The following is a 72,089-nucleotide window of genomic DNA, read 5'->3' on the forward strand; positions in this document are numbered from 1 at the left end:
ACCTTAATACAACGTCTAGGACCACTCGGCCATATGTCACTAGGACAATTCTTAGTTGGTTTTTGATAATGTTAAACCTATGTTGTTATTCAATGTTTTATCTCTCTATCAGAGGTGTTCAAATTGAATTCAGCTCTATGCTTGGTTTGCTCAGTAGGTTGTTATGTCCGAGCATGTGAGCTGTTTCTTTAAGTTTTCTCACTTTCCAGTGGGTCTCTCTATTTATTATTTTTACTTCATCCCATAGGGGGCGATGGTCCCCCCTCTCCATCCAGACATTGTTGGCTATACCCGATTTTTCCGTCTCCCCTTTAATTACCGCTTTACGGTGTTCGTCCACCCTTACTTTAAGGGGGCGGCATGTTTCACCATTGTTAACCTTTCTGCAACTGCATGGGATGGAGTATATGCAATTCTTGGTCATGTTCTCCTCCATGCGGTGCTTCACTCGTACCAGGTGTCGTCTGAGTGTTGAATCGCTCTTGAATTCCGACAATTAAAAAAAAATACAGACAATTACTATCGTGTATCTGTTTTATTTTTCAATCACCCTAACATTTACTCTGTGATCTGTTGATGCGAGAAAGTCTAACTTTTTCTTTTATTTTACATTTTTGTCAACCGCTATGATATTCTGTACTCTTTACTTGGATTCTTTTCTTTTTTTTATTTTGTCTTGCTCTAAGAAATCAGGAGGCGTTAATATTTTGGAGGATGATATCAGAACAAATCAAATACAATACATTATTACTCCAAAGAGGAGATAATGCCTGAGAGGATGGTCTCATAATAAGAAGACAGATAGAATCGTTTCTCTAAATATAGGATAATTCATGATCAAATGAGTTTGTGGTAGTAAAACACATACAACATTATCTCCTTCATAAATCGATCATTGAGATATTGCGCATTAGTCTAAAATAGTATAGTACAATGAATTGATCATTAAAATGTGGCAATAGGATAGTTACATCTTCTTTATAGAAGTATTAATATCGTCTCTTTCTTCCCAAAAAATACAAAATCTCCATTAGTTTTAAATCATGAGTAGTATTAGTAATTATAGTACTGGTATAATTGGTACTATTTATACCTTTGGATACCTCGTTTTATGGGAATTTCGCACGCAATTAGGTTCACATTAATATAAAAGAAAACTTTAGTATATCAGTCTACGATAAATTGTATATCATTCCTACCAAATTTCCTTTGCATTACAATATCTTAAAGGTAGCGAGCAGGCATAATTCTTTCATAGAAGTGAAAATAACTTTCGATGTTCTTTCTGTAATTTTATAATATTTTGCTGACGCCTCAAAAGAAAAAAAATTATCTCCACCGTTGCAGTAGTCAATTCCCATTCGTCATAACACTTTCGAAAGTTTCAATAGAATTGCAAAATAAGTTAATAGTTTTTTTTTTTAACAACGCGTGTCTTTGCTACTAAGTAAATATTTCAATCTAATGTTAGTCGCCATATTGCCTTCGTTGATATGCCTGTTTTTACTCTCGAGTATACGGAGATGGCGCCTGGTAACTCTATTTGAATAATTACGGCACTTCGAACTTGGTTTATTTTCTCTCTGCTTTCTATGTGGAAGGAAAAACTTGAATCGAATAGAAAAAAGGTGTTTATTGCATGTGTTTAGGTATGAATATTTTCAGTCTCATTTTGAATGTGACGCCATAACGACTGCTGTTTGTCACGAAGAATGATTACTATTTACACGCTTCAATGTTTGAAAAGCTTTTAAAAAATCCTCGAAAATGTAAAATGATAAAATAATAAAGAGCAAAACTACCTCCATATCGAATGAATCTTTTCGAAACGACTTTCTCATAAAGGATACTCTGAAATATTTTCAATCATTTAATAAAATTCAGCGTGCATTTATTTGTATACTAGCGGAACCTGTTGCCCGGAAATATTAACCAAATCAAGAATAGAAACCCTAAGAACGAAATTGATACAAAAACCCCAAAATTTAGTTATTTCATCCCATACGTTTTGGTCATTGACGAGTTGTTTTTTGTTTAATTTACAATTTAGCAAAAAATGTAAATTGTTGATTGCACCTATTTACAATGCCTCCCCACGTGACAGAGTTAGACACCAGGGTCGTTTTTTTAACGTGGAGAAAAGGTGCAAAAATAAAAAAATAGTCTCAGTCGTGAAGGACTGATCCTCCACCGAAAGAGAACAAGAAATGGAAGTGCAGCATCTGAAGAACAGATACTACACTATAATCTTGACCAAAAGGCCATGATTGTATACGAAGTAAATAAAAAGCATATCTTGCCTTTAATTTTCGCGATGAAAAGAATTTGATAGGATTGTCCAGGTTGTTGCTGATGGTTGTCCGACTAAACACTGTAATATTAATAACGCCTCAGGGATCCATCCTTGGACATTTATTCTCTCTGATATTCATATACGGGCTCCTTGAGAAAGTTGTATCTAAGAGTAGTATATTTTCTGATTACATCACGCTTTATAATAAACAAGACGAAATAACGAATGTACACATATCTAAAAATAACCTTCAGCCTGTAGTGAAAATGGGTCGTAAATGGGTGATAACATTTACTACTGCTTAGACTAAGCTTTTTTTTTTCCTTAACAATTAAAAGATAACCTTCACAACCAACGATTGTCATAACTAATAACACCCTATGCGAGGACTCATCGTTAAAACTCCGTGGCTTAATATTAACAGAAAACCTGAATTAGCATAAATACATTGACGGCATTGCCAACACTGCTGAAAAAGAAGATGGGCTCCCTATACCGTGCTAGAAAATAACTCACACTTGATGATATCCTATGTCTCTTCAAAGCTACATTTCGCTCCTGCATAGAGTATTGACGAACCATCTAGGCTGCTGCACATACTACTAGTCCCCATTTAGACAGGGTCTTAAAAAGAGACGCAAATTTAACAGGGCCCGTACTACTAACTAAGCTCCTTATCCTGTAGCTGCAATGTTGTATTCCCGTGCTTCTTTTACAAGTATTTGATTGGAATATACACTTATCAAACCATATCACTTGTACCGCCTCGATATACAGACCACTGATTACGCTCACAAGCAGCAAAATCCCACCTCTTTACTGTTGACACCTCTAGTTGCTAGACAGTCGTTTATTCTAATAGATTTTTCCTGTGGACAGTTTAATTCATTCCCTGTTTCTTTCTTGCCTGAATGTAATAACATGCTCGAGTTTATATGTAACGCGAAATGACATCTTACAGCTCAACTCCCCACACAGTCTCTTGTAGTCATAATATAATGTTGTATACATTTTTAACAGTGTTGTTACAACTTTACGGACCCAACATATTGTACACTCCGCCGCAAGGTAACAGAAGAAAGGAAAAAACCTAACTCACATTCCGTTTTTAACAAAAGCCTTTACATCTGGTATTTGCAACAACGTATTTTTCTAAATATTTAAATAGTTCATTTTTTTCTTCTCCGGAAAAGTGTGATATATTTTTTCTCTACTGTGATTTAACCCACGCATCTCATCACGTGCTTCTCTCGCTTTGTCTGAAACACGTCTTGAACGAGTGCTTATCTGAACACCGGCCACGCATCGAACACCATTCTCTGAACACGACCTCTTCGAACACGTGTGTCTTTTTAACTCTACTATGACGTCACATCGCACAGTGGCTCGGTACATTTACATATAGCTACTACTAACCCAGCATCAGCGGCTCCATTACAATGATCCCAAACATTTACCTTCCACATCCATATCGCAATACGATATAAGAGTAAGAAAGGACGTTTGTTTCGTTTATATATGTTTGAATTTTGTTTGAAGCTTGTTCTCAATTTACAATGTAGAACCGGATCGTCGTCCCATATATATATATATATATATATATATATATATATATATATATATATATATATATATATATATAATACATGCTCATATATATATATATATATATATATATATATATATATATATATTATACACACATATATATATATACATATTCATATATTGACAAAACCACGTTTCTGGTAACAATATAAATTGTGCGTCTATATGAATATGTGTAATAGAAAAATAATACTAATCCTCTAATTAGAAATATTAGGTAGGAGCAAAAATAATGTCGTTTTTACGTTCAACTTAAAAAGACCATAAATCCTTTCATCATAAACTTCATTTATTGAAATAAGAACCGTTAGAATCGACAAACTGATGCCAACGAGAAATAAGTTTATTTATCCCATTAGCATAGAAATCCGAAGTTCTGGAAGTCATTGAAGGCCGATTCAGCATCATCACGGGTTTTGATGAATTTTACGCACAAAAAGTTGTTGAGATACTTGAAAATATTATAAGCGATGGGCGAGATTTCTGGTGAATATGGCGGATGAGGCAGAGTCTGAAAGTCCAATTCATTCAACTTCTGTAGGGTCAGTTGTGCAACATGCGAACGAGCGTTATCAGGGGTTAAATTAGTCCCTTCATATTGACCAATCTTGAGCATATACGTTAAAACTTCAGGTGCATTTCGTCAATTTGTCCACAGTATTTCTACGCCGTAATCCTTTCACCCGGATTCAGGTAGCTGTGATGGATATGACCGGCTGCATACCACCAATCAGTCATTATTACCTTTTTTGTGCTATTTCAGCTTCGGGAAGTGTTGTGGAGATTCTTCGGAATTCAACCACTGTGCTAAACGTCGTCGGTTGTCGTAAAGGATCCACTTTTTATCACACGTCAAAATCCGTTCGAGAAGTAGGTCGTTTTTCTTGCGCAGAAGGAGCGTGGAAAGACACCTCAAAATGACGATTTTTTGTATTATCGTTCAATTCATGAGTCACTGATTTACCCAGTTCATTTTACTCCTCTATTTGCTTTAAATATCGAACGAGTGTGTAGTGGTCTATCTCGAGTTCAACTGTAATCTCTCGTGTGGTTTTGCGAGGATCGGCTTCAATTAAGGCTTTCAAATGTTCGTTATCAACCGCAGTCGGCCGGCCGCGACCGTCTTCATTTTCGAGGCCCTCGTCACGCTTGCGAAATTACTTGAACCACCGTTGTGCCACAGGTTCGTTAATGGTTTCAAATGCATTCATTGATATCCCGAGCTGTTTCGACAGCTTTTAGGTCTAGCTTGAACTGGAACAAGAAAATCGTGCGGATTTGAATGTTGTCCATGCTATCGAAAAGCCTGCAAAAAAAAAATGAATGAAGAGGTTGAGAGAGATAAGGAGTAACACGATTCGATAGGGGCAGCTATGTACTTCACAATGATATATAACATGACAATATATATCAATGGATTAATTCAGAAATTATATATAAAAATAACATATGTGAGAAAACGATATTGTCTTTGCACCAACTTAATATATAAGAATAGTAAATTAATGACATGTCGTTTCACAGAAGAATATGCAAATTAATATTTTTTCGATGCCACAAGATAGCTCAACATAATAAAAAGTTATTTATATATTATTTCTTCGATTAAAATTAACTTTTCGTAACACTAGTTCGATAAAGACTAAACTATTTCCTCTTCTCTTTATTTTTTTATCGAGTTTTCAAGTAGACAAGGCAGTACGCCACTTTTGATGTAGGGGCTACTATCGCGGACATAATTTTCAAGGATACTACGTAGAAAATTGAGCAGCAAGATATCCGTTTACATTACACTTGAACTTGTGCATGTCAGTAGAGTCCAGGATGCAGGAACCCGGAAGGGAATTGCAAAGTCTAGCTGTCCTAGGGTAGAAACTGTCTAGGCTTTCTTCCATCTAGGAATTTCTACTATGTAGGCATGGGATTATTCTGTTTATCGGGTTTGTCAGGCATATTTAAGTCGTGGACGGACAACGGCTTGTAGTTCGTCGGAGCACCTACCATTAAAATAGCAAAAAAGCATTAAAAAAGCAAAGAGATGCAACATTTAAAGCCTAGCTGATAGTGCGAAACCTATCAGGTTGCCGACTCTCTTTTAAGCCCTGTCTACGAGGGACAAAATAGTAGCATATGCACCAGTCTAAATGTGGCAACACTACTCCATAGATTGGCGAATGGTGGTCTTGTAGAATTAAGAATACTCTCAGGCGTACGTAACTTTCTATCACGGTCAAGAAAGCCCAGCTTCTTTGCAGCAGCTGTGGTAATGCCCTCAATATGTTTGTTCCAACTTATATTCTCTGTGAACATTAAGCTGGGGAGTTTGAACGAAGTATTTTCAAGTAATGTATCATTAGACATGGTTGGGCATATTTCTTGTAGTTATTAATAGAAAGAAGCTTAGTTTTGCAGCATTGAATGGAACGATCCATTTTTATCCATATTCAACTATAGACTGGAAGTCTTCCTTTAGTGTTTCCGCCATTAACTTGGAAACATATGCCTCGTGGAATAATGAAAAACACTAATTAACTCCTCAGAGACAGTTTATATATTATTCGGAAGTAAAAAAGTAGGAAATGTTTCCTTTGATTAAAGAGGGTAACATTTAGGGAAAATAAATGTTAATCTTAAAATATCATAGGATTCATAAAACCTTTCTTGTTGTGATATGAATTCTTTTTAATGATCCCATTATTTCTTTTTTTACTATTATTTACTTATATACTACCTTTTCACGTTTTAAAATTTCTTACCTTCCTATTCACTTATACATTTTTTGTCTTTTGATGCATACACTTTATTTTTCCTTTTTTGTTACATTTCAATTATTTCTTTTTGTACTTTATGCCCTTTTTAACATGTATTCATATACATCTCTCTCATTTCCAATCTAAATATTCTTAAGTCAGCCTTTATTATTTGTATAAAACTGGCCTATCCCTTTTTCTGATGAGTAACATTTAGCTTCCAAATACCATGGTCTAAAGAGGGGTTTTCAAATACCATGGTCTAAAGACAAATACCATGGTCTACAGAAGGGTTTTCAAATACTATGGTCTAAAGACAAATACCATGGTCTAAAGTGTTTTTTCTCTCTTATTAATTTCCCATTGATCTGATAATATAACTTTGTTATATTTAACGGTTATTTTTACTATTTTACTTAAAATGTTTAATCGCTTTTTTTTACAATTTAAGCTTTCCTATCTTGATAAGTTTTCTTTGTTAAATTTGTAACATTTTTTAGTTCCATTTCCATACATAATTTCTCTGAACAGAAATAAAACGTCTATATAATGACGTAGCAGACCATAGAGTTCATTTACGAACATTGATAACAAGAATATATTTATTTGTATAAGAAATAACCTCAACATCGGTAGACAAATTGTCACCAAACTTAACTTTTAACGAAGAAATAGGCATAAATCAATGGCTGTATTATATGCAAACCTAAAAGGATTAGCACACTAGATGATAAAACTATGTAATTAAAGATTGACACATGAAATATGTTTCTCTCGGCTAAGCAGGTTATGTTTCAACGTTTTGTGCACAGCATGACATCTGCGTTGCTTGATCAAGCCTAAAAAACACGATTAAAATAGCGGCTGTCATCTAATATAGAACTCATATAAATTTGCGATACATACTTCAGTATATAACGGTTCGTTTAATGTAACAGAAGACGCTACACTTTTGTTGAAAATGTCGGTTCTGTTGAGGTAGATCTTAGAGTTTTCAAAATTGATTCACAGATATGATGCTATTCGATAGCCATTAAAACTGTGCAAGAGTTCATCTTCACAAGACAATTATTTTGAGGGTATCGACGTTTCAATGGTATGACATCGAGAATATTCCATACAATCTGAAGAACAAAAGACAGAGATAAGTTGCTGGCTGATACTTACGTTGCCAGACTGAATTATATAGTTTAAGGAGTGACTTAATTTCTGATCACGGTTTTTAATGGATTGCATCAGATTCAAATTTACATGTTTCTCCTAAACACTTTGAGAAGACGATAATAATATAACACGATCAGTCGGTCACTGAGGTGTAACTGGCTTCACGTGTTACACTAAATGTCTTAAAGTGGTCTCGGGAAGATATGAAGATCGCCGTCATAAGGGTCTATAAGGAGAAAAGCGAACCTTAGATGTTGGATGTGCTGTGTGGCTCCTTCTCTTAAGATGATTTCTTCACCCTGGTTGCGTTCTGACTAGAATTTTCTTTCTTCATCCTCCGGATCGCTTCGTTCTTTTAATAAAGGCATTCATGAGGGCATTTGTAGCAGACACAAGAAAGACGACACGCGACACAATTGTAATATATATGGAATAAACTAACTATTTTATTTTACATTATATATTACAAAAAAACAATTTACAATTTGAAACTGGACAATAGGTTTTTCAAAACTTACTAACCTAACTAGTTTTGAGGGATGGATGCCCCCACCGCCGCCACCCCGTTTACGGAGAGACAAAAATTATGGTGCTCACCTCATGACAGTCTGAACAGAAAATGGAGAGCTCTAGGATAGGGAATTATGGGAAGGCGTTTCTTTGTATCTTTACGCACATGGCCAAATAAACACTCGGCCATGCTGCAGAATGTGTTAGAAACAGTGGCACTAAGAAATAGTGCCACAATAAAATGTGTGTATATTATTTAGTCTGCAATACAGATCTGAAAAAAAAGTAACAGAAAGATCATGTTGGTTTACATCAATGGTGAATGTTACAGTTGAACAATCGTCTATGATTTGTAGTCTCAATTCTCCGATTTGAAGCTCTCACTAATGCGAATTATTGCACTCAGACATTTTTTGCCCTTTGTGATTTCAATTAGTGTAGTATTTGATCTTTCATGTTATTGTCAAGAAATTCCACCTGGTACAAAGATGAGTGTGTACATTAGCTAGTAGGTATTTTTTATTTATTGAGATTGTCGGACTGACTTCCTCATCTTGGTTGTTATAGTCACAACGTTTCGGCCGTTTTGCCCTTAGGCCTTCATCAGGTGTTTTGTATTGTACTGGGGAACCGTTTGTTAGGCGTCTCGAACCCAACCCTTTATTATTATTACGGGGGTACCGTGTTCGGACTCCAGCTAGGCTCTGGGACATAGTTGCTGATTCTCTGTTTTGAATGTTACTTTTCACTGCCTTCGTTCAGGATTGAACTCACCACCTTTGGGTAACTGTAAACTTTGATACAACGTTTAGGATCACTCGGCCATATGTCACTAGGACAATTCTTAGTTGGTTTTTGTTAATGTTAAACCTATGTTGTTATTCAAGGTTTACTCTCTCTTTTAGAGGTGTCCAAATTGCATTCAGCTCTATGCTTGGTTTGCTCAGTATTTGTTATGTCCGAGCATATGAGCTGTTTCTTTAAGTTTTCTCACTTTTCAGTGGGTCTAAAAAATACAGACAATTACCAAGCTAGTAGGGAGATGGACTAATACATATCTAAACTCGGACACGAAGTGCTGTAGACAGAGATAAGAAGAGATTAAAGATTATAATAAATACTATTTAAGAATTTTAGTAGATTATTAGTTGCACTCTTTTATACAAACATCAGATGAACGACATATTGAATTGTGAGCGAAGCCTCTGGCTTAGTCGTTGAAAAGCACGCGTTTCATAGGCCGTAACTTAATTATTTATATAATAAGCAATGCACTAAACATAAACTTTCCTTTCTTTGCTACACTTTTATTCTTCTTCTGTCACGAAATGATCTTTATGGCAGCCAATGTAATTAGCAATAATGTTTAATCGTTAGAACAATTCGAGCAGTTCAGTTAAACTATTGTTTTAAATGATTCAAAGTTTTATTGGAATACACTTTTAAGATTGCATACAATCAAAATCATATCAGAGATTTTGGTTACAATTGAAATAAGGATGCTCGATAAGCTTTCATATTATAGAATCTTTATTGAAATCTGCGTAACGCGACATGATCGCCTAAGGGGAATATAATTCTAGTATATTTATAAGTTAGGCATTGTTATTTGTTTCACACATTAATCGACTATTATGAATTTTCGAACATTACTCAGTAAGGCAGTAAGAGGAGATGGGAGTCCATCATATCCGTTTCCTAAAATGAAATACGGAAGAAATCCGTCGGTGAGTGTTGTTTCCCATTATATCATCAGAAATGTTAATTATAATTTATATATTAGAAATCAAATAACTAACAAAATCTCATGAATTTATTTGAATATTTTTGTAATATATAGAGATGAATTCCCAGCTTGTAACTAGTGAGGTATAATGTTTCCGAATCTTATAAACACTAATGTTTTGAATCTTATAAACACACACACACGTACACACACATGTATGTATGTATGTATGTATGTATGTATGTTCAAAGGGCGAATGAACTATTTTTCTGGGTCAACGGCCAACTAGCACCGTGTATATTTGTGTGTGTGTATATGTGTATTGGGGTGGAGAGGGCTCCCGTAAGCCGTGGTGAAGGCAACCTTTCTAGGAGAAGCAAATCTCTGATTAAAAAAAAACATAAAGCGAAGACCAGTACCCGCATTTAGCTGGTCTGCAGTTTAATTTGTTGCTGGCTATCTTGTTCTTGCTTGTTGCTGGATCTCAACATTTGGAACCGAGATATTAGTGACCTGGCAAGACAACAAGGAGACAACCGAAGCAGAAAAAAAACTGCAACTGGCCGACAGGGCACTATATATACAGATGTAGGCAAATTTTGGCATATTTTATTGGTTTTAAAATATAGTTTCCTTTTTATTACTTGCTATAAAACGTTCAATATAGAATAGTATAATAATCTTCAAAAAGGCTGTAAATTTTCATGTAGTTTCGTCCCATAGAACTGAAGATATATAACCATTTTCAATAATCAATTTTGCTACCAGTACATATATATATGTGTGTGTGTATATATATACAAAGAGATAGATAGATAGATAGATAGATAGATAGATAAATAGATAGATAGATAGATAGATAGATAGATGTACTACTTTTTGGGGTAATTTTGTAAGCTCCAAATCTCAGCGACTACAGATCAGAATTTTAAAAATGAAGGCTCGTTGGAAAAGTAATAACCTGAATTGTATAGTGGGCTATGTGGCAATTGCCCTAAAGGTCGTACATAAAGGGGATTATTCCTCATCCAGAGCATATTTTTGGCACGTTTTTACAGCCATAAAATGTTTCGATCATAGCCATTTGTTTTCCTAGATATGCATACAAATTACAAAATATCTTTTTTTTCCCAAAACCTCTGGCCTTGATATAGGGGAATCTTAAACTTGCTGCTATGCTTTCAAATGATCTGAAGAAAAACAGTAAAGGGGAGACTTGATTCCAAACATTTCTCATATATCATATCTCCGCTTTTTCGTGTTTATACATAAAGTAAATTTCATAGTGTGTAGGATTATTTTATGACGGAGATATTCATAATCGTTCCCTATTTCCAAAATGATGAGACATGAGAAATATTTAGAATCTAGTCTCCTCTTGCTGTTATATCAGATTATTTGAAACCATAGACACAATTTTAGTCTCCTCTCCGTAAAGGCCAAAAAATTTGGGGAATAGTCAATCCTTGGCTTGGGAGAGATGCTAGTCTAGCGGCACTGATGAGTTGTGATACAACGAAACATGACCGTATTTCGATGACTACAAATATATTTTAAGCCCCCCTCTTTGGGTAGAGCACTATCGTAAATAATCTCACCCGCTACTTAATTGGCTGAAAAATGCGAAGCTCGTTGTTTGTTTACAAACATGCGGTTTGAGCACTGTAAGAGTAGTGGCGGGTGTCTATTTAAATAGACATTCCGACGAGTTATTTGCGGGCGTCCCTTCTGTGGTCGAGTAGGAGAACTGCCGGCCGTCAACACGACGGTTCTAGGTAAAATCCTTGGCTTGGGAGAGATGCTAGTCTAGCGGCACTGATGAGTTGTGATACAACGAAACAGGACTGAATGTCGATGACTACAAATATATATATATATGTGTGTGTGTGTGTGTGTGTGTATGTATGTATGTATGTATGTATGTATGTATGGGTTCTTAAATGTAAGATTATACCAAATATGAAGTAGAGATTTATTACCAGATTCTATACAAGCGAAAAAGGATGTCCATACGGTCCGCAGCAATTTATAATTATAATTATATATATATATATATATATATATATATATATATATATATATATATATATATACATTTGAGGTTTCTTGTGTATTGATATTTATATTAAAAACACATATTTCTATTTATTTAAAAAGAAACTACTACTTTTTATATGTGGATCGTGCATTCGCAATCTATCTCCAAAGGATCTAGCTAATTTGCATATTCTTTTAAACAGTCACTCTAATTAATTCCCTATTACTTTTTCGGTTTTTGGATGAAATGATAAGCTTAGTTATTTATTACGCGTAATTATATTCATGCAGATATTCTACATGACTTATACTTGTGTAATATTTGCGTAAAATGCTTATAGTAAACGCAAACCTCTTTTTATATATTTATGTAGGCGTATATATATATATATATATATATGTATATATGTGTGTGGGTTTAAAAAGTTTGCCTACGAAATTCCACTTTCTATGCATAAAACTTAATATATAGAGTATTCGAACCCATGCAAAGCATTACATTTGGGTTTTAGCCGAGGATAATCGCTGAAAAAGTGCGTAAATTAAAGAAATGGAATGTGCCAGGTAAAGGTCGAACGACGGCATTTCGAATATGCATGCGTAACGTAAAAGCTATTGGTTCATGTTTTAATTTTTAGACTTGCAGCAAGCATGTATGTATGGCTTAGGCATTAACATCAAAGGAAAAAATAAATCCTAAGCTAAAAGTTTTGGTTTCGATTCTCGGTCATGAGGCTAGGGTCAGTTTTTGAACTTTTTAAATAAAAATATTCTATATATTGGGTGCAATATAATATAATAATAAATACTAAATCTTCATTAATCAAAATCTCTTTTCATATATATATATATATATATATATATATATATGTGTGTGTGTGTGTGTGTGTGTGTGTGTGTGTGTGCGCGCGTGCGTGTGTGTATATATAGTGTAAACGATAAATTTGTATCTTGAAAAAAACAGGGAGAGTAAAAGAAGTGTGTATGTTTATTTTACTGCTTTTTTTAAGAAAAACAAGTACAAACATTTATTCTATGCGTCCACCTTCGGCGTCCACAATTTGGCAGCTGACTCCTTCTTGAAAGCTCGGTATGCTCGCCTTATGTAGGGTTTTAGGGATGCTATACTGTTATGAGGGCGAGCATTACAGATTTTTTTTACACACTGCCTCATAACAAAAAGTAAAAGGGGTTCAAATCTGGCGAGCTAGTGTGCCAGATATTTGAGGACAAAAATAGCGACAGTTCTTTCTTCAAGAAGGTATTTACGGTTTTTGAAGCAATTCAGATGCAGAGTTCTGGATGATAATCAATTTCTTGGGGTAATAGTTCTTCTTAATCCTAGGTAAAATAACTTTTCCCAGAATCTTCAAATATTCGGCCGTATTTATCTTCAGGTCCACTCCAATAAAGTGAGGAGGCATGACTTTTCCATCGCTGGCAGCATTTCCAAACACTCTGGCAGAGGTAGGTTGTTTACTCTGCACGACTGGAAGAACACCAGAAAGGTTATTAGCAATAACTCTTGAGTTTCTGTGGTTGGAGACTTCGTCTACCATGTACGTATTCTCGTCCACAAAAAATGCATACTGTACCTCGATGATGTTTCATGTGATTGAGTAGCAAGAGGCTTCTCTTTTTTATGAATAATCTTTGATTTCGCTGTATGTTACGACGTCGACTGCAATATGATATTATCCCAGGATCTTTCAGTTCTGCGTTAGAAATAGTCATTTTGGTCACATTCCGCTCGTTCGCCAGGTCAGCCATTGACTGCGATGGATTTGCTGCAATAGACTGTTTCAAACCATCGAGAAACCTGGTTCGGATTTTATTACTTCCATGACTGTGGGCTTTCCTGTAGATATCGTTACCATCTCTTAAGTTTGCTACAATACGATTAACAGTCTTAGGAGCATAGCCAGTGTCTCTGATAATGTCAGGCGTCTTATGCCCGGTGAAAAACAATTCAGCAATAACCACTGGCATTCTCTCTTTTAGTATTTTTAGATAGCTAATCTTGAGAAATCAGACTCTAAAGAGTACAGCAACTAACATTCCAGATTGATAATGCCGCCTCAAAAAACCTAAATTATAGAATGAAATTACTGTCAATTCATCGTTTACCTCCTTTGTTTACATATATATATATATATATATATATATATATATATATATAATACATATATATGTATATATATAGTAAGTTATAAAATATAGATGGCGATTATATATATATATATATATATATATATATATATATATAATATGCGTGCATCCTCATATATGAATGTGCACATATAGAGACAAGATGAGAGCTAGCAAGCAATAGATAAGTCCGGATGGTCCACAGAGTTTTATAATTATTTAGATAGATATCTTAAAAACAGCATACTGTAGGACAGTTATGTCTAGGGATTAATTATCACCTTATAAGAGCAACTTGAAATATTATCTTCAAAATCTCCCTCAGATATATTGTAAGATTTGTACACATAATTTTATTTTTTACTTTTTGTTTGGTTTTAACCGTAACAATTTTAACAGTTAATTAATGAAACATATATTTCATTATTTATTCCACTTGACTAAACAACTGGATCTACTTTCATATTATTCTCAAACTATTGTAGACATGAGGAGATGAGCTCAGATTTTATACGACGTCACGGCACAACTCGATATTCATCTCGGTCATTTTAACAACACTAACAAATTAAGCACGCCGCCAACGCACCAACATATTTATTGTGTATACTAACATATTGCTAGAATCAAACATTATTTATTTGTGCGAATTCTTAGGACCCCATAGTTAGTTATAGAGCAGTAATCAAACAAATAAAACAGCACAAAATGTTCTAAACAAACACTTTGATAGAAATAGTTAGAAAAAGCGACAATATTGCTAATGGAATTGTTGATAGCTGTTTTATATTAAGATGAAATATCATAGACAAATGCTAGTCAAAATCGAGAAGTGTTGTCGTCGTATGTGGGTCCGTTTGTAAAGAAATACAGCTACATATAATAACTATACAAAATATATTTATTTATTCTGGCTCCAATATAAAATAGTTTTATGTTTTAGTATTTCTTTCTGGTTCCAAAATAAATGAGGGTTAATGAATATTCTTGGTGAAGGCACTCCGTATACTATGCAATCATATCTTTTATGCACGCGTCGGTCTCGTGATTGATGATATGTGTGAATGGTCAAATTCGCGTAGCTTCCGGTAGGAAAAGGTTCAGAGTATCCAACTGTAAGTGTAGAGGCCATACTTGGACAGCGTTACACGAAGGCGACGTGGATTCGTCTGTTCCACTTTTTTAACTGTTCGAACATACTTCTTTAAAGTTTTTAATTTTTCATTAATAGTCTTTGATTTGATTGGTCGAAAAGGAGTGTCATTATTCACCTTTTTTACACGTATACTGATTCTAATCAAATCAAAAGAGAAAGGAAGCAAGAAAGACGGAGAGGAAAATGAATAAAAAGGGAGGGTTTAAAATTCATTAGTTCATAATCTTTTTACCGTTATTAGCGCAGCAGCAGCAGTAGTAGTAGTAGTAGTAGTAGTAGTAGTAGTGGCAGTGGTACTATTTCTCATACTTACCCGCAACTGTCTACTTATCTGCATATTCTTTTTGGACACGTTTTACTGGCTAATGCAGGTACCATCTGCTCCTCCCAGTTTCCAACGTGCTTCTGCTTGCTGCCAACTTCTTTTCAAAGCGCGTACTTTAACTGACCTAAGTCGCTCTCTTTCGGCTGACTAGTTTACAAAGGGGAAATAAGCTGTGTATTTTTTATAACTTTTTGATACGTGTTTCAGTTCTAAAGTTTTTATGAAGGAATTAAAATAGCTTCTTCGAATCGATTTCCAGAGTATTTTGACGGTAAACATACCACCGGCATTCAGTGCATTTTTTTCTCGAATCCCCTCGTCAATTGTCTTCAGATAATCGAATTGCGAGCTATAAGAATACAAATAAAATGTTACTAACGACATTATATCTTTTCGTCATTCAATATTTCCCCTCTCGTTCGCAGTATTCGGTTTGACACCTGCGCCCGCATTTCTAGTGAGGCGGATAGATGCGAAGATTTTCGGTGCCTGTCTCAGCTGGCCTCCTCACTTACCATAGCTCAGCTCGCCACACGATGTTCTTCAACTTGAACTCAGTGCCGAAAAATGGCGGGTAATTTGCACAAGCGCATTGCGAAACGGAAACATGTACCGCGCAACTACGCGCGCATGTCTCGAGTCTACTGGAGAAATTTGCGCTAAATATGCAAGAAAATATACTTCCGAAAAGAAAGACACCCCAAAACTATTTGCTTTATGTTTTGACGCAACTAGTATTACTTACTAACTAGCAGTCATTAATCTAGTCTGCTAAAATGTTTTCTTACAGTCTGTTTGACAAAAGACTCCAGCTCAGCTCTGCCGCATCGTTGCAGTGTTTCATACTCGTTCTTGATGTACAAGTAATCTCACAGAAACAAACATGTTGAACTTATTGCACTTGTACGCCCTAAACAGTTCTATTCCAGCCGACCAAACTAACATCAAAACACCATTTTTGTTTATTGTAGGAGGATGCCGGAAAAAATGCTTTCTATTCTAATAGTTTCCCTTTTCAGACTTATAATATTTGCAATTCCATTTTGTTTCAACGCGGTATCCAGACGCAGAAATGTTAATGCAATGTACACAAACATCTCGCTGCAAAACATTCCACAAAGATCGCTATTTATATATGTGACCTATGTCAAATTAGCTGATGACATTTGTATGGTGATAGCAAATCAGTCATACTCTCATACTAACCATTTATTCTTATTAATTAATCCTGTGTTCTTGTATTTGAGTGACAAAATTGAAAAAATAAACATTCTTCAGATTTGGGTACTTTTTTGTATGTTGAAGAATTTATTGCTATTTAGACACGACATATTAGATTATTCAGACTACTGTTTTCATCTTGATTGCTTTATTTACAACGTTTCGGTCGATGTAACTTCCGACCTTCTTCAGCTGTATCTTGTTGAATTTTTTTTTTCTGTGGAACTAGAGAATCTTAACATAATTACTAACGGAACCCTTTATTTAATCCACGAAAGTTATATGCTTTCATTTCATAAGACATGACTGTGCATTTCGCAATTTTATTTTAGTGTCAACCGCATTTCCAGTGGATAATAAAGTACTTAGGAAAATGAAGTTCTAAATATATAATTTACTGCAGATTGAAGTTTCAATCTTCAGTACGGGTGACAGTCAAAGTACAATTGAACGTTACTTAGTTACTTAGGAAATTTACTTACGCATGGATGACAGAATGAGGCAATGCTGCCCACATAGAGTAGATAAGAGTTCCGTTTGAAATTCTCGAGTTAAACAAGATAACCTAAAAAAAGTCCGAAGTTACATCGACTGAAACGTTGTGAGAATAACACTCCAGATAATACTAATTATCAAGCATCATCTGAAAACTTCACACACAGACACAGACACAGGCACAGACACAAACACACACACATACACACATACACACACGCATATATATATGCACAAAAAGACAGTCCACACCTGTCATTTTTTACAAGAACCGCAAATTTCAGCTAAACTGAATATAATTGTTTAAACAACCTATATATTATTTGATTCGTCTTTCATACCTCTTATAATTTTACCTGTTTATATTTGACTGTTAATGTAAGTATCCTAGTGGTCACGTCAAGTTAAAAAAATAACTTTAAATCGAGGAGCCAAAAAGAAACTCCGTAGCAACAAATGAGCTTAAAATCAGCTTGAAATAACCCTCATTTTAGTCAACAAAGCATCTCAAGTCAATATTTTCTTTGTACCACATTAAGTCTGTATGCATTGGATTTCTCTTAGTGATCGTCAGAAGTTCATTAATCCCAACTTTTCTGGTTTATCGAATCAGGGAATCGGCGGCAGATAAAAATGTGATGAGAAAACGGTACGACAGTGTTTATGATGCCCCTACATCTGATTTTCATTGAGTTACTTCTTATAGGGAAAACACTGCTATCAAGATCAGCAGCCTCAGAAACAGATTTGAAACGGCTTTCAAAATCCAACGACATTATAATTTTGTTAAAAAGTGTTCTCTTTCTACGATTTAGAACAGATTGAGGGAATTTAATTTATGAGGCTGTGTTGTAAGACGCAAGCCAATGATTTCTGTAAAGAGCAGAAAGCGCTGTATGGACTTCGTCAGATGCAATAGCGATAATTACACTTCAAATTGGTCGAAAATGATTTTTAACGACGAAACCAACTTCAATAGGCTAGGCAGTAACTGTAGGCAGTACGCCTGTCGAAGGAAGGACGAAGAATTAAATCCTATGTGCACAGTTTCAATGCTGCAAGGTGGTGGAGCTCTAGTTTTTGTCTGGGGTGGTAGGAATGACAATTATCCAGGGCCTATAGTTCGCTTGTAACATCGAATTAATATGAAGAAGTACATTAATATTCATACAGCTGGCAATGTCAAGAGCTTGATATTCCGTGTTTGGATTAGCCTGAACAATCTCCACATTGGACAAAACTTGAAGAGAAGCGGGATTCCCTTTCACCGGGGTATTGCCATAGACTAATTCAAGAGAATCCCTTAAGATTGCAAGCTGTCAAATTGCAGAAGGGCTATGCTACCAGATATTATCTAGTTCATTGTGTTCCTGTAGTATTTGTGTTGCCTTTATGTTCTAAACTTACATTTAAATAACAATTTTTCATTCAGGTAAAATTATAGAGGAATAAAAGGCGAATCTAAGAATCAAATGAGGTATAGGTTGTTTTAACAGTTACATTCAGTTTAGCTTAAATTTGCGTTTTTGAAAAAAATGACATGTGCGGACCTTTTGGGAGGTCATTGTGTATTAGAATTTATTTTCTTTTTCCAGCAATTCCATAATTGCAGCTTTAATGTTAATATTTTTACTTTTATAATTCAGAACAAATGCATTATCGGATTGTATTTGTAAATCATATACATCATTGTGTTTTCCACTCCAGTAATCAGATTCTAACCACGCAATTTGTAAGTTTTTTTTTAGTTTTTTTTTATTTTCATTTTTACATAGACGTCACCACTTATCAAGGCCGAGAGGCCACTAAAGGATAAGGATTAAAGAGTGTACAGTAGTCAAAAGGACAATATAATAATCGATAGTAATGGAAGTTTGGTAAATTTGTTAACTTAAGTGTAACGGCTCATCAGAAACTTGTTCAAGTTGGACTTGAAGACAGCTGGAAAGCAAGAAAACGGAAGACAATTCCACATGCGTGCAGTTCTAAGAAGCTTTGATCATGGAATCTACGTCTAGGGTGGGGGGATTATTGACAGTGTTTTCAGCTAGACGAGTGTTTCTTGTGAAAGCTTGGCGAGAGGGGACCATAGATTCAGTCGAACAATTTCCATGAAAATAACGATACAGCAGAGACATCTCTTCTGAGGTTGCAGCGAAGAGAAAATGACATCTCCCACGAGGCCACGAAGTCTATTTTGAATCCTATCAAGGCAGGACAAGTCCTTTCTATCAGCACCTGCCCAGATGTGACAACAGTATTTCATCCTTGAACGTACCTGGCTGTTATATAGATAGAGAATTGCATCAGCAGTGTGATATCTACTGGATCGATAGAAGGATCCCACCATTTTTCCAGCGGCCTTGGCAACAGGTTTGATGTACGTGTTCCATTTAAGATCAGGAGTAAAGGTCAAGTCCAGAAGCTTGTCAAAACGAGAGCCATTCATTTTACTTAATGCCAGATGGGGATCAGAACGTTGATGATGTAAAGATAGAAGCTTGGTTTTTGATGCATTAAAAGTAACCAGCCACTCCTTTCCTTATTGTACAACGTGATCAAGATCAGAGGAGAGAGAATCGGAGAGAACTTGGTCGTTTACTGTCTTAGGGTGCTACCATAGATGGTAGTTTCATCAGCAAAAATGTCTACAAATGATGTAAGGATGTGATTTGGCAGATCATTAATGTAGATCAGGAAAAGAGTTCGGCCCAAGATGGACCCCAGAGGGACTCCAGCATTAATACTGTGAGCTTCTGAATTTTGCCCATCAACTACTACTCTTATGAACCTATCAGAGAGAAATGATTTAATAATTGAGAAGACATTTCCAGCTATACCATAGCTGGAGATCTTGTGAAGTAAACGTTTATGCCATACCCTATCAAAGGCCTTCGATATGTCAAGAACAGTTGCCCTAGAAAGGTTGCCTCTGTTGAGAGATTCGCTATCCCTATGAGATATAACTCTAAACACATGTGCTGTAGCTCTAGCAGAACGGAAGGCATATTGTGTGCCACTAAGAAGGTTATTATTACTGAGATGGTTGATTACTTCTCTATTTAACAGAGATTCCAGCAACTTACTCATGACGCACAGGAGACTTATTGGCCTGTACTGAGAGGGGGATGAACGATCACCTGAATTCTTGAATACAGGGTATACTGATGAGATTTCCCAGGGTGATGGAAAGCAATTCTCCTTATTATAAAGTTTAAACAGTTTTGTAAGTATGGGCGCTAGTTCTGGTTGAAGTTTTTTGAGTACTATAATTGGAATACCGTCAGGGCCGGTTGCTTTACTGGAGTCAAGGTTTTTGATTAGCTTGGCAACACCACGTACAGATATTTGTATATCACATAGCGTGTTTTCTTATACAGGATGAAATATTGGGGGTTGGCGGTCTTGGTCGCAAAGGGTAGAATTAGCTGCAAAGTTCTTGGCAAAGAGTTTAGCTTTGTCTGATGCTGACGAGATTAATTCAGGAAGTTGCTGGTTATGAAACGGTCTATACCTACAATTAACCATTCCGTCAGGTTTTATACTATAGAGGACACATCCTTCTTAAACATGGAAAGCAGAGATAGATCCGATATAAATGTACGGAAGCTATCCCAGTCAGCCATAGTGTATCGATGTACTGTGCGATGGAGAGGTATGTCTGCGTTCTTATTACATTTCATTTTTATCTTCATTGATACAACTGAGTGGTCGGAAGATCCAAGAGGAGACAGAACGGAAACTGAACATAGTTTAGGGCAAGTTGTGAGAAAAAGGTCTAGGAGACTCGCATACTGGGCGTCATTGTCGGGCACACGGGTGGGTTCCTGAACAATCTGAGTGAGGTCATAGGCAATGAAGAAATCATGACAGAACCTTCCCTCATCATCGGTCTTGTTTGCGTAGGTCAGCCATTCCACATTGTGAACATTGAAGTCTCCACAAACGTGAATGTTAGCTGAAGGATAACTTGGTAAATTTTCTCAGATATGCTTTTAAAGATAGTAACACCGCTGTTATGGGGGCGATAGAGAGCAAGTACAAATGCTTCAGTGTGAGCTAGTGCAACCTGGAAGCACATATAGGGTAAGTTAGGATCTTCTCTGGAGATTTCCCTACCGCATGGAAAGCCATTTTTAACATAGGCACATATTCCATGCCCATGGCGATCTTTGGGGTCAGATTTGGTAGTTAAGTTGGAGTATCCCTTAATTACGAACTCATTTAGGGAAATAGTCTGTCTAATGCCAGTTTCGCTTTAAAATAAAAGGTCTGGTTTAGTCTCCTGTAATTGGGCTACAACCGCTGGAAGGTTAGAACGTAGACCCTTGATGTTGGAGAAGGAGACATGGTAGTGGAGGTCTACGCTGGTAGTTGGAGATCCGGGTTTAATCATGTATTTTTTCTTGAAATTGTCTTGATGTCAAGTTTTATATTTTTTTATAATTTTCCAGAAATGCGACTATTCTGAGAATAAGAGAAAATTTATTTCACTAATGAGTCAAGTATACATTTGCGGAACTCCATGGATAAAGGAATAAACTCTATTATATTCTCTGTCTTGAATATCGGGCGATGCTATAAACAATTTAATTTTGTTTTTTTTTGTAAGCAGTTAATGCTTTTTGCTTATTAATGCTCTATCTATAATACTGCCGATCCTTTTAACGATAAGATTTATTTGTTGATCTTAATATTTAAAAAAATGTATTTTCCTTTAATATATGTAATATATATTTATATATATATATATATATATGTATATATATATATATATGTCTGTGTCTGTGTATGTATGTTTATGTATGTTTGTGTGTGTATGTAAAAAAACAAGCCAGTCATTTAAGTCCACGAGCACAGATCATGATGTTATAATCAGAAGATAATACTCAGCCGTCCAGACATTTATGTATACTTCAACTGTATTTATCGCGGTAAACGTTGGCCATACGGCTTGTTCCTTGCTAATGAAGTCAGAGATGGCCTCGCAACCGGGTTCGAATCTCGCGACCAGCGGTAATCCTTATTCCCTGCATTGGTGATCCCCAAATGATATTAACATAATAATATTAGTAATAGTTATATATATATATATATATATATATATATATATATATATATATATAAAATTGATATAAAGCTGAATGTGTGCGTGTGTGTGTGTGTGTCTGGTCACGAAAATGCTTCTATATGGTTGACTATTTTAAAAACTGATTACATATAATGATAGAAGATGTATCGAGACACAGGAATGGGTATGTTTGAGCTGGCAGAAAGGTGGTTCATTAAAATTGTGGAATCTGCGTTCAAACAAACACCTTATTTCTAAAGTTGCTGAAAACCCATAGCTTTTCTGATTTCCCGACTTATCTAAATGTGATTTATTTATTGTGGGGGTATGTAAACCACATGTTCATCCGAAAAAGCCACGTAACATTCAAAAATTAAAGAAAGATTGATCTTGTAATTGTAAAAATAGAAAAACTTGCTGAATATGCAACCTTTCATAAACGCATTCATACCTGCTTCACCAAAAATGAACATCGCATAAAAGACACCTTATTCCACATTTGACGTTATAAAATAGAAAACCTTTTAAAATAAACTGTCGAGAAATTTTCAAGAATAATTTTATATTCTATGATTTCAAAAAGATCACCTTTCATTTTCTCCTGCCCATATGTGTATATATATATATATATATATATATATATATATATATATAAATATATATATGTATATATACTAGCAAAAGTAGACGTCGTTGACTGGGTTCAAAAACAGCCTACAGAAAATGGACTCTGATGTTTGAAAGTATGATAGGTTATGAAAAGGAAGGGTTGTAAATTTGGGTTGAATTTGGGGGTATCAAAACCAAAGCAAAATATGATGAAAGTAAAAATAAAATAGATAGACCACATAATTTATTATACCATACCTGTTCACACTGAAACACTTATCACAATATTCTGTGAATCCATATTAAAAAACCTTGTAAAACCTTGTGACATATTTTCATTCTATGGAGGTCAGGCGAGAACGAACACCCCATAATTTTATTATGCCATATTTCTTCAAACTGAAACATAATTATCAAAGTATACTTACGTAGATAGATATGAAAAGTCTTTATTAAAGTGTGTGCCTATTTCCATTCTATGGAGGCCAGGTGCGAACACAGACCCTACAATTTTATTATACCATCCCTATTTAAGTTAAAACATACTTATCAAAATATTATTATGTACATCCATATCAAAAACACTTGTAAACGTTTTTTTTTTATTTTTTTATTTTTCCATACTTTGTGAACCAGGCGCGTACGCAGACCCCACAATTTTAATGAACCACCGTTCTGCCAGATCACACATACCCATTCCTGTGTCTCGATACATCTTCTATCATTATATGGGATCAGTTTTCTATAATAGTCAACCATATAGGAGCCTATACGTGACCAGACACACACACAGACGTCCAGCTTTATATTATATATATATGTATATATATATATATATATATATATATACATATATATATATATAACTACTTCATTTACTCACATAAATTAATATACGAAAGCATAAAGTTATGCATATACTTTAAGTATTTGCTTCAAAAGTGCTCAATACGTATGTAGACCTAGTTAGTAACTTATAAAATATATATGGCGTTTAAGCTACACTGAATATTCCGCGTTTCATCCACTCTAGAACTCGGTAGGCTTATGCGCATAAGCCTGAACAGTCCCAGAGTGGATGAAACGCGGAATATTCAGTGTAGCTTAATCCGCATATATATTTTATAACTTACTATATATATATATATATATATATATATATATATATATATATATATATATATATATATATATATATATAAAATATAAATTACAATTAAATTTACCAAAATGATCCAAGATGGTAAAATTAAAGCATATTATAAATATTAAAGAATTAATATTTATAAAATTATCTCAGCCAGATGTAAAAGCGCGATAAAACCAAATAGGAAATAGAGCTTATAATATGAGCAAATTGTTAATGAATATGTTAAAAACACTTTGAAATGAGTTAAAAACATATTTAATCTGAAAAGGAAACACTAGATAAATTTATATATTTATATATATATATATATATATATATATATATATATATATATAAATGCAGGTACGCATGTATATGTGCGTGTGTAAATGTATTTAAAAGGGAGGTGTTAAATAAATAATCAAGTTTGCATGAAATTTTGTAAGGTATGAACAAACAAGAACCGAAGAATTCATCTACAATCAAATTCCAAGAAAATAGAAAGCATAAATCTAAACGTGAATAAGAATTGTTTTCTAAAAAGAACATGAGTTTTCAAGGTCTTAATGAAATAATATGAAAGCCATGTACACATCAGAGATTTCAATTTACAAGTTTTTCAACTTGTGTAAAGTTTGATGAATGGAAAATCGATGATAAATTCCATCGGGTAATAGTTGATTTTTTTCATCTAATCTTTTATCAGACATATTGCGGCAGATGAATACAAGCCAAGCATCATTCATGCGTGTGTGTGCTTGTATGTGTGTATGTGCGTGTTAGAGAGGTATATTTTAAAGAATAATAACCCCACAGAATGTGAAGGCAACAAATACAGAATTTAAATTATAAAATGGAAGAAATATTTATAACCAACCGAAATAGATTGTGTCGCCTCGTTTATATCTGGATTTCTATTTTGCTGTTTTATGAAGTTATTTTTTCAAAAGCTATTGTAATACACCCTGTGCCAGAATTATATGTAAATCGATATTTTTGTTCTATGAAAATTAGTGATATGCAAACCAATGCTAAAATATGGTGAAGTGCTAAAAGATCATCGAAACATTGATTATTCTAGGAATTTGTAAATTGAGAACAATAATAAAGAACAAACAACTTAAATATGGTTTCATAGTACAATCAATATCTTATATAATTACCATTTTTATTGGCAAGAGCAAAAAGTTTTTGGTTCATTGAAGATGTCAAACTTTCGATTTCATCTGATGAAATGTCTTTGGCAGTAGTCAGAATGGCATTCCATAGGTCATCATTTGAGTTAGACTGCCTTCCCCCTGGGTAAATATTTTGTTTCAAGATGCTCCACAGATTTTCGATGGGATGCAAATCTGGAGAACAGGCATTATTTTCCAATGTCTGGCAAAAACTCTCTCCAAATATTCATGGCTATCCTTGTAGAAGGAGACGGTGCATTATCATGCATGAATACGATCTTTTTTCGGAATTCCGTATTTTTCTTCTTGTGACAGGATTCAAAGTGTCCCTTAATGAAGTCAATGAAGAGTTTGGCGGAAATTTTCATTCCTTCTGCGACTCTGAATAGTCTTACCAACTCATTGCCAATGATTGCAGTCCAGACCATCAGACCACCACCTCCTTGTTGACGCCTGATCCTTTGGGGACGTAGGCCCTCATTATGGTACCATCTTCCCCTCCATCCATCGGGTCCATCAAGGGTCACTCGATACTTACCGGTGAATAAAACAGTTTAAAAATTCACCTTCATGTGATCTCTTGCCCACTCCATCCTCTTTTTCTTGTGGATATCCTTCAATTGAGGGCGGAGCTCTGGCTTTCCAAATTTTGCAGTGGTCCTCAGGATACGGCAACGAGTTGATTTGGGCACATCAGGAACGCCAGCTTTTTCAATAACGTGTTTGCTAGTTTCAAGTGTATTACGGCGAACTTCTCTCTTGATCTTGCTCATTGTTCGATGTGACAGATATGATTTCTTACGAATTTTCCCTTTATCAGAACGTCCGTTGCAAAGTTGAAGGTTAGTACAATATTTTTTGATTGTACAATAATCACGATGTAATTCTTTAGCAATTTCTAAGGTGGAAATCTTATTTTGGAGCCTTTAAACAATTTTAGACTTCTCAGCTTGACTTAAAGCACCTTTATGTCCCATCTTGCATATAAAGTTGGCACGCTGAAAAAAACTGCAAGTCACCGAAATGGCTGCCGTTTGCTCCTTATTGGGCAGATCAGCTTAAAATTTTATATCTGTGCATGCGTTAGTGTTGCCGTATAACATGTGACGTTTCACGAATTTTGATTGAAAACTATCGAAGAACAAAAACATCGATTTGATATAATTCTGGAACGGAGTGTAGAGTTTCAAAACAACGCATCCAAAATAGGCAGCTTATGTTATGACCTTCACCTTCACCAAGGTGCACGACTTATATGACCTTCACCGAGGTGCGCGACTTCACACAAAAAACAACTTCTTAATCAACTGCTAACGCACGCGTCACTGTAACGTCCAATGACAACAACAATAAACTTCTAACTCGACCTGCCTTTTATACCACTCTCTCAAGCACTCCTCTTGCGCATGCGCCCGGAGATTCCTGACAACCTCGAGACTTCCGCTTATAAAAAACAAATTTTGTTGTCGCGCATGCCTACACAAGGCACAAACACGTGGGCGTTTGTTTTGTTGGTAAGTACTACACTCCCGTCTAATCTGATGATCACATAGACTGCACTTCGGGGGTGGCCTCTTAGTTTGCTGGCTTCTGCGAAGGGTGGTATTTATAATCTCGGATTCCGGTTCTGATTCTGGTTCTGGGTGTGGTTCTGGTTCTGGTTGTGATCCTGCCTGATCAGACAAACTACAACTCCCACTCTCTTGCTCGGTGACCTCACTTATCAGCAGCTGATCATCTTATGATTCATCGCTCTCTGTAGTTGTGGGATGTACTTCGCTAGCTGGGCTAAGATCGCGCACATGGCGTTGGGTTCCATCAACAAGGACCGACTGCTGGCTGACCACTCCAGATATTCGTACTCGCTTGACCTTGGTGGTGCACCGGTTTTCAGGGGGTCTTACCCAAACTGGATCCCCTACCTTGTATTTGTCATGACTCTCCTCGTCGATTAGCTGGACAGTGTGCATGGCATTGGCTGGTGCTGTTGTTAGTGTCTTCCCATCCTTTGGTGTGATGTTATACCAATACATGGCTTCCGTAATTGTGCATTGCTTTCTGGCAGCAATTCTCTTGATGCTGCGATGGCTCCTCTCAGCAATGCCATTCCCTGATGGCACATGAGCACATCGCAGTCGTAGTCAGACACCCCACTCATTCAACAACTGCCGAACTTGGTGGCTACAAAAAGCAGCATCGTTGTCCGTCAATATCTCTTCCGATAACAACTCCCCCCAGTGCCTTAATAGCATCGTATTCCAACAGTACATCGAATCCCAGCAAATCCCCTCGCATTACCAGAACATTAATGTCTGCGGCCACACCAAAGTCTGTGTGGACTTTGACAGTTCCGGCTCCACAGTAAGCTTGCGTATTGCCACCTATTGTCGTTACTTTGATATTCTGCTTTGTCCAGTTTCCACACAACTTGGCACTCATGATGGTGTGTGAGCAACCGGAGTCGAGAAGAGCTGAACAAGGCACTTGGTCCACGTACACAGTTATTGTCAGTTGCGCCTCAATTAAATCTTGTCCGGGGAACAGGGCGGCGCTGACGTCCTGCCCCACCCCTGATGCCTTTCCCGCACAATTTTGTGATAAATGTCCATAACTACCACATTGGAAACAGCGCGGGCGCCCCCGCCCCTTGTTAGTACAACTTCTTACGAAATAGCCTCGCTGGCCGCAGCAGAAATATCTCCCATTGGTTGTGGGTCTCAAACTGGGACTCTTTTCAGCACTAGTCTTGGCTGCCTGCGACATCATTACAACCGGTTCCCTCAGGTCCTCCTCATCTCTGATAATCGCTCGAGCGCGTTCCAACAAATGTTCCATGGGCGTTAGAGATACGCTGGTGGAAGCCTTCAACAGTTGCTTAACATGGGTGGGAAGGCCGGCCAAAAAAGCATACGCCAGTGTCTGCTCTGACACTCCATTGCCAAATAGAACTGCAAGTTTCTTCAGCTCCGCGAAGAAGACGTCCACGGTTTCTCCTGGCATGAGCTTCCTAGAGGCAAATGTTTCGTAGGCCCTGCAGGGATCCATGGCAAATACCTTGTATAAAGCATTTTTTATCGAGGTAACATCAGCCATCTCCACGGCACTAAGTTGCTGATACACACTCAGGGCGCCTCCAGCCAATATCAGGGGAATCACGGTATGCACCCCCTTTACTTCACAGAGGCTGCAGGTCAGCTCAACCCTTTCGACCCAGTCGACAACAGAAGTGGATCCGTCGAATTCGGGTATCAGTTTTAAATCAAACTTTGCCCCAGCTATAGTTGTCCAGGAAAAGAGACAAAACGAAATAGCCGAAATAGCTTATGACCTTCACCTTCACCGAGGTGCACGACTTATATGACCTTCACCGAGGTGCACGACTTGACACAAAAAACAACTTCTTAATCAACTGCTAACGCACGCGTCACTGTAACGTCCAATGACAACAACAACAACCTTCTCACTCGACCTGCCTTTTATACCACTCTCTCAAGCCCTTCTCTTGCGCATGCGCTCGGAGATTCCTGAGAATCTCGAGACTTCCGCTTATAAAAACCCAATTTTTGTTGTCGCGCATGCCTACACAAGGCACAAACACGTGGGCGTTTGTTTTGTTGGTAAGTACTACATATGTTTATACAATAAATATATTATGCTGAAACATCAAACAAATATAATTATGCTAAATAGGCGCTCAGAACAAATATCCAATGGCTGAAAATAAGAAATACCTCATAGCTTTATTTGTTTAAGTTTAATAAATGCTAAACGAACAACCATAAATTTGAGAAGAAAGTTCTTGCGGAATTTTTAATTTTGATTTTGAAATGATGCATTTCTAAATTAGTTTTCGTTATAATACCTTTACTTAATATATCATTTAAAAGGACATTTTTCGCTATATCTAATCGTTCTTATTACAATCGTTTAAAAACTGTTATCTCCTATTGTCAGACTGTTGAATATAAGATGAAAAAATAGCAAATTGGCACAATTTTCTTATTTCAATTTAAGCTAGGCAGAAAAGTTGTAAGCTGCTCGCGATATCAACGAAGCGTTTGGTCCAGGAATCACTAATTGAGGGTACAGCATAATGGTGGTTTAATGAATTTCGTGGATACGACGAGATTCCTGAAGATGATGAGAATATTGGTCGGCCATCGGATGTTGACAACGATCAATTAAGGGCCTTATTCGCACAACTGGTAGAAAACTTGTGTCTGAATTAGACCTTACGTGTACAACGATTTCTGACCACTTAAAAAGGATTGAGAAAAAAGCTTGATAACTGGGTTCCAAACAGATAAAAACAACTAAAATAAACGCCGTTATGAAGTTTCATTTTCCCATTTTTTTACGCAACAAGAACGCCCTATTTCTCGACCAGGTTGTGACGTGATAAAAAGTGTTCTTTACGACAGCCGGCGTTGCTCAGCTCAGTGGTTAGATGCCGAAAAAGCTCCATGACACTTCATGAAGCCAGAGTTGCACCAACAGAAAGTCAGGTTGACTGTTTGCTGGTGTGTGACCGGTCTTATCCATTAAAATTTCTTGAATGCAGGCGAAACCATTACGGCGGACAATACTGTCAACAAATTAATGAAATGCATCAGCAACTGTCACAACAACATCCTACATTAGTCAACAGAAAAAGCCCAATCCTCCTCCACGATAATGCCTGACCACACGTTGCTAATCCAACCCTGCAAATTTGGAGGAATCGTGTGAGGAAACTCTGTTTTATCCGCCATACTCTCCGATGTCGTCTCTACTGGCTACCACTTTTTCAAGTATTTCATCAGTTTTCTGCATGAGAAATAAATTTAAAAAAACCTAAGCAATATTTAAAACGTCTTCAACAACTTCTTCTCCACCAGAACGCAAGATTTTTACGTCATTGACCAAAACGTTTTTTTTTTTTTTTGTATTGCCAAAAGTGGGTTGATTCTGGTGGTGCCTATTTCGATGAAAATTCTTTTCTTGGAGATGAGATATATTCGTCCGAATTTAAAGCTGAAAAATCGCAGGAACTTTCTTGTCAAACTTATAGAAGAAAACTAGTATGAATAAGAATAAACAAACATAAATTATACAATAAAGCACACAATTAGGAACATACAAAAATGGAGAAAAAAACTATTTATACAGAGTACCGATAAGAAAAGCAAAGTGATACATCGAAACGATTCCAGCTCAATAGAACTTTACCAATATTAATAAAATATTGTTAAACAGTAACAAACACTACAAAACAAGTTATTCACACAAAATGTTTTTTCGTCGAGAAAAATCGCAGTTAAAAATAAATATGTGTTACTATCACAAAAAAATTAATCATTAAATGAAAAAAATTAGAATTATGTCAGCTCATCTAAATCATGCTAGCCTTCGCCAGTTTAACGCACAAGCCAACTATCACGAGATACACACACAAGTCTACAAGAACGCCCAAACGCTCCGCCTCCCCGTCGAACTAGCAACAGAAGAGATCGATACACACAAATTCGCATAAAAAACAAAAGCAAATACAGCCATAAGTACACGCATGCACTAGAAATCAGAAGTTATTTTTAAAAGCAGTGAAATTTCAAAAAATTATATCCGCCAGAGAAGGTGAAGCAATCATACTTGTAGAAAAATTCAAATATATATATATATATATATATATATATATATATATATATATATATATATATATATATATCTTGGCGTTTCACCACTTATTACTGCTTGTATGGTAAGGGATAAGTGTTAGGTAGATAGTAAAACAATATGATGGGCAATTCTGGAACATCTGGAGTACTAGATCATCTCAGAAGACAATTCAACATGGATTTATTCATATTAGATTTGAAGGTGCTCATGTCATAGTCAGTTGGGAAGCAGTCGCACAGTATTGTGTTCCACAAACAGACATTTTAAGGAAACAGACTCCGCTCATGAAATATTCGTTTAGTTTTAGACATAGTTGTTGATTGATGTTTTAGCTAGACATGTGTATGTTGCGAACGTTTTACAGAGGAGGAACAATAACTAAAAGCTCTGTTGTACACCTACCAAAAAAGTAACGAATGAAAAACACTAGCAACGTCGCCTCTGTAAGAAAGAGCAAAAAGATTCTTCCTCTTTACATTATGTAGGCAGTTTTGTCCCTGTCAAGGTAGGAAAGCGTACTCTTAGGAGATTAACTGTTGATTTGGCAGCAGTACACGATCTTAGAGCGTAGTTGACTCTCTTAAAGATAGAGAATAGTGGCAGGAATGAGATGACTTCCGGAGCAGTGGAAGAATCTCAGCATTTTCTAATGAATAGCAATGGATCTTATGTGGGTATTTTATTTTAGGTCAGGGGGTGAAAGGCCATCTATAAGTTTATCGAAGCAGGATTCATCCTAAAGACAGAAGTCGATAATTTTAACTGAGACCAAGTAAAGATGTGAGCGTTAGTGGTAAAAAGATAGAAGTTTTGTTTTGAATGCATTAAACATAACAAACTATGTTTTGCCCTATTGTACAACACGCTCCAGGTCGGAGAAGAGAAAATATATAAGATCCTGATATTTGTCGGTCTTTGAAATGTGGTGATAGATGGTATTAACACTATAGATGCCTGCGAATGATCGTATAATATAATTTGGAAGGCTGTTGGTGAAGATCAGAAAGAGAGTTGAACCCAGAATTGATCCCTGAGGGATGCCAGCATTAATACTGTGAGCTTCGGATTTTTGCTTCTTAACGTTTAACAGTTTTATAAGAGAGACAAAATTTGATGGCTGAGAGAATATTTTCAACTATTGCGTAGCTGGAAATCTCGTGTTGTAGATGTTTTTATCAAACCTGTAAAATACGTTACATACGCCAAGAGCTATTGCCTTAGAGACGATAATATCGTCAATACAATCTGCTGACGTTGAGTCATATTAGCGTCAGTACATCAGCTATTGATGTTCAGAACGAAGACAACATTGCTTGTAGCTTGATACGTGCTTTGTCAGGTGGTTTACAACTTCTCTATTTATCAGACGCAAGCTATTTATGACGCACAAAATACTGATTGGTTTGTACTGAGATGTAGAAGATCGATCCCCCATATTTGTAAATATTGGGCAGACTGTCGAGGTTTTCCAAGGTATTAGGAAGCATATCCTGTGAATGCAACTTTTAAACAACATTGTAACAACGTTGTTTAAAAGCTAGTCTCGGTTGTAAATTTATGAACACTATAATCTGAATGCCAAGACTATTTGCTTTGCTTTGATCTAAATGTTTGATAAATCTGGAAAAATCTCGGATAGATAAATGGATATCGCTCAGAGTATTTTCGGTCCTTGATGACAATTCAGGAGTTGGTCGGTCATTATCATACAGGGTGAAATTTGATGCGAAGTTTTTTTTAAGAAGGGTTTAACTTTGTCGAATGTTGGAGTAATCGTCTAAAGGGGTGTAGAATGCACATCTGTTCAGAACCTTGTCTCTTATGCGCTAAACTCCTGTAAACTTAGCCTCTGCTTAGGCATTTTAAACTTAACTGTTGGGGCAAAGGTCCCGTTTCTCGTTTTTATAGCTTTATTATAATGGATGTTGGATATCCTATAGGCGAATTTCGGAACATCTGTTTTTTTTTTAAACAATTAAACTAGATATTCCTATGTGAGACTGCAGCCTACATTCAGGGATGTACCACGGTCGGCTATTAATTTCAGCTCAGTTTTTATAGGGGTTATGATGACCACTAGTCAATCTGCCAAGTAGTATGCTATAGAGAATACGCCATTTTTTATCATGTCCCATAAGAATATTTCTGATATGAATGAACAGAAACTGTCTCAGTTGGCGATCGAGTAAGATCTTCGATGGAGATTGTCATCAGAGCACTTATTACTATTTATTTTAATCTTAATTGAGACAACCCAGTGTAAGAGGGTATCAGCAGAAACAGATCGAAGAATGAACATAGTTCAGGGCAGATTGTCAGAAAAAGATCAAGAAATCTTGCAAATTATTCACCAATATCGGGAACATGAGTGGGTTCGGCAACAATCTGGGTTATATCATACTCAAGAGAGAAATTATGACACGACCTCCCTTCATAATCTGTGTTGTTTGAATGGACCAGCCATTCAACGGTGTGAACGTTAAATTCTCCAATAACGTGAAGATTGACGAATGGATGGGCAGTAAGGATATAGTTAGTTTTCTCCGCGATATCCTCAATACTGTGAATAAGTGATACTCAAAAGCGTATGTATGGTAGTTTAGGATTTTGTGGAAAATTGAAAATAATTTCCTTGCACGTGTTAATACTATTTCTGATGTAAGGGGTTTTGCGATATATATTCAACGTGCCCGCTTGCTTTATTTTGGCAAGTTATTCCTGGTTTTGAATAGCGATTGTATATACCTTGTTGTAGTTTGGACTCAAGTGATAAGCCATATATCAGCAGTGATTTTCAGATCTGCTGCAACTATAAATAGAATCAAGACTGTAATAGTATAAGATGGTGAGAAAACGTTGTTATTTTTTGCTAAATGAAATTTTGCTTATGAATACAGACGGCTTTATTAACAATAATAATTCATTATAATTATAATTAATAATAATAATAATAATCAATAAGAATAATAATGATAATAAGAATAATCAAAACCAATAATAATGATAATAATGGTGACGATATTTAACGTATCAATGTATAAAATTTATCAAAAAAAAATGAATGCACCCCTCACATTTCTTTAAATATTTGAGTATATATCTTCATGGGACAACACTGAAAAGTTGTCAATTCTAAATATTTTTGTGGCCACCATCATAATCACAAACTGTATTTACTCTGCTGGGTATGGATTTTATTAGAGCTTCGCATGTAGCCACTGGAATGCTCTTCCACTCTTCAATTACGACGTCGCGGAATTGTCGGATATTTGAGGTTTTGTGCACCTGCAACTTCTTCTTGAGGATACCCCAAAGATGTTCTATTAGGTTCAAGTCTGGAGACATGCTTGGCCAGTCCATCACCTTTACCCTCAATCTCTTCAGTAAATCAGGTTGTCGTGGATGTGTATTTCGGGTCATTGTCATGCTAGAACACTATTCTGTGACCAGTTTCTGGAAGGAGGGGATCATGTTCTGCATCAGAATTTGACAGTACATGTTAGAGTTCATGTTTCCATCAATGAAATGCAACTCTTCAATACCTGCAGCACACTGCAGCCCTAGACTATGACATTCCCACAAATACGCTTGACTGTAGGCTCCACGACGTCGTAATTAAAGAGTGGAAGAGCATTTCAGTGGCTACATATAAAGCTCTGGTAAACTCCATACTCAGGAGGTTAAAGGCAGTTTTGGATAATGACGGGGGGGTCACATAAAATACTCAGAGTTGACATGTGGTATGTTAATATTGACAACTTTTCGTAAGGGGTGTACTCATTTGACGTCTTTAAACTGTTAATAATAAAATCTAATGTAATAAAATACTTTAAATAGTTTAAATCGTAATAAATTGAAGTAAATACGTAAAAAAGTATTGCATTTGGTTATAGTGAAAGTGAGAAATAATATTTACAAATGATTTCAACTTTTTCGTTTTTTTTCTTAACAAACCAATTTACTATAAGATATCAATTTTATTGCCTTTGATAACAGCTGTTATTGTACGATTTTTGTTATGTTCTATTTATAGAAAGTTAGATGTTATTATGTGTTTATAGTTAAGTAGTTTCTTTTTATTAACACGGTTTCAACGACTGAGCAAACTGGTCTAAGTAATTTTAACGTTTTTAAACGGTCAATTACATAATACATAAAAGACTTTGAAATAGTTTAAATCGTAAACATATTTGTTTTGAATTTGTTTTAAAACCATTCCAACTTGCAATTAAAAATACTAATATAATTCGTAAAATACCGATGTAAAAAAAAAACAAATGAGATTTAAAGCTTTGCTTTTATTTGCATATTTAACATGAAAAATTGCCAATTTAAAAATAGCTTTTATGACTTTGTTTTTATTTACTTACACATGTGCATAATTTTTCAAACCGGAAGCTGGAAATTGGGTTGACGGTTTCAACACTCAAGCAAGACGGTTTAAAATTTATTATATAATATATAAATTGATAAGAAACTACGTTACCAAGGAATACTAAGACCTCAATACATTAATATAACATATACATAGTAATCGACATTTCCAATTATAAAAGGTAAAATTACGTTGCGTTACGACATGTACACGTAAAAGTCCTTAAAGGTGATTAAGATTTCTTTGTATTTTATCCATATATATTCCTCTGTCTGTCTGTCTGTCTGTCTCTGTCTCTCCCTCTCTCTCTTTCTTTCTCTCTCTTTCTGTGTGTGTAAGAGAGAATTACATACATGTCCTACGATGTATATATATATAGAAAGCGAGAGAGAAACATATATATATATATATATATATATCGCTTTCTTTCTTATATACATATTTCTATATAATGTTTGCTTTGTTTATATTGTTATATATTTGTACCTACTGGATTCACTCATGCATTATGGATTTTTAGAACACAGCAGTTATACGTAAGTGTTGTATTGTGGGTTGTATATCGTTTAATTTACTTTTCTGTAATCAGTATATATTCGACTTTTTTTTAATTTTAGAAATGCATCTTAAATAATGATAAATATTTAACCAAATGAATAAATATTAAAACATTATATTTTCTTTGGAGGTGTTAAGTTTTTCTGTAGTATAGTATATCATTGTAAAAATATTTAAAATGAAAATTAGAATGTATATATATATATATATATATATATATATATATATATATATATATATATATATATGATTTCAGCTTTTCGCAGTTGTAATTTCTAACTAATATTACGTTTGAAAAATTTGCACCTAACTCTCGGACTGTACTGTATATATATATATATATATATATATATATATATATATACATGCGTGTATATAAACATTTGTGTGTATATATATATACACACATTTGTGTATATATATATATATATATATATATATATACAGTAGCGTCCAAAACTAAGGGACAAAATTTTAAAACCTAATATTTGTTTGAAATAACATCTGTGAAAAACTGAATTTTTTTACAACTGGTAGTCATTATCATTCATGATAATATACTAAAAGTTTCATCATTTGCAAATAGAAAAGAATTATAACAATTATTTTTTTTCAAAATAAGAACGTCCAAAAGTAAGCGAGAAAATTGAGAAAAACTATGTAAACAGTATGCTATATTCAAATTTTTTATTTCCTCTAATGAATGAGTATTTCTTAGTCGTTTATAAACGTTGCATCAGCCGGCACCATGGCGAAACGCCAAAATCCTGATTACTCTGTGAGACAAGCTATTGTGAAGTTAGACAAGGAAAAATGCCATTAGAGAGATTTCAGAGAAAGTGAAACGTTCCAAGAGTGTTGTAGGCAGGGTTGTTAAATCCTACAATGATACTGGCAAAATAGTTAGTGCTTTAAAACCGGCAGACTCTGAAAGACTTCGGCAAGAGAAGATCGAATAATGCAGCGTATGTCATTAAAGGGCCATTTTAAGCTTTGCACCGAAATTAAAAGGGTTATGAATAGTACCTCATGTGTTAATTTGTCAAGACAGACTATTTCTAGATGACTGCAAGAAATAGGGCTGTTTAATCGAACCCCAAGGAAGAAACCACTTGTTAGTTGTGAGAATAAGAAGAGGTTAGAGTTTGCAAACAGGTATATAATTTGGACAAATGAAAATCGGACAAAAGTATTTTTCAGTGAGGAAAGCAACTTTAATTTATTTGGAAATGATAGGAAAGACGTATTGGTGAAAGATTAAGTGTAAAGTGTACTAAGAAAACTGTCAAGTTTGGAGGCGGAAGCGTCATGGAATGTTTTCTCGCCAAGGTACAACGCCTCTTGTCCGGTTTCAAACTCGTGTAAACGCGCAGATCTATTGAAACATTGTTCAATCATGCAGAATTCAGGTTTCGACAGGGCTATCTTTATGCAAAATAAGGTCCCATATCACAAGGCAAAGGTGGTAATTAGTTACCTAATCGGGCAAAATTTCGAAATTATGAATTGGCCACCGCAAAGTCCTAACTTAAATCCAATAGAAAATATTTGGAAGGCATTAAGAGTGAATGTTATGGGCAGAAATCCCACTAAGAAGATTTGTGGGTGAAGCTTCAATAAAAATGGTCTAAAATTAGTATCGAGGATTGTCGAGAACTGATTCGTTCTTGTATTCGAAGATGTGCAACTGTCATTAAGAGCCAGAGCTAATTCACTAAATATTAATTGTACATGTATGTTTATTGTTTTTTGCAAGTTTACGTTGTTTTTCTCAATGTTATCCTTTACTTTTGGACGTATCTATTTTGAAAATAAATAATTGTTATAATTCTTTTTCTTTCCTTTGCAAATGATTCAAACTTTAGTATGTTATTATGAATAACAACGACTATTAGTTGTCAAAATTTCAGCTTTCACAGTTGTTATTTCTAACAAATATTAGGTTTTAAAATGTTGCCCCTTAGTCTTGGACGCTACTGTATATATATATATATATATATATATATATATATATATATATATATAATGAGAGAGATTTATATATATATATATATGTGTGTGTGTGTGTGTGTGTGTGTGTGTGTGTGTGTGTGTGTGTGTGTGTGTGTGTGTGTGTGTGTGCAAGGCTTGTTGTTGATTTATTAAAGATATGATTTTATGGGTTTGAGTTTAATTCTACTTCAGCATATGCATAATTATATATATATATATATATAGAGAGAGAGACAGACAGACAGATAGACAGACTGACAGATGAAAAAAGAGAGAGAGAGCGTGTAAATACGAGGTAAACGAAATTAATAGATAATTACTTGCATATATGCGAAGAATTAAAAACAAAAATAACAATTGGGATTTTGTACGATAGTTTCAGTCATGATATCAACTTTAGTCATAAATTATATATTCATAGGAAGGATAACTATGTTATGTTATTACCAATTGAATTATACGTTGGTTCGATATGTAACAAAGCCCTCGTTTAAGCTGTAACAATCTATCTTCAATTAATGTTTGTATCTATAAGAAACATATTTAATTAATATAATTAGACGTATCTAATCATATATAACATGCACTTTGTTGTGTCTATGTATGTCTGTGTGTTAGTTCGTTCCCTTAGGACTACGAAACGACTGTAATTTATTTGTCTGGAAGTGTTTTTTAGATAGTTTTGTGTCGGAATGCCTCTAAAAAGTCTCCAAAATTTATAATAAAAATATGAGTAAAGAAGGAAGAGACCGATTTTTAACCAAATGTTTATACCTTAATACAACTTAACATCACAAGTGCATTTGAGAAGCTTTTTCAGCAAAGTACACAGTTCTTTGATTATACAAAGACGCGTTCATAATGAATATTACCGTTTAGAGCACATCTGAACCGTTCTATTTTACTTTTGTATTTAAACTTTAATTCACGCAATTATATAAAATAAAAATTTAGTTCTCTACAGTGCAATGTAGACTACAATGCATTGCGGACTAAGTCACGAGTATGAGGTATGTGAAAACCCCCTAATGTATCGCAGTGGGTTCCCGGATAGAGTAATCAATCAACCAACTTGATTAAAAAAAATAGTCAATTTCTCATATTTGGATGACTATAAAAGTTGATTCTCATTCAAACCCCCTGTAATGTTGAGTCTCCTTGCTAGTGTGTATGCATATATATATGTATATATATATATATATATATATATATATATATATATGTATATATATATATATGTGTGTGTGTTTATACACACATATATATATATATATATCTTCATATATATGTATATATATATATGAGGAGAGAAAGACGACCACAAAACAGCTGTTTGTGGATGACTCTCTCTTTCCCTCTCTCTCTCTCTATCTATCTATTATCTAACTCTCTCTCTCTCTCTCTATATATATATATATATGTATATATATATGTATATATATATATATATGCGTGTATTGTTTTTGATATTTCTTTTAAGAAAAGGACTGCTATTAGAAGAATATGTAAATCGTATGGACGGTGAGACTCTTCACAAAAGAGAAATCATTTCCGAAAAAAAATGGAGAAATCTATCATATTGAAATCTACCAGAATTGAACGTTTCATCTTTTATCAACGTATTTCCACTTCTTTTTGTGAATATGAACAGAAATGAAAAAAAATGGAAAAGTACAAAAAAAAACAATTTGAATAAAATGAATAGATTTCAAAAGTGCACTTAAGATCATCAAAAAAGAAAAAAAAACTATTTTTGTTGTTGTTTCTATTGAAAATCTCCCGCAAGACAGAAATGATATATGAAAATGAATTTATAAAAGAGTTAAGTGTAGCTCATTTCGACTCATATATAATTCACCGACCTAGAAACGTTTTAGGAATGAGCGTAATGAAATAGAGAAGTTATACAAGAAAATGTAACAAACACAAGGAATATTTTTAACACGTTATTTCACATTTATTGAATGTAAAAATCTTGAAATCATTTAAGTATCTGACGAGGTCAAATCTGTGCCTGCACTTGTTTACAAATGTCTTTTAATTGAATTTTAAATATAAATGTTCAAACATTTCTATGACACGTCTTGTCAAAGAAGACATTTTTATTGCTGATGAGATATAGTTTCATAGGAAGTAGAAAAAATCTACTAATAAATTAACTCTTTTGATTATGTGCAACCATCTATCCAGCGCGGTTACAGCCGAGATTAAACACACTACACGAGTGTGTAGTGTAATTCAAATCTTGTCGATAGCTTAATCCTTGATGCTTCGCCAGGGTTATCAAGGGTATTTTTATCGTGACGCCATCACTAGATGGGGTGCTTACCGGGGCTTAAAAGAGTTCCACCTACCCTGCAGAGAAGGAGAGACCGCGCTAGTTTCTCAACATGGTATATTAGCTCGCGGTACATACAGCGCATCGCCTTCACAAATGGTCATGCATCTGGTACTGGCCAGGCTTAACGTTGCTTAACATCGGTGATCTAGCAATAATCGATGTGTCAACGTGATTGTGCCGTATTCCGTATTATGTGAAGCAGTTTAATATAAATACTTTATTTTTATGTATAAATAATGAAATGGACTCATAAAAAAATGAGACTATTTTCTTATGATTGCATGATGTTGTAGCCAATTCCAACACTTGCAAAAAAGGTAAGTGATCCTGATGAGCGTGGTCAAGCTCCAGATGGACGATATCGGCTCCAAATGCCCATACGTCTCCCTGCAGGACTCTGCTTTTGCATACAATGACAACACAATCTCATTACTGAACTGCAACTTATTCTGGGGCTTGATCGGTCCAACGACAATCAAGCACAACCACAGCAAGGTATACGATGTGAGTGTGCTTATACATGAGACTAAGGCGACTCAAACATGACTGATATATATATATATATATATATATATATATATATATATATATATATATATATATATATATATACTACCAAAAGTAACCGGCGTTGATTGGGTCTACAGAAAATGGACTCTGATTTATGAAAGTATGATAGGTTATGAAAAGGAAGAGGTGTAAAGAGATGGCTTCGGTATCAAAACCAAAGCAAAGTACTATGAAAGTAAAAATAAAATAGATAAACCCCATAATTTATTATACCATACCTGTTCACACTGAAACACTTATCACAATATTCTGTGGATCTATATTAAAAAACCTTGTTAAACTTTGTGACATATTTCCATTCTATGGAGGTCAGGCGCGAGCGAACACCTCATAATTTTATTATACCATATTTCTTAAAACTGAAACATAATTATCAAAGTATACTTACGCAGATAGATATGAAAAGTCTTTATTAGTTTGTGCCTATTTCCATTCTATGGAAGGCAGGCGCGAACGCAGATCCCACAATTTTATTATACCATCCTTATTTAAGTTAAAAAATACTTACTAAAGTATTCTTATGTATATCTATATCAAAAACACTTTTAAACGTTTTTTTATTTTTTATTTTTTTTATTTTCATACTTTGTGGACCAGGCGCGAACGCAGACCCCACAATTTTAATGAATCACCGTTCTGCCGGATCAAACATACCCATTTCTGTGTCTCTATACATCTATCATTATATGCAATCAGTTTTTTTTTTAAATAGTCAACCATATAGGAGCCTATTCGTGACCAGACACACACACACACACACACACATACACGCATTCAGCGTTATATATATATATATGTATATATATATATATATATATATATATATATATATATATATATAATAGTCGGCGTTTGCAGAACTCGAATGCAAGTATACATTTTTGCTCATTAGACCTGATTCAGCCCCAGCTACGCAGAGTTTTAGGTGATACACGAGACGCAACTTCGTGTTGCACACACTTCAGGTGGCACTATTCGCTGCGGCAAACATGTACCATGCATACCAACATAATACATATATAAGCTTCGAGCAACATTTTTGGATGATCTTTTTTATTATTTTGCAGTGAAGAAGTATATATGTGAATTGGATTATATACTGGGTATATTGAATATGTATTTACGGCGGTTGAATATGATTTCCATTCATAAGTCTAATGCATTCTATTTCATAATGAGAATGTTTAGTTATTATTATGACTTTTATATTATTAATAAGTATTTTTCTTAGTTTCGGGAATCTGGGTTTAAATCGACGAAAGAAGGTTGTTGATGTATGGCAGATGTCTATGTTTGAACGTTCTTATTACGTTGAAGTAGAAAAGTGAATGTGTATACTACATTTATATTTAAAAGATATGTTGGAGAAGAGCATTTATATTTGCTCATATATAGTTATGTTTATTTTGGAGAAACGACAAATATGAATAAGTAAATAAATCGTTTTATAAAAACACTTATTTTTATGCAATGTATACTTCAGATAAGAAAAGAAATCTGCCTTTCATAAGGTAGTAAATAATTTGTAATCACGGCGAACATAATTTGGGATACTTGTCGGAAGTAAATAATAAATATTAAGAGAATCATTGCCTAAAGACATTGCCTATTCGATGACTCTAGCGCGGGCTGTCCCAAAGCAACAGAATATAAACCAATTTTTAAAAGAATCCATTCCCCATTGAACATGGTATGCTTCTGACCTAGCGCAACTCTATGATGCCCACCCTTTGTCTTCTCCTTTTGTGAAAAGTTTAGTCTATTATTATCGGTTGAGGCGCGTCAACCGTCAAATAAAAACGGGACTGACCAGGCATTGTCTGCATTCAGAGTGCTGCTCGTCGAGGATAATAATTCCTCAATCACGTTTTCTCACCCTTGTCCTATTTACTTGCTGTAAGGAGGAAGTAAATACTTTCTCTAATGATAACATATTGTATCTAGTGTGTACTTTATAATTCATATCAGATCAAAGATCCTTCATGGAAACATAAGTAATGCCATCAGTAAATTCATAGAGAATTATTGCTCAACGCCAGCTCAAAATCATGGTATACGAAGCTGTCTTGCTGCCCACTTTTCTCTATGGATCGGAGACCTGGACCACATACAGGAGGCACGTAAAAACCTGGAGACGTACCACCAAAGATGCCTCCGAAAAATCCTCAGAATCAGTTGGAAGGACTGACGCACCAACACCAGCGTCCTGGGTGAGGCTGACATTCCTACTATCACCGCTACTGTTGCTCAACGCCAGCTCAGATGGACTGGTCATGTTGTCCGAATGCCGGATCTCCGCCTCCCAAAACAGATTTTCTACTCTCAGCTTGTTGAGGGAAAGCGTGCCCAGGGTGGCCAAAAGATGAGGTATAAGGACAACATCAAAGTAAATCTAAAGCGGTTTCACATGGACCTTGAGACATGGGAGGACGTGGCTGGGAGCAGGTTGGCATGGAGGAGCGCTGTCCACGAAGGTGCTGCGCTTTATAGTAGTGACCTAAATCAAGCTGCTGAGGATAAACGCAAGCACAGAAAGGACATATTATCAACCAAACACACCCAACCCCACCCCACCACCACTACCTTTATCTTCCCAAACTGCACAAGAAAAATTGGGTCTAGGATTGGGCTCTATGCTCACCTGAGGACCCACATAAGCCACAACGGAGGACAGTCTTACTAGGACACGAGTGACCGCCAATGATTGCAGTATTGATTCCGTAAAATACCTCAGAAAAGGTTAGATATCTCCTCGTGCGGAGATGATTACTATTACGAGAATCCTAATTACGGTTATTTATTCATCTATGGAATTTAAACTTCAAAGAATTAAACGTCACCATCTTGAAGAGTTAATTACGGTTTTCTGTAGTTTAAAATATTTACGTTAATTTTTTCTTCTCGTATGACTCCTGTAGTAGGATATACTTTATTTTTCGTCATGATTATTTCAGTGATAATATAAACTAACCATTTTAATACTATTATGCCGATGTCTTAACGAAAACAGGAGAAATATGCTTAGGAATTGCCGTGCATTTTCGTGAATGTGATTGTACGTCATTTTATATTATTGTTCTTTTCTGTGTTTAATCTGTTTCCCTTCTCTATCTCTCTTTCGCCAATTCACTTGACAAAAGGTATGTAGTCGTTTCAGAATAAAATATTCAATTATCTAATGAGACGTTTGACTCAAAGGCTAAATATCTATCCATAAGCTGAAAACTGTTTTAATTAAAATTATTTAAAATATTTATCACCAAACACTGCGTTTTATCTTTCTTAACGCAAAAAAAACAAGCAATTCAGTTTTCAAACTGCAATCTGATTCTGCGAAATGGAATTTCCTCAAACGCAATGGAAATAGTTTTGTTTAAATGATGTCACCAAATAACATCCAATAAAAACAAATAATTATATTTACTTAGAAATCATCAAATTAAATAAAAATGGGCAGTGAAAATAGATTCTTGTCCAGAAACCGCCCTGTGTTAAAAAACTTAAATGAAGAAAATATCTATGTGATGTATACACCCGTGACGAAACGATATTATCGTATTCCAAAAATTTCGTAAACTGATCCAATAGATATATTTTGAATAAGGAAGTCAAATGTTATTAATATCATAAGAACGATGTCTCAATTCTCAAAAAACGAGGCCGATAACTTAACAATAATTCATATTTATATAAGTAATGCCTACAGATTCCCATTAATCGATAAAAAGAAATGAGTTTTCCTGTTACTAATATATGTAACCTTCTGTATAACAACCAGAAGTTTAAAAAAATAAATTAAAATAGCAACAATCACGAGGTTGTCTCCTCAGCAACCGACAGGGCTAACATGCTTGCCAGTCGGTTTGCCTCAAACTCCATACTAGACCCTTCCAACCACCCCTTACCTGACTTTCCTATGCGGACAGACGCCACGCTAGACGATCTGAAAATCACCTCTGCTCAGGTGCATGCTATCATAAAAAACCTTGACACTTCAAAAGCATGTAGACCCGATCTCATCCCAGCTGTGCTATTAAAAAAGTGCTCAGCCGAAGTAGCTCCAGTTCTCTCCAAACTCTATAACAAATGCCTTAATGAAGCTTGCTTTCCGGGCTGTTGTACCAGTATTCAAGAATTCTGGCGAAAGAACTGACCCATCAAATTATCGCCCCATTAGCCTCCTCCCACTTTTTGCCAAAATATTTGAGACCATAATTAACCATGCTCTAGTCCATCACCTTACAGATGCTAAAGTTCTGACTGACAAACAATATGGATTTAGACAAGCCCGTTCAACAGCAGACATCCTAACTGTAATCTCTGAACGTATATACCATTAACTGAACAAAGCGGGGGAGAGCAGAGCGGTAGCTCTAGATATATCTAAGGCTTTTGACAGGGTATGGCATAAGGGTCTCCTCGGGAAAATTAGATCATACGGTATCACTGGTAGAATACTTAACATAAATAAATCCTTCTTAGATAAGAGAAAAATCCGGGTTGTCCTCGACGGTCGTACATCTAAACAATATGATATAAATGCGGGGGTGCCCCAGTGTTCTATCCTTGGACATCTATTGTTCCTGATATTCATAAATGACCTCCCCGACAAAATTGCCTCTGAGATGGGTATATATGCTGATGACACTACACTCTATGGCAGACACGACAGGAAGACGAATGAACACATTTCTAAATAAATGACAGAAACACTAGAGGAAGACTTCCAATCTGTGGTGGAATGGGGACAAAAGTGGTTGGTCGCGTTCAATGCCTCCCAGTCTAAACTAGTTTCATTTAATAATTACAAGAAACCCTCTTTACCACCTATAGCAATGGCCAACGACTCTTTATCTGAGAGTACATCTTTCAAATTCCTTGGCCTAACCTTCACAGGAAACATGAGTTGGAACAATTACATTGAAGGCATTGCCAGGGCCGCTGCAAGAAAGGTGGGCTCTCTCTATCGTGCTAGACAACTACTAACACCCGAAAGTATTATGTACCTCTATAAGGCCACCACTCTCCCATGTATGGTGTATTGCTGTCACATCTGGGCTGGTGCATCTGCTACTAGTCTCTCGCTCCTTGACAAGGTTCAAAAGAGAGTCGCAAACCTGATATGTCCTGAACTGGCATCTAAGCTTCAGCCTCTGTCCCATCGACGAAATGTTGCATCCCTCTGCCTTTTCTACAAGTATTTTAGTGGTGAATGCTCTGACGAACTGCAATCACTTATGCCCCCACGACGTGAGCACCCTCGACAAACCCGACAGGCTGCTAAATCCCACCCCCACATTGTAGAGATCCCTAGATGTAAAAGATCTTTTTACTCCAATAGTTTCTTCCCCAGAACCGCTAGACTCTGGAATTCCATTCCAGGTCCCTGCTTCCCCAACAGTACTGACGTGCAGAAGTTCAAGTGTAACGTGAACCGACATCTTGTTGCCCAAATCCCTACATAGGCACAGGAGTTGTTGCCCCTGATAGTAGCCCCCTACACCAAAGTGGCAATTTGCCTTGTTTGGGGTGAAAATGTAATTAAAAAAAAAGCACCTTTGATCTTTGAATTGAAAAACATATATTTACTGAAAGTATCCTGTGCCACTAAAAAGCCACCATTCGCCCATGCATAGAGTATTTTTGTCACATATATGCTGGTGCATCTACTAGAAATCTTTTACCCCTAGATATGGTACAGAAATGAGTCGTCAAACTAAGATCTTGCACCAAAAAGCAACCTTTGTTCCATCGACGAAATGTTGTGCATATTTTACAAGTATTGTAATTGAAAGTGCTGTGGCGAACTCCGAGCCCTTGTAACTCCTCTACGTAAATATTCCAACTAATCTTATGAGCAGCAAAATCCCACCCTTGCACATTGAAATTACTATATACGAAAAAGTCTCTACTCAAATAGTTTCTACCCGACTTTAGCGTGAACTTATTAATAAGCTTTTTCGCTTGCTTTTATTTTTTTATTAGCAGTTCAGCCCGGCTTTGCTCGGGCCCTAATTTACGTACCTATGTATATATTAAATCGTGTGATTTTATTCGGTAATGCCTTTCGATATAAGAGTCTTCCTTAACTATCATAGGGAAAAGTTGGTGGAGACCGCAGACGTCAATTCTTTTTTCACTTGGACCAATTTTGACCCCTTAGCATTCATTGTTTTGGGCTCAAACAGAATTATAAAGTTAGATCCCTGCCCAAGTAATCTATATCTAAAACTTCAAGTGTTTAGACCTAAAATTGGCGGAGTAGTTTAGTATAGTTCTCAAACGTCAAATCGTTGAACTTGGGCCCCTTAACAACAACATTTCTGGCCAAAACCGATTAAAAAATGGTTTCCCGAATCTCAATACCCCTTATGCCAAATTTCGAGTCTGTAGACCGAAATGTATTTGGTAGGAAAATGTACACAGACACACAGACACACACTTCTACTTTTATAGATATACTAGCATTTCATTCCGGCGTTGCCCGGATGTTTGGAGGTGTATGTTGTGCAAAAAAAAAGCGTTCAATTTTTTTAAACTTTGACTCTTATTATGACCCCGTAAAATTTATTGTTTTGGGCTCAAATCAAGTTATTAAGTCAGATCCACGTCCAAGGAACCTATATGTAAAATTGTAAGTGTCTAGACCCAAAATTGGTGGAGGAGTTTGGTAGAGTTCTCAAAGGTCAAATCTTTGAACTTTGACCCCTTAACAGCCAAATTTCTGGCCGACAACGGATTACAAAGATTTTCCCAAATTTCAGTACCCTGTATATCCAATTTCGAGTCTGTAGACTTGAAATCGACAGAGTTATTGCATAGGAAAATAAACACAGACACACAGACAGATTCTTTCACTTTTATAGATATACTAGCCTGGGTGCCCGGCGTTGCCGGGTGTTGTGATGTGTATGTGGAGCAAAAAAAAAAGTGATTGTAGGCAGGCAGGCTCGAACCCGTAACCCGAAGGAGGAAAAGAACATTTAAAAAAAACGTGACGTCTTTGCTCTTTCCCGCATCGTCAACCCGGAAGTGATGCAGGTTTAAATTAAGGCTAGTAAATCGGAAAGAGAGGATGGCTTTCGAAAACATCGGCGAAAAGGCGCCTAGGTGAGGGTGAAGTGCTTAATGTATATGTATATATTAATATAATTACACGTAATAGTCAATTTGGCGTCTAAAGGGTCGGCTTCACAACGATTCCGATCTCGTGAAAATCCCTCGCCTCTCGAAAGTTTAAATACACATATATATATATATATATATATATATATATACATATATATATATATATATATATATATATATATATATATATATACGTTTAAAAAAACAGGTGAGATTTATATTATAGATTATATTGGACGCAATATATACAGTAAGATTTAAAAAAATAAAGACTCGTGCGCCACCACCGAGCATCGAGCATCGAACGCAAAACTTTTAGCTTACGACTTATTTTTGCCTCTGCCGCCAATGACTGGGCCATGACGACATACACTGCAAGGCTAAAAATTAAAAAAATAACAAATCAATAGCTACTACGTTATGCGTTCGACCTTCACCTAGCAAATTTCATTTTTTGTTTTTCACACTTTTGCAACGCTTTTGCGGGCTAAAACCCAAATATAAAGTTCGCATGGATTCAAATACCTTATATATGAAGTTTCATGTCTGTAGACTAAAAACTCTAGGAGGAGTTTGATAGGCAAAATAGTTTAAACAAAATATATACGTATACATAAACATATATGGAAGCAATTTTGTGTTTCCTGTAAACTTTTTACGCAAATATTAATCAAGTATAAATCATTTATGACATTTGCATTAATATAATTACACGTTAACTAAAGATGATCCTCCCATAATAAAACCGAAGAAACTAATAGGGAATTAATTAAAATGACTGTTTAAAAGAATATGCAAATGATCTAGATTTTCTGCTAGTGAATGTAATTCTACGTCCCATACCTAACAAAATTGTATTTACTTTAAATAAATAGAGAAAGGGATTTTAATATGAATATCAACTAATGTATAGGAGTATAGATAGATAGATATGATTATCCGATATCGTTTTAGTTCGTAATTGTTCGAGGTTATGTCTGCTGCTATGACATCCCATTCGTTTGAACGTCATGTGTTACTGCTTGGACGTGAATTAGGCACGTAAAGATTTACACTTAGAAATGTTTTTTTAAGATAAACAGCAGTATAATTAACCAACTATGATTTAAAATTATCTTCGACTAGCATTACAGCCCAGCGTTGGCCGGATGTTTGGAGGTGTATGTTAAGCAAAATAAAAAGGTCAATTTCATGACTTTGACCCCTATTATGACCCCGTAATATTTATTGTTAAGGGCTCAAATCAAGTTATTAAGTAAGATCCATGTTCAAAGAACCTATATCTAAAATTTCAAGTGTTCAGACCCAAAATTGTCGGAGGCGTTTGGTAGAGTTCTCAAAGGTCAAATCGTTGAACTTTGACTCCTTAACAACCAAATTACTGGTCAAAAACGGATTCCTAAGATTTTCCCAAGTTTTAGTACCCTGTAAATCAATTTTCGAGTCTGTAGACTGAAAGTTAACAGAATTATTGCGTTGGAAAATGCACACACCCAAACACACACATACACATACAAACAGACACGTTCACGTTTATATATATAATAGATATAGATATAATTAGCCGATATCGTTTTAGTTCGTAATTGTTCGAGGTAATGTCTGCTGTTATCCCATCACATTCGTTTGGACGTCAAGTGTTACTGTTTGGACGTGAATTAAAAACGTTTAAATTTACACTTAGAAATGTGTTGTTTTTAAGATAGACAGCAGTATAATTAAGCAACTATGATTTAAAGTTATCATAGATTATCACAATTTTTTAAAAATTTACTTTGACGTCAATAATTTAGTAATGCATCATAGAAACACACACAGCGCAAATGTTTTGAATACATCGGCTTGTATATATAATTGTTGTATTCATGTTAGAGATATTTCTGCCATTTTTTTCTTTTTCTCCGAAGACATTAAAATGAACGTACATCACATATGATTTTTGTTTTGGGATCTTTCTTTGAATTCTTGAAATGATCCGTCTGATAAAGGCGCCCTGGTGTCTGATATTTCCCGAGGAGAAAGAAAAAGACACATTGTTCGTATGTGTAATCGTTTCAAAATGAAACAATATAAAAGAATACAAAGAACCGTTCAAAAAAGATAAAGTGTTTTATGTTATATCGATTAAACTGTTTTGTTCAGGTTTTATGCAGATACTATGTTTTAAGTATATTTATGATTTTATCAGACTGTCTAACGCAACGATTAGGTTTATGGGAAGGTAATGTCGATTTATAACCCAAAGAAGATGTTGGAAATTGTATTTGGAAACATATACGTATTTAGCTATGATAGTTATATACTTCTCTAAAAAGTAAATTCCACTACATACTGTTCTAATATATTTACTTTAAATGTTATGTCGCAAATTTAGGCTAGGCAAACGGTAGATCGTTCGACCTGAATTTGAGATGGGACCACCTTCGAAGAAAGCAATGGATGCATAAAACAGATGAACTCAAATAAGGCTCCTAACTAATTTGAATTTTTGATTGGATTGTTAACTCGATGATATTGTCACAATGCAGGAATGCCAAGTTGCCAAAGATTCGTAGATGTCATCCTTAATTATACAAATGAAAAAAGGTAAAAAGTCAGATTGTAGAACTTACTTTACTCTTTCGCTGCAAACAACAGTTGGGAAAGTATTTGCATGGCGCTTGCTAAACCGATTGGTGAAATATATCTGTGCAGGTATCATTTTTGTCCCCGTTCTATTACAAAGGTAGACGAGAGGCTAGTAATATAATATAAAATGTATTGAACAGCATATGCCTCTTTGTCAGATGTTTGTGAACTTTACCAAGTCATTTGACAAAGTAAACCATGAAGTATTTTGGAAGATGCTTCGAAAATCGTACTGTACACTTGCTTTTACCTGGAAATTCGGTTCTGTGAAAGTTATCATGACCTCAATTGTTGGTTCCGAATAGAATCAACTTCTGACAAAAGACTAACGATTTAACATTTCATATTTGAATAAGAAGACATTACTTGCTGTTTGTTGTATTTACATCTTGTTTACTCTTTACATTTCAAACAATACGTATTGCCACTTGAAACGTTAGGTATTATATTTAGTAGGTCACTGTATGATGTTGAGCTGCGAAATATCTGTGCAGATTACATTGAATCTTCCGCAGATTAGTACAGTCAGGGAATCAGCAAACAAAGAGTCAGGTCTGATATCTAGCAGTTCGAGGGACGATAGTGTTAAAGTAGGAGCTTACCGTTATCTAGGGACTTTAATAGTGAAGAAATGGAATTTTGCTGCTTGTTGTGTAAGTCGGGGCCATGTAAATCGAGGGGCACAATCATATGAGTTCATCAGAGTCCATTCCATTAAAGTATTTTTAAGATAGGTATAGGAGTGCGACATTAGAGCGATTGGACAGAGGTTGAGACTTTATTGACAATCCGGGACCTATTTGATTTGAAACTTAATTAAACCCTGTCTAAGAGTGAGAGATTAGTGGTATATGTGTCATCCTAAAATTTGGCAACAATACTTCATGTGTGGGCGAATGGTTGCTTTGTAAAGATATCAGATTCTGTCTGGGGCGAGAAATTTACTAGCACAGTAGAGGATTCTTTGCGGCAGTCTTAGTAATGTCCTTAAAGTATTTGTTTAATTTCATGTTGCCTGTAATGTTCGGCTGAGAAACTTGAAAGATGTGCTCTCTTGGCAATCATTGGTTGAGAAGATTTAGTACGTGTTAAATGGATGTGTCTTAGTCTTAGTAGAATTAAATTATACCAACTTCAGACTGACGGTTCTTATCGTGTTTTTTTTTTATTTCCTAATTAAGTAGTTATTCTTTTTAATTGAAATTATATATTTTGATACATACATCCATCGAAATAAGTTTTCATAGAATGTGTCTTATATCTCATAAAAGCAACGTATCTAATTTTAACTGGTGACAATAGCACGAAATAAGTTAAACAAATCATTTCTCAACTGGACGACTATTGACAAAAATAAAAAATAAGCAACAGATTTCTTTGAAGATAACATGTAAAACGATTTCCGTCATCTAAGAACCTCAACAGAAAAGGGTGAAATTTTGCTGTTCATCGGGTTAGACGAGGCAATGTACGTCTAAGGGATACAATAAATATAAAATGATAAGAAACAACAACAAAATTTGCTTGAAGAATCTCAAAGCAAATTTAAGTGGTTTGTATTGAGAATCTGTACAGTAAATGATAAGACGAAGCGTCAAGAACAGCAAAATAACTAATTATGAAAGCGTGTCTATAATTTACATGACCGTGCGATGTATTTAAGAAGTTAATTCCTATTTCAGTTGCGTGGATTCTTTGGAGTTGAAAACAAAACACACACTCTAGCCAGATTATTTTGTGGTCTTTCTTTTTCCCAACGCGAAGACATTTTTTCATTAAGTAGCAACAATCCTTTCTTTCTCTTCTCTCTAACCTGCAATATAATCACATACGAACGAAGCAGCGTCTTAAAACCAAAAGAACTCTTGTCAAGCAAAAAATACGTCTTTTTATGCTGCTACCTTTGACTCCCAACAGCACCTCAATTTGCCTAAATATACTATTCCTGTATCGGACGGTTTCTAGATTTCTGCGGCACTGCTTCCCTACTGCGTGAACATGCTAACCTTAGTCGCTTATACCTACCCCTTTTTCACACCGTTACCGAAGTTTATCAGCAAGTATTGCAAAATTCGTCTGTGGCAAACGTCGAGAATAAATTTACTTCGTAATATGCAAGGAAGGAGGAATTTTTCTCATATGCATTTTTTCAACAGAGATGATGTCCAGAAAACGCGTTTATCACAAATAAAATTTGGAAAAGAGGAAAATAGACGGCACCTTAACTTTATTCTCTCAAACGAAGAAAAGATTTTAAGACTCGTTGAAATAGTAGGGTCACATTTTAGTGATGTGACGATTCCAATATTTTTCCCTATTCTGATGCAATTACCAATCCCACATCAAATTCACGATTCAGATACAATTATCAATTCTGATTCTTTGTACGTTTCTGAATATTGAACTCTAAAGTTGTTATCTTTCTCGATAACCGTAAAACACACATGAAATGTGCATTTATTTTGTAAAAACGCACTTGTTGTGGGTAGTGATTATATAGATTTTTGTTTAAGTGTGAATCTAAAAATCAATAGATAGACAATCAATAAATATTTACCATTTTATTATTACTACCAGCAGTAGGAGTTTTTGTTTTAAACAAAATCAAATAACAAAAAAATAATTTAACAATCCTTTCTGGCATCGGAAAATATTTTCTGATTTGAATACCGATTCTGATGCCCCGAAAAGTTCAAATTTTTTCGATTTCCGATTCCGATTAATCGTCCCAAAAAGATTACATATATTTTAACGTCCTACAATAACTCTTTAATAATTGCTTAATACTAAAAAGATAACGATACTGACGAATATATTACCTTTATTGATCATGTAAAACCAGAATAGAATTTTGTTTTCAAATGAAATCTCTCATAGAGAACCACATTAAATGTCCGATATTCAATCGATAATAAAAACATCACCGTCAAACTTTCGCTACGAACTGTCAACATTTATTAAGTCCCATATCACAATCGACGCCATAGTACAATCAACGGCATTCTCATAGTACAATCGACCAGTAACCCATTTACTGGTGTAACGAATATAACAATATCCGAGTCTTTCTTCTTGTAATATTGTGACTGGCTAGTAGTGACATTTGTGGGAGATGTTGAAAGTACAGAAGTATCACGCTAAAGAATTCCCCTTCGACGACGATACTTATTCATATTATGACATACCAGACTTCTTGCTCGAACTTAAGCAATACCACTCAATTACTTTAAACGATATATATCCTATTCCGGGATTATATAACTTATGAAAGAGCTTCTGTACATTTGAGAAAAATAAACGACAAGAATAATTCCATTAACAACATTAAGATAGATTATGTCTGGCAAAGCATCCAATATAAAATCGGTCGTTAAAATTTGGCAAAAACCTGGAAAAAATCAAATTAAAAGTCTATGTCTGTGACATTCAACGTGGAGTTTGAATGTCGCAGACAATTAATGCCCCTAATGTAAATAGCAAACCAGTTCAATTGAACAAGATTTCGGATATCACCCTTATTTCTCTTTCCACGTTGGAAAAATATTGGAAAGCCGATATTGGCAAAAACAAGTCATATAGCTCGATACGACTGATGGATGAATTAAAATCAAATGTATCTTTTAAAGTAAGAACATATTATGGAATGTGCAATCTCTTTGGCAAGACTGATTAAAATTTGCTTGGTTTAAACGCAAGAGAGATGTTGACTTTTCGACGAAAATCGTTGTCAGGGCAAAGGAGCCACCTGTTTTCCAATCGACGAGAGTCTGACGAGCCGTTTCAGTAATATATATATATATATATATATATATTTATATATATATATTTATATATATATATACATTATATATATATATATATATATATATATATGAATATGCGTTGTTATATATAATTTTATAAATTGACGTGAACACTAGGGTGTTTTTAAAAATCAAATATTAACAGATAAAATTATAGAGGAATAAAAGTTGAATCAAATGAGGTATAGGTTGTTTAAATAATTACATTCGATTTACCTTAAATTTGCGATTTTTGATAAAATTACAAGTGCGGATTTTCTTTTATGCGCCACTGTATATACATATGTGTGTATACTTGTATGTGTACGTATCTCTAAATGTGGAGCTACTATTAAGCTACTTCATCCCAAATATAATTACTGCTTAAAATAACAACAAAAACGACACACACACATACACACATATATATCCATATGTATTTATATGCATTTGTCTATATAAATTAGCAGACATTGGTGAAAATATTTGCTTATGTTCGCATATTAATTTAATGATAAACTTACAATCTCCTATATATTTATGAACACACCTACACACAAATATATACCTCCATAAATCTGTACGCTGAACTAAAGCTTGAAGCAACTAATTTGATTTTCCTATTATTATCCGTCAAATGTTTCGGTCCTGAATATACTTTCAAATCCGTTCAGTCAACCAAAATCTAAAATCCTGATTAAAGTAAGGACTTTTCAATTCCCGCGTGTTTTCACTGGCTCAGCTACCCGCAAGAACAACTTGTAATTGAATTAAACACGGGTTGTAACTCTCTTTCCATGTCTTTTGCGATTCTCTTTCAATTGTAATTGTTTGGACAACTCGGATAGGGATTTCGATTTTTGCGGTCATCGTCCAAAGAGAGTTTTCCAGACAAGGGAAACACAATACAATTTAAAACCAATTCCACAAGGATAAAGACTTGGTAATCGTTTTAACTTTTCCGCATTTTCTTTAGTTGTTCAATTACTTATCGCTTGTAGTTCTCTTCAGAGTTCGATAATAATCAATTACGAATGTTGATTGATAGACCATTCAATCCCAAAAGTTTTCAAACGAATTTTGGTATTGGAACTAAACGAGTTTGCTATCTCTTACAAAGTCTGGTTTTCGATATAGGTGCTAAATAAATTGTAACATTTTAACTTACTCATTGTCACAGGCAGGAGGTTTCCAGCAGAATCGTCATTTTTAATACATCATTTATAATACGTCATTTTTAATACGTCATTTTTAATACGTCATGTTTAATACGTCATTTTGATACTTCATTTTTAATACGTTATTTTTAATGTCGTTTTTAATACGTAATTTTAATGCGTAATTTTACTACGTCATTTTAAATACGAAATTTTAATACGTCATTTTATATGTCATTTTTAATACGTCATTTAAATACGTTATTTTAATACGTTATTTTAATACGTCATTTTAATGCCATTTTTAATACGTTATTATAAATACGTCATTTTAATACGTCATTTTAATACTTCATTTTTAATACGTCATTTTAATACTTCATTTTTAATACGTCATTTTAATATACTTCATTTTTAAAACGTTATTTTAATATACTTCATTTTTAAAACGTTATTTTAATATACTTCATTTTTAATACGTCATTTTAATATACTTCATTTTTAATACGTCATTTTAATATACTTCATTTTTAAAACGTTATTTTAATATGTCGTTTTTAATATGTAATTTTAATGCGTCATTTTACTACGTCATTTTAAATACGAAATTTTAATACGTCATTTTTAATACGTCATTTTAATACGTTATTTTTATACGTCATTTTAATATCATTTTAATACGTTATTTTAAATACGTCATTTTAATACGTCATTTTTAATACATGGTTCTCTTGTTTACTGCCTTCCCAAATCAGTTAAATTTATTTTCGCCACCGGAACAATTTTGCGCCAGTTTTATTAACCTTTTGGAAAATTAAGACCAATGTTCTAAATTTTTCAGATGAGGATAATCCGTATAATTTTTATTTATTCAGACCATCGTTCTCATTTAAAGTCCACAACTTTGTAAAAATAACATGAGAGCATAAGAACGATAACCGTGTCGACATTATTCCTTCTACACTACAATCTAATCAAAAACCTTGATTCCAGTAAAGCAACTGGCCCTGATGGTATTCCAATCATAGTACTCAAAAAACTTCAACCTGAACTAGCGCCCATACTTACAAAACTGTTTAAACGTTGTCTTAAGGAGAATAGTTTCCCATCTCCCTGGAAAATCTCATCAGTATGCCCTGTATTTAAGAATTCAGGTGATCGCTCATCCCCCTCTCAGTACAGGCCAATAAGTCTCCTGTGCGTCATGAGTAAGTTGCTAGAATCTGTATTAAATACAGAAGTAATCAAACATCTCAACAAAAATAACCTTCTTAGTGACACTCAATATGGTTTCCGTTCTGCTAGATCTACAGCAGATGTCCTTACAGTTATATCGCATAGGATTAGCAAATCTCTCGACGGTGGCAATCTTTCTAGGGCAATTGCTCTTGACATATCTAAAGCCTTTGATAGGGTATGGCATAAAGGTTTACTTCATAAGATCGCTAGCTATGGTATAGCTGGAAAAGTCTTCTCAATTATTAAATCATTTCTTTCTGATAGATTCATAAGAGTAGTAGTTGAGGGGCAAAAATCAGAAGCTCACAATATTAATGCCGGTGTCCCTCAGGGATCCATCCTGGGCCCAACTCTTTTCCTGATCTACATTAATGATCTTCCAAATCATATCCTTACATCATTTGTAGACATTTATGCTGACGACACTACCATTTATGGTACCACATCTAAGACAGTAAACGAGCAAGTTCTCTCCAATTCTCTCTCCTCTGATCTTGAGCACGTAGTACAATGGGGAAAGGAGTGGCTGGTTACTTTTAATGCATCTAAAACCAAGCTTCTCTCTTTACATCATCAACATTCTAATCCACATTTGTCATCAATTGAAATGAATGGCTCTCGTCTTCAGGAGGCCTCAAGTTTTGACAAGCTTCTGGGCTTGACCATTACTCCTGATCTTAAATGGAACACGTATATCAAATCTGTTGCCAAGGCCGCTGGAAAAATGGTGGGATCGTTCTATCGATCCAGTAGATATCTCACTGCTGATGCTATTCTCTATCTATATAAGAGCCAGGTACGTCCAAGGATGGAATACTGTTGCCACATCTGGGCAGGAGCTGCTAGAAAGAACTTGTCCTGCCTTGATAGAGTTCAAAATAGACTTCGTAGCCTCGTAGGAGATGTCCTTTTCTCCTCCTTGCAACCTCTATCTCACAGAAGAGATGTTGCGAGTTTGTCTCTGATGTATCGTTATTTTCATGGAAAGTGTTCAACTGAGCTTCAATCTATGGTCCCCCCTCGCCAAACTTTCACAAGAAACACTCGTCTAGCTGTAAACACTATCAATAATTTCCCCCACTCTTTATCTGTGCCTAAACCTAAACGTAGATTCCATGAACAAAGCTTCTTTCTTAGAACTGCACGCCTGTGGAATTGTCTTCCGTTTTCCTGCTTTCCGGCTGACTACAATATGGTTTTGTTCAAGTCTAAAGTAAATAAGTTCTTGATGAGCCGTTCCATATAAGTTATTAAATTTACCAAATTTTCATTACTAATGATTACTATATTGACCAACTTCTACTGTACACTCTTTAACCCTTATCCTTGAGTGGCCCCTGGGCCTTGATAATGTGGTGATGCCTTTGTAAAAAAAAAAAAAAAAAAAAAAAAAAAAAAATTAAAATATTCAAACAAACAGTATTTTTTTCAATATCTAGCAGCCGTTGCGTAATATTACTGGTTTATTAAAAAGATCATCGACGGTATATGAACTTTCACACAGAGCTTCCATCTAATTTTAACATTTATCAAATAATTAAATCAAACTAAATATAGCCGACACGTTGACCACTTACGCCTGATCCAACATTTATTTAAGGAATAAACCATGTACATATAATTAAAATAAAAATATATTATTTAATATAAATAGAGATATAAATTGAAATACGTTCTAAGTGAAAGCATTACCTAAATTAGGAATAATTTTCTCTTGCTAATTTCGTGTTTCGTCGTTATACAACACATCAGCTAGATTAAAAATAATATATTACTTACTACTACCGATAAATAACTTATGAGGATTGTGATCTGTACCCACTATACACTCACTTGCGATAAATAACTTTTGAATATTCTGAACTGTATCCACCAGACACTAGCTGGCAATATTCCATTTTCATAACAGAATTCAGTATAACAACGGTTGGTGCGATTTGGAATATTCAAGTTCTATTTTAAAATATCTTTACGAATACGCGACAAGCGTAATAATATATAAATAAATAAAAATATCAAACTTGGTTGACGTTGTTGACGTTGTTGACACAATATATACCAGCTTTAACTAATCTAGTGGTATCTGTGGGATACTCGATGTTTTCTGGAGAAAATATGGGGATTGACATTATATTAGAATTCAGTTATGGACATTATATTATAATTTTTATTTTATATTTCATTGTCAGCAAGTAGAATTTATGTTACAGTTTTACATTCAAGGTTTTCCAATGAATCTACAAAATTGACAACATATACACATAAAAAACTTTAATCACACGAGAATATTATTTTTTTATTCATTTATTTATCGCGGACTATTATACTCATTTTCTAGTTATTGTTTCACGACATTTCAGCCAACTATTCCTCGGGCCTTCGTCAGGTGGTTTACGGCGACGGGATAGGAACGCTGAATCTTCAAACTGGATCCTCAGCAATTAATACCGTCACCAATTTTTTGACCAACTAAGTTTCTAGTCGTCTTTGGGTAGGATTGAAACCGTTATCTTTAGACAATGCTTATTTGGAACCGTAGAGATTCGTAGTCTCTATCAACTCCGCCACGGGCCCCAAAAGGCGATTAAGGGTGGATTTTGAGGTCTCATAAATCCATGTTTATGTGCTATCTGTGCCGAATAGTATGTATTATTTAATTAATTGAAATTCTTATTAAGATGGGTAATTTCTATTATTTATCCATTTATTTATTGCAAACTATTATCATTATCTTCTAGTTGTTGTTTCACGCCGTTTCGGCCAACAATTCCTCTGGTGTTCGTCAGGTGGTTAATCCCGACGGGATACAAACGCCGAATCTTCTCAGACAAAAGTCTAGGGGGGGGGCGTAATTGCTGAGGATTCATTTAGGAGATTCGGCGTTCCTATCCCGTCGCGGTTAACTACCGGACGAAGGCCAGAGGAATAGTTGTCCAAAACGTCCTGAAACAACAGCTAGAAGATAAGGATAATATTCCGCAATAAATAAATGAATAAATAGTTCAAGTTACTCATCTTAATAAGAATTTTAAGTAACCTATCTATATATCTATAAATTTGAAATTGTCTGTCTGTGTGTTTGCGTATGTACATTTCCCTACAGAACTACTTTGTCAATGGAGTGAAGTAGGAGAATAAGCAAGTCAGCATGGATTCTACCAACCTAGGGTGTCAGATGACAAAATCAATTGAATTAATATTTAGATAGATTAACAGCCCTCAAGTTGCTAATTTAATATTAAATAATAACTAGATTAATTGCTGAGTGGTTTTATTGATTTGAAGAGGATGTTAATTATTTTACCGTTAATACTGCTACGACTGAATACCGTATAAAAACAACACTAGCGAATAAATACTGGGAACTCAAAGAAAGCGGACATTCGCCGGTAGTCGAATGGAAAGTAATAAGACAAGCTACCATGTGTACGCATCTAGACGACCCATGTAAATTATGCTTTCATGAAAAAATTGCTAACCCCAAAATCTATTAAACTGTAGAAGGGAAATAGCAAATAACTGTGTTCACAAAATAAAATTTACTCTAGGATAGCGATACAAAATAGTTTTAAAACTAACAAAAACAATAGAAATTAAACAAATAAATAAACTAAATAAACATGAATATACATAAATGATCACACATATATGTATGTATATGTGTATATTTATATATATATATATATATATAAAAAGAAAATGTCTGCCTTAAACCACTTAACTAGTTTTAAAACAGTTCCTTTGTTCGATTAAAGTCATGCCCATTGGCTGATAGGAAGGAGCGCGGTGGATACTAGAAAGCTGATTGGCTAACTAAAATCTTCAACTGAGAGGACCATATAAAAACGATAAACAACCACAGAATTCGCGCATAAGCCTGACGAATCCTAGAGTGGATGAAACGCCGAATATTCAGTGTAGCTTAATCGCCATATATATTTTATAAATTACTAACTAGCTCTATCTACGTATTGAGCAATTTTGAAGTAAATACTTAAAGTTCACACATAAATTTATACTTTCGTATATTAATTTTATGTGAGTAAATGAAGTATATATATATATATATATATATATATATATATATATATATATATATATATATATATAGGGGAGTAGTCATCAACAATGTGTATTTTTTAACATTATTTTATTATTCCGTGTCTTGGTTTTTCATTGAGAATTATGTTTGGATCATTGTAATAATGTTTTTAAGTCATTGAAATCGTTTACGCGCGTTTCAGACGGTCTGTGATGCGTCTTCGTCAGAAATTATTTTCAAATGTGTAAAAATGGCGATTTTCGTAGTTAATTTGAAGTTTTTCCAAGGGGCGGAGGCTTGTAAGTGTTTATTATTCATTGGTATGCTGAATTTTTATTGCTTTTTTAATTGGGCTTGTCCAGGGGGACGTTGACCTCGCTGTAGTCGCTATCTCTTTCTGCTAATTTTTTTCTTTTCCTTTAGGGTGGGGTAGGGTGTGTGTGTATGTGTGTGTGTGTGTGCGTGTGTGTTTATGTGTGTGTGCGCGTGTGTGTGCGTGTGTGTGTTGCTTTTATTGGTTTGGGAATGTGTATATTGTTTTATAGTATTTTGGGGTTATTTGCTTCCTTAGGAAGGCGGCTGTGGTCCGAGGTCGTTACTAATGTGTATGTTTGGGGAGGGGGGGACTGGCTCTTTTGAAATAAGGGTAGGGGTGCTTTCATTCTATTTTGATATTTATTTTTTGGATTCTTGGATTTTAGTATTGTGATTTTTCGTTTTAGTCTTTTCGGGTATTCCTTATATTATGTTTGTTTAGAAAGAGGGGTGTATTTAAAATAGGGGATTTTTTTATGTTTCTATTTATTTGTCTCCCCATTTGGGTATGGACAGACCCAGGATCGGTTCCTAGTGTGGGGAAGATTTTGTTCCCCAGAGGGGGGCATTGGAGGGGGTATAGGTATGGGAGGGGGATGATAGAAGGGATGATAGTCGTTTCAGCCATGAGGGGGTTCTCCTCCACTGACTGAGGAGGGAGCGAGGTGTTGGAACATATATTATACTATGGTTCTAGGTGTCTCCTAGTGTTGTTGGTTTCTAGGTTAAGTAAGGGTTGGTATTGTTCAGTGTGTTGTATTAGAGATAGGGGTGTTATGTCTGTGTGTGGTTGTATGCGCGAACGTGTGTGTGTTTTAATGTGTCGATTTATGTGTGGGTGTGTGTATGTGTATGGGTGTGCATGCGAGTGTACCTTGCATTTTATGTTTTTGTGTGATGGTATTAGGTTCTATTCAGTTCAGGAGTGAATCTGGTGATGAAGTTTTTTTCCTGTGTAAGTAAATAAAATTAATTGTCTGTTTGGAAGATTGGCATTATTTTGAAGCTGTTTTCACTGCATGTGTGTACGTGTTTTGAAACATAGAGGTGTCTGTTATCTGCAATTTTGATGTTGCTCTTAACTTAAATGGTGGAGGTGTTTAAAGACAAGTTACAAGCCTAGTGTTCTCTTCTAGAGTTTTCTATGCTCTCTCGTTTTTGGGTAAATACGGTTCTTTCTTTCGCTGCATACTTCCATCTGTCCTTTTAACCTATATATCTATTTGAATTTAGCATTCGTCTTTGATATAAGCTTCTGAACCTTTAAAAACAGAAACGCATGTATTTCATTTTAACTAGCTTTCTTGCTTTTAGACATTTTTAACCGAGATTGTAAAAGTTTTTCATTAATTCGGGTTTCTTTTCTATCAATTCCTTGAAGATTTTCGTCATATTTTTACCTACTTTTATGTTACAGCCTTTTGGCGTTCGGATACATCGCTCCAGAGTTGCCTTGTTTTTCTCGTAATTTATTATTATTTTTTTGCATTCTTTATTTTCGTTTTACAGAATTTGACTACCATAGTTTGCAAAAGCCATATATTGTATCTTAGTTTTATCAGTTTTTAAATGAGAAATCTTCTTTAATAAGCTAGATAGAAGGGAAATACAACGAATACAAGGATGCGAATGAACCTGCCAAAGAAGTGATAAAACAAATGGTATGAAAAACTCAATTGACTAGACTAGGATATAATATTAGGAATACGCGTGTACAGTCATGAACAAAAAAATGGGACAAGAGTGAAAGATTAAAGAAATCGATTTTTCAATATTTTTCCATGAATTTTTGTTAATTTTAACCGAAAATTTCTATTTTGCAGATCATTATTATTATTATAGCATATAATAATAAATGGAAAAATTAATCCTAAAATGGTTAAGACCGCATCGTGGCGAGAATATAAAAAACCGAATTGCAGGATTAAGGCAGTCCAAAATGACTTACAAGAAGATTTGTGATGTTTTAAGAAAAGAAAATGTGAAAACATCTTTTTCTGCAGTGAAGTGAATTGGTCAAAGGTTTGAAGTCGAACGCTTGGTAAAAGGGGAATCTGGATCTTGTCGCCCTAGAGCATCCACTTTGAAGGACGACCACAGCTTTTAATTAACTGTTTTGAAGGATTGAAAGAAAACTTATGTTGACCACAGCAAAGACTTTAAAACGGGCTGGAAAGTCTCTTTCTTGATATAAAATAGCTAGACGAATGAAAGAAATGGGATTTTCCTCTAAAAAGTGTGCCAATAAGCCATTTTTATCAAAGAACATCAATGATAGAAAGAGATTTTTCTCATGTTAGGGCAAGAAAGATACAGACTGGTTCATGAATATTTTCTGGTTAGATGAATCAAGATTTTAACTAGTTAGTGATGCTCCCGTTGCTCCCGAACGGTGAAATCGAAGAACTGGAGAAAGATTTTCGCCAAGTTGCATAAAAACGACAGTAAAACACGGGAATGTAGGGATAATGGTATGGGGAACTTTATACTGCAGCAGGAGTTGGGGAGCTTATTAGATGTGACAAGTCAATCAGTGCAAAGCAATACATTCGAATATTAGAAACAGAATTCTTACTAAGTATTCAGAAGCTGTGAATGTCCTAAAAGATTATTTTTCAACATGATAATGCCCCTGCACACACTGCTAAAGTCACAGAAATATGGTTTTCTGATAACTCAATTGATGTGATATTTTGGCAAGGTCCAACCCCCGATTTTAACCCAATCGAGAATATTTGGTTCATAATATCTCGTGCATTGACCGGAAGAACTTTCCTGAACGATGACAAACTGTGGGAAGCTGCACAAAGCGAATGGAATAGCATCTCCTCTTCACAGGTTCCTCTTTGGTTGAGAGCATGTCTTAAAGGATTGATATTTTAAAGAAATCAAAAGGGAATGCGATTCCATCCTAAGCATTTATTAAACTAAATGTCTTGTTCTGTGTTATTAGTCTCGTTTAAGTTTCCTTGTTCAATTTTATTTTGTTCAATATAGCTTTTAGTGCAATAAAATGTATAAAATTTGTATGGCTCATTTTTTTGCTCACGAATTATATTCCCCATTTTCAATTCTTTTTTTTTTTATTATAAGATGGGATTACTATACATGACTACTGGAGAAACGTACAAATATTTGGACATAAAATTGTTACTTATGATTTCATTCTCTTTCATTTTTCTAATGCTATGTTAAACAATATTTTCTTGTATTTACAAAATTAAAAATAAATTAAATAGGATTTTTAAGTTGAATTTAATTATTATAATATAGTTTACTAATTAGGGAGTTAACCAAATTTTTAAAAAACTATAACAATTCTTGTAAAATAAAAGTATTTTAATGTAGTTTTAAAAAGGAATTATCAGATGTTAATCGTTTTGAAAATATTTAACCGTTTAGTAATTGAGAATTTACTAAGGATTTGAAAGCCTTAAATGACATTTTCTATGCTTTTTTAATTCCTTTCAAATTTCAAATGTTTACAAAATAATACAATTTCTTTTTTAACTATCAACGAAATGTAAAATAGTTTACTTGTTTTTTTTATGATAAAACGAATATGCGTGATGAATTCCGTAATGGATACATTGGTTGAAATCGGATTTGTGATTTTTATTTCATTACTTTATTTCAGCGCGTTTTATTATTTTAATAAATTTATTACTCTGTTAGTCTGTTCCATTTTTTCTTGGAAACTATAGGAGTGATATGACTGATATTTTGTATATATCTTTGTTGCGATAAGATGGTGCGTATTATGCATTAAGGTGGCCGTCTGATGAAATGTAAAGTATAAATAAGGATTATTAGCGATAATATACGACATTCACTCGATAAGTCTTCTCCAAAACTACTGTGTCGATCATTTTTATGGACCTTTTATAAGATGAGGTGCACCGAACTTAGTATTATGGTTTCCGTTCAATATACAGTTAGGGATTAATAGGGATTTGTATTTAATGCAAAAATGAGCACACATGTAACCATATTCAACCATACATCACTCATTCTAAATCAACGGTCCATAACTTTTTCCTGTTTTCAAGTAGACGGAAATGGTCTAGTAATGCCTTTTTAGTAAACATGAAAATATTATTTAAGTAACATAGACGCAAGAAAAACACACAAAATACACAGACAGATATTTTTTTATGTCATTGAAATAGAAATTAAGGATATTTTTTTATATAAACATTACATAGATTTGAATAAATCTGTGTAAGCTCCTGATGTTTATTCAAGTAAATGTCTTTGTAAGCATGAATTAGTATCCTTATATAGCAAACATCATACGATAAGTTGCGAATGGAACAGTTTTTGTATGAAAATTATTAGGATTGTTCAGCTTTTTGTTCTTCTATGACAAAACATTGAAAACAAGAACATTAGCAGGAAAAAAATGATAAAAAATGAAAAAAATACGAATTTGTGCCAATTAATCTTTTCTTTTAACAACAATGAGAAATAAAAAACAGCTGCTCATGTCTGAATAGAAAATAATATTTATTTCTAAAGACATGAACAGCAATTTTCTATATCATTTATTTAATTACATTGTACTGCAATGGACAACATAGTTGCATAATGCATAATGACATAAAATTTACATCAGATGAGCTAAGTTCGAATCTATGTAGTTCTATATTCAAATCAAACTGAATTATCTGTGGTTCGTCTAAGCATCGATAATTTTGTAATTCCTATTATATTTTCATTACTATTTCTATCTTTCTGTTCCACTATTTCTCGAGAATAACTGGGCCAATCTAACTTAAAATTTGTATCGACCTTTGTTATGATAAGCTGCTGCGAGTTAATGTTTATGATATATGTTCGATGAACAATTAGTAATTTAATAGAGATTAATCGCCACAATACCACATTTACTCTAGAAGTTTTCATGAAAACTACTGAGATGACTTGTAAATTTGTTTGGACCTTTATTATGATAAGATATAGAAAACTATATATTATTAAATTGCTTCATATGCACATTTAGTGTTCAATAGTGATTAAAACGAATTAGTATATCATGAAAAATAGGCACAAATTAAACCATGTTCAACGACCACTTTCGTATACAGCAGCTACTTTAGGTCAACAGGCTTAAACTTTTGCCGTTTTACAAAATCTATTTTAATGGTAATGTTTATGTCTATCTTTCTATCTATTCATCTGTCGCCCTCTACTCTAGTATAAACGTGAGTAATTAATCTGATATATAAATGTAAACGGATCAATTTTGTCAATGATGAATTGTGTTGTATTTTATTCTGTATAGGTATTTTATTCATTTTTTCATTGCATTATTTCTGTATGTAATTAATTTTCACTGGTTTCTTTCGCATATACTTATTCTGACTCGGAACAATCTAAAATTAGAGCCATGCTTTGCTAATCACATTCGCACAATCACATGCTTACAGAGTGGAACGATTAAAGTGTGGTCCTAAAGAAAACGATACTACAGCATTATTTTAAAACTTTTATTGAAAAATCAATTCAGGACACTTGATTATGTAGGAGAGCTTACATTTATTCAATGTAGCCGCCTTCAAACACATTCACCGCCTCGATACGGGTCCGGAACTGGGAGCATGCCTTTTCTACAACTGTCGGCGGGAGCTCGGCAAACACTCGGCGGATGGGGTTAATCACGCTGGCTTTGGTGTTGTTGGAGGTTATGTTGGTAAGTGTCTCGACATATGACTAAATAAAAGAGGGCAACGAGTTCAGGTCGCAGAAGGAGTGGGTAGTTCGAGATGAATACAAAGTCGTAGCACTCTTTCTGAAGCAAAGAATGGGTCTCTTTGGACTCGTGGACCGGCACCGAGTCCTACTGCCAAACCCACAATCTGCCAGCGGCCACTTGATTGCACCAAGGGATCACCACACTCTTCTGCACATCCAGGTACACATTGATGTTGACTTTCAAGCCGACTTCAAAGATGTTAGGTAGCATGATGTGTCCCTCACTTGAAACCACAGCAAAAACTATAACCGTGACCTGAAACTTTGTTTTCATCGCATTGGGTACGTTCCTGTAATTTGCAGCAATCTAGCGATTCATTTGGATTCAATGGTCCTAATATCATAACTGTGATTGGTAGAGAGCATGAGTTGTAGAACGGCACATCTTCGATCTTGCGTGTTTAACAGTGTGTCACTTTCAGACATGATCAAAGGCTTGTATCGCTTTTGGTATTTGTACACAACTGCAACGAAAAAAGAAAGCCGGTTTTCTCAAACGGAAATGGAATCATGTCATCTTTTTGGGGCGACAATTTTAGTGTTCCATCCTGTACATCCATATAAAAAGAGAGATTGTACAATTTTTACTCATCTCCACCCTAAACAAGGCCATTTGGACATATTAGTTACTATTTCGGACCATATTTAAATGACACTGTGAAGGGAGATACGCGAGATGTTGGCATATATTATATTTGAACTTTTTCATGTCATTATAGTCACTGAAGAAAGTAACAGGGAGCCAATTCCAAAATATAGCAGTCCGAGAAAAAAAAACTATTAGTGTAGAATGATTTTCGGCATCTAGAAACTTCAACAGTGAATGAATAAGATTTTCTCTCTAAACGAGTTTGGTGCAAGTGCAATAATTTTATCAAAGTACATTCAATTAAAATACTTGTAAAACAGGCACATGGATGTAAAATTGAAGCGATGGGACAGAGATTAGAGTTAGTTGATAGTGCGGATTGGAGACTCTATTTTTGTCCTAGCCCAAGAGGGAGAGATAAGTGATAGAAGCATCAGCCTAGATGTGAACACAATATTTCATGCATGAGCTAGTGGTGGCTTTATAGAGATACAGGATACTCTCAGCTGCCAATAATTTTCTAGCACAATAGAAGGAACGGGAGGGCAGTTTATTAATATCAGAAATGGTACAGGTGTAAGGGTTGACCGCAATCCCTCATTAATGCTATGCTATTTAGATGTACGTCCATAAAGGACACTCTTGACTTTCCTTTTGTCTGAGAAAGATCTAATCATATCTGGCAATCGTACAGTAAAGCCATATTATTGAATTTTCATCGGGAGCATGACATGTCAAACTTTATCATATGATGGTAACATCCAGTCTAATGAGACAATGGCGTTCTGTATCTAGTCTGGTGAACTGCAGCGTATCTGTTGATATAAAGTCGAAGCTGGAGTTGCCTCTCCCGATGCAGACATGGGCAGGTGAAAAGAAGACCTAGGTTTGCATAGTTAGCTTTTACGAGGTGGTGAACAAGTGCTTGATTGATAAAGGACTCAACGATTTGTAACGAAAAGGGGAGGAGACTGATAAGGCGATAATTGAGCGTGTTAAGTCTTTCACCAAAATTTTTCTACTCTGGTAAAGTAGAGAGAATTGTCCAACTATCAACGAAGTACGATTCAGTATTGCATTTGTTGTAGAGTCTTAAGAGTTAGTTAGTTTACTGAGTGTTTCTTAATTAGTATAACAGGAATGAAATAAAGTCTACTTCTGGTTGGAAGTTTCACATCTTTTTTAAGATCATTAAATGTATCTTTTATACACATACATTTCGGAGAGAGTTGTTTGTTCAGCTTTTTCAGTTACCGTGCAAACAACCTCCCGGTTTATTTAGATTGTAGGACTTACTTCCTCATCTTGGTTGCTATAGTCACAACGTTTCGGCCGTTTTGCCCTCCGGCCTTCATCAGGTGTTTTGTATCGAACTGGGGAACCGTTTGTTAGGAGTCTCGAACCCAACCCTTTATTATTATTACGGGGGTACCGTGTTCGGAGTCCAGCTAGGCTCTGGGACATAGTTGCTGATTCTCTGTTTTGAATGTTACTTTTCACGGCCTTCCTTCAGGATTGAACTCGGCACCTTTTGGTAACTGTAAACTTTGATACAACGTCTAGGACCACTCGACCATATGTCACTAGGACGTTTGTTAAATAATAAAAAAATGCTGATTCTATTTTATTTACTACACTATTATACATTTTTGAATAATCGTGAATCTATGTGTTTTCTGGTTATTTTATTTTATTTTTTTGCTGTCGCTAGTTCATTCTTACAATGAGTTCTAGCATCTATATATATTTTGCCTAATGGTACTTGACTTATTACAGACGAATCAGGGAATGTATGTTGTCTTTGTTCAATTGCATACTTATATCCAATTTTAGATAACCAATTATATTTGGTTTACATTAATAAGTTAAGTTCAAATCTAGTAAATTCTACTGTTTTATCGAATGCGATAATAATATTCCACCGATACGCGTACTTTGTATAATTTTGGAAGAAGCAAATCGTAAGCAATTGTCGTATACCTCGAAACATGTTAATGTTTACTCCTCTTTGTGAATCCAAAAATAAAAACCTATATTTGAAAATAAAGATTTTTCTTGAAAAGGAAACTGACCTCTCAAAATCGATGCTTCTGGCCACAATGAGTGAACATTCTCAATTTATAGGTAACCTAATGCACGGTAAAGATTACCGGATCGTAACGAAGTACACTTCGCTTTTTTTTAACTCGTCTCGTTAGCTAGTTCAGATCGTAAATTTTCCTGGCGTAATTGAGCTGTTAACATTATGGATCTATTTTTTGTGTGAACCTATTCTACAATTTTAGTTGGACTTGCCAATACTAATTCCTGGCAATATTGCGTATCTGGATTCTTTAGGTTATTAAATGGAATGGAGGGGAACGTATTGGCTTACATTTGAAGTTCAATGCCGAATGTTATGGCAGGTTTTGATTTTGAATCACAACCCCATGATTGTCCGAAAGTAAAAGTCAAGAATCTATCACTAAATGAATTGCTAGCAATGAACACGAAATCGTATTATGAAGACGGAATTAGAGAAGGCAGTGTGAATCTTCTGAGGAAAATTACATAGTATCACCTTGCAGGATAATAACCATAGTTGAAAGATTGATGATAAAAGAATTGATAAACTTGACTAACCCATGAGAACTTACTTGCTGTTTTGGAGATTAGGAATTATCTGTTACATACTCTAACCTACAAGTCTAAGAGTGGGAGCCCTAGATAGGGGCTTACCGTCGGCACCAAAACCAACAGATTATAGACCATTGTTGAGATAGCTTGTCTCTTGTTTAATAAAGCATGGTTTTAATTCTGTACACTTCTAGGAGGTCCATCCCTACAGGTTTTGCCTTCTCTCTTGACGATAGTGTTACTTTATTGCAAATTACCTGAGATTATACAATGCCGACAGCGATGCCCGTGTATTATGCAAGTCAGAATGTTCTTTTCTCTGTGGTACTGGCTTTTCAAATCCTACTTTTCGACTCGCCATGTGAGGGAAATAAATATCTTGACAACAGTAATTTCACGTCACCAAGAGGGGGCAAGTTATTACGCAGAAATCTATAAATAGCTATGTTCGAAAACTGAGCGTATTCTTTTCTGACGATACGATTGCAAATATGGTCTTAATTACTCGGTAATCGGGAGAACTTGTCGTTTGGACTCTAATAAGCCGTATCTTTTTTTAAATGAGTATATAAATTTTAAAAATTATGTTTTCATATGTAAGAAAGTATTTGTACGAAATAAAAATAAATTTTCAAAAATAATATAGATTATCGGAAAAGGAGACTTGCGATGATGTTATATGATTTGATTCGATACTGGGATACTGCTAAGGTAGCCTACTAAACGTAGTTAAATAAGGTAATTAAATGAGTGTGAGAATAAACGATAAGTCAAATAGTGTAAGATATATTCCCTTTCATTATTCTTAGTTTTCTAAATTATCATAGAGCATGCTACCTAAAAATAACTAGACGATTTACTATCAAATGTTACTAAGATGTTCAGTCTTTTTGTATATTTGGAATCTTGAGTTAAAAGAGAAATTTTCCAAAAATGATGAGGATCTGCATGAACCAAGAGAAGGAATATTATACATCAATATTTAAAATCAACGTATCAATATAAACGGCTGAAGTTAATTTTACGTCGGAACATTTGGAAAACAAAAAGTGTTTACTTACTGATTATGGATAAATTAGAAAATTGCGTTTCTGAATGTTTGAAATGAAGATTTATTATTCCTATCATTCAAATTCTACTGTTCCTATCCATCATGTTTTGTTTCACTACTTTTCTGTCGATATAACAGCCGACCTTGTTCAGGTGTATCTTATTGAGCTCAAGAATCTTTCTGTTGAACTCTGGAATATGCACGGAATTTCGAACGCCACCCTATATATTATCCACATTGTAGCATTCATTCGTTCCATCAGCTATGATTGTACTGAAGTCCTAAATAATTCGTAATTGCACATTCAACCTCCTAAACAATCCTCAGCGCGCAAGACACACCAAAATACAATTGCGGATTACTTAGTACTTATCCCAGTCATAGCTGACTAAATAAAGCGTTCGGTTAAAAAGTTCATGCACATTCTAGAGTTCGATAGAAGGCTTCCTGATAAGAAAACATCCTGATCCTACTAGATCTATCTAAAAAAGGGCGAAGATTGAATCAACTTAAACATTGTAAATAATAACTATCAAGATAAAAACAGTAATTCGAAGAATCTAAATATCTGCTAGTGTTTAATTAATAATTTACAATGTATATTAAAAACATATTTACTTCGATATTAATGAATTACAAGTATTTCTTAGCCTAGCATCTAAGTTCATAAGAACATAGATATTGAACGATAACGTCAAGCTTAACATTCAAGCGCAATTCTGCAGAACATCATACTACGTTAAATGGCTATGAGCCTTCAATCAGAACTTTCAAAACACGCACAACACCATCATCAATCCCACCGTCACACATAATACCAACGCATCTCCTAGATACCAACCAGGCCGCCCGCTACTACTCTCCAAAGAATGCGAAC

Source organism: Euprymna scolopes, chromosome 6, assembly GCF_053919585.1.
Source record: "Euprymna scolopes isolate OS-2025 chromosome 6, ASM5391958v1, whole genome shotgun sequence".
Taxonomy (NCBI): domain Eukaryota; kingdom Metazoa; phylum Mollusca; class Cephalopoda; order Sepiida; family Sepiolidae; genus Euprymna; species Euprymna scolopes.